The following is a 67,964-nucleotide window of genomic DNA, read 5'->3' on the forward strand; positions in this document are numbered from 1 at the left end:
GCTCTAAGCTCCACAGCAGCTCATTCCCTAGCATGGGCCAGAGTGGCATCCTTTTTCCCAACTTAAAAACAGTACAGCCAGTCCTGCCTTTCTACCGCAGCCTAGTAACTCCAGCAGAGCTTGCTAACACCCCAGGAACACTACCCTCCCTTCCTCTGTTGTCCTCCTCTGAAACTGTCAAACCCATCACAGCCCCTGAACCCTGTGTGACAGACCCTATACCAAAGAAAAAGTCACGGAAGTCAAGCATGCCAATAAAGATAGAGAAGGAGGCAGTGGAGCGGGATGAGCAGATGGATAAGGGGAGCGGCTCTGAGGATGAGGCTCCTTTACAGGGCAGGGACCGGGAGGAGTGTGACAGTAGCCTAGCAGAAAGGCATATGTGCACAAGACAAGCTGGGGAAGAGAAGGAGCAGAGAGGGGTTTACACTAGCGAAGACAATGAAAGGGACAGCCCCAAGCATCTGTTGGACCCGACTTCAGATAGAGAAATAACAGAGAGGAACAATAAAGATGATGGGCCAAGGCAAGCTGAAACAGGGGTGATCACCTGTGCATCCTCTCCCTTTGAAAACAGACTGATGGAGAACCACCGTGACAACGACCTACTCTGTCAGGAACCCAGTGACAATGAAGAAAGGGTGGACAGGGAGCATGTGAATTCACTGTATGCAGCTGACAAAATTTCTGAGCTCAAATGGGATGAGGGTGAGAACAGGCTGAATAATGGGGGCACTCTCCAGCTCATGGACCATGAGAGGGAGGGATCTGATAGCTGTGTCGATGACTTTGGTGACTCAGGTTTGTCTCACTTTGACCCTGACACTGACTTTCCACACCACTGCGAAATCTGCTGTAAGACCTTTAAGAACCCCTACAGCGTCAAGATACACTACCAAAATGTCCACCTAAAGGACATGCATATGTGCACAGTGGACGGCTGCAATGCTGCCTTCCCCTCCCGCAGGAGCCGAGACAGGTGAGAGGCAACCATATCTTCTTCTTGTTCCAGCAAAAGTTTTCAGAATTACTGACTGATGTAAGGCTGTAACGTAAACCATTTTACTGTGCCTCTTAAGAGGCATGTTTTCTTATCCCTAAGGCATTGTTAGTTAGATCATTCAGTTGGCAGGTTCCTTGTGGTCCACTTAGAAGATACCATGTACAGCGTCAGATCAGATCAGTTCTCAGCCTTGTGTCACTGAAACATGTGAATGTGCTGGCAGGGGGGAAGAACTGAAATCAGCTACTCTAGTTTGGCTAGAATGGAAACAGCAGACTCTTGGCTCCTTAAACTCACATTGTACCTTTTGCATTCAGGTAGCTGCGAGAATAGGGTAAATTTTGACATTTACCCATGTCATTACAGGGTCTATGCAAACTCATATGCAGACACCCAGTGTAATATAAACAGAACTATGAGCACAACTGCTTTTCGCATCAGTTTTGGAAATTATCCGGACCATTATATTACCTACATGGACATACAAATTTACATTGTTTAAAGGGAAGCCCATATTGAAGCAGTGGATGTGACACTTTCTTTACACTTACCTAGCATGTCTTTAGTTTAGTTAGTTCTCAGTTGAGCAAGACAAAAATGTATCTTCTTGTGGTATAGCAAGATACATTGGATAAAAGACATTCACTATGTGGTGTGTAATAGCATTAATTGATTTTTAATGCAGGTATTGTTTTTATCTGCAGACACAGTGCAAATTTGAACCTGCACCACAAGCTACTGACCAAAGAATCATTCAGTCCAGCCAGCACCCTCTACCAGCCCTCATCCCACTGTAGAGACAGAGACTCTGTTGGCCTGGACTACTGCCCGGACCAGCGGGATAGAGAACTGCCCCATAGAGACCCAACCAGCCACACATCCGTCATTTTCAGAGGACACAACCGAATGGGCCTGGTCTTCCCTATGAGCAAAATGTCTGCATCAGAGAGTGCCGAGGAATCACCCTTAGGAGAGATGGAGAGATTAGGAGAAGGAGGACAAGGTGGTGGAAGTGGGGAGGATGGGGCAGTCCTGGACCTGAGCACCTCATCTTCTGTCCCACCTCGTGGCAGCAGCAGTGCACTATCTTCCTGGGACTCAGATGGAGCCGGTAGCGAGGAAGGGGAAGGAGTTGAAGAAGGTGAGGAGGCGCTCCCCATGGAAGACAGTGATGAAAGCTGCGATGGGATTGGTGTGGGAAAGCCTGGAGGTGAGGAATTGGCACCCGGAGGAGAGAGGATCCTTGGCTGTATTGGGGGAGGACAAGGTGGGCTTCAGGGAGGTGGGGGTGGATCTCCGATAACCTGCCACATCTGCCAAAAGGTCTACAGCAACAAGGGCACATTCAGAGCCCATTACAAGACTGTCCATCTACGACTGCTTCACAAGTGTAAAGTCCCTGGCTGCGATACTTCCTTCTCCTCTGTTAGAAGCAGAAACAGACACAGCCAGAATCCAAACCTCCACAGGAACCTAGCTGTTAGCTCAGTTGCCACGATGGACCAGTAGTAGGGATTAGAGATCATGCCAACATGACTGATTTTCTTTGTTGTAATTGTCTTTGTTGTTGTTGTTTTTGTTGTTGTTGTTGTTGTTGTAGTAGTTCTTTTCTTTTAGGGCACCTAAAAAAGGCTCACCAATTAGCACTTTTTAAAGACCGTACTATAGTCTATCCTGTTGTCATATTTTGTCAAAAAAGAGAAGAAAAAAAAAGTACAATCAGGAGTTCACTTGTTGTGGCAAATGCAATCTCCTTTTGAAACAAATGCCGTTTTTTGTGTTTACATATCAACATTCTGTATAAAAAAACACCAAAACGTACACCTGTCAGTGAATTCATTCTCAGCATTGAGAAAATAGAAACATGATGAGTCTCAGACTTCTCTGTATTGGTTTGCCTCAGTTTAGACCTTAAAAAAATAAATTTGTATGAACTGAATTTTTCCATGTGTTGTCTAAGTGAGAGTTGAATCATGAAATTGTATCATGCAAGTGATTTTCTTTCTGGTGTTTTTGTTGTCAGATGTCAATATCTTCCCTGTGAAGCTGTGCATAATGCATTAATCAAAAGAAGTAGTGAAGTATCTTCTACATCTGTCATTTCATTCATTTGGACAATGGTCTTAAAAAGAGTCTTTGTTAAAAAGCTATAGTGTTGTGAGCTTGACCAGTAAGTTATTGTATGGTGTTGATCTGATCTGTCTTTACTCTTCTGGTTGTTGCATACTGTTAATGTTTACCAAAGATTTTTTCAGTCCACAGGTGTGTATAGAAATTCCTTCATATTGTGTGAGGGGTATGCAGTATTAAAGGGCCCGCCCAGTCTCCTCTCATCTACTTTGTGATTAACAGCAGTATTCAGACTTGGGCTTGGTTATAAAATAATATAAAATTTACAAAATACAAACAAACAAAAACAAAAACAACAACATCAAGAAACAAAAAACAACTTTTTTTTTCACCCTGATCAGGGTGAAAAAAAACCCTGATTTTGGTGGTGTTTTGGTAAAGAAATCTGCCCATGGGACTAGACTTGATTAAGATATTGCTCTTGTATTGTCTTTGTGGTTTCTTGCAGTATCCTGACAGACAGGAAGAAATGCTATGTATGGAGGCTAGAAGTATGTACAATGAATGAGTCAGACACTGAGAAAAAATGATGAAAAAAGCAGTTTTTAATAATGGGCCCACACATAATCACACCTTAAAAAACAAAATGGTAAACTAAATGTTTATTGAACTGTATATTCTGTGAATAGAGTAATTTGTTATTTGAAAGAAACCAAAAAATATACTGTATAAAATAGTTAAAGTTCACCACTGACATTTCATGTTTTTCATTTCTTTTTTTTTTTTTTTAAATGAATGAACAAGAACATTTTGTTGTACATGTCTGATTATTTCACCATGGTTTTCTGGTTGGGTTTTGCTCTGTATTCTGCATTTTTTTTTTTCATTCTGTATTTAAATGCAGTGGGCCAGATTTAAGATCCTGTTTGATGGTTGTTTGGATTTGTTAAAAAAGGAGCAAAAACCATTCATGTTTCGTTTGATTTAATGTTACAATATTCATTCCAATTAAATAAAAAGCCATATGTTTGCAAGACTCATTCTGTTCAATCTTCTATCCATTAAAAAATAAGCACATTACGTTACTTTTATCATTGTGAATGAAATTTATTGCACAGAGCTTCAGCACAAATTTGCACATAGCAAGAGCCAATGTAAGCCATTGTAGTTTATGTATATATACATACATATGTGTAAATATATATACACACTCATACACACACAGTACATGTGTGTGAACTTATCCATTAAGAAAAAATTTTACCGTGTGTGAGTTTAAGTACACTAACGCAAACAAAAGATGTAAAGTGAAGTATTTACGAGGATTAATTTTGCCTTGCTCGTGACAGAAGCAGTATCATCTGATCCAGGCTAACTCCCTCGAGGCCTTGTAATACTCAGCGTTAGGCAGAGCAACACTGATGAGCTTCTAACAGACACATAAAGCAGTAGGCTGCTGGAAGGATAACATACAGGCTTTACTGCAAAAGAGATCCTTCATAACAAGTCATGTAAAATAAGAGTGAAACTAAAAATTTAATTTTTCTTAAAGTATAAGGTCACCGGAATTACAAAATACACCTATTTTCTTACTTCTATTCTTACCTCTTGAGGTGAATGGAAGTTAATCTATGTTTCTTGCAGAACTGACAAACAAAATTTAAAATGATCAAAAACATCTCTCTCTAGAAATAGTTTCTCTGTCACTGTGTTACTCTGTTACTATCCGTCAAATGAATTGGTTCTGGTGTAAATCCGCTTGTTTGGAGAAAACTCAATCATTTCCTATCAATGGAGCGACCTGCCTTATTTCTACCAATATTTGTTCCTATAGTCAAACTGCACATGGGATTTTCCAAGAAATTCAGAAAGCTATTTCACCAGTTTCAAGAAAAATTTGGATTTCAAACTTAAGAGATCAAATGGCTCATTAAGCAGGATTTTTTTTTTTCAGAAGTTATCTTACCATCAGGCCTTGCTGACAGACAGAGGAGGGGTAAGGTCCACAGAATGCCTGCGTTCAGGTCAACCTCAGCTTGACCCCTTCACTGCTACAGTGCCCAGACTAGGCAAGCAATCAAAACAGAAACAAAAACAGCTAGAGACACAGAAACAAACATGTAGACACACATGTGCAGTAACAGCAATATCTAAACACACACAGAACACAGAGGAAGTGTTTCACAGAGGTGAATAACATCCAGCAGGCAAGGAATATTTTGTTGGAACTCAATTACTAGTGTTTTGATTTCATTTAGATTTTTGTGATCTTTTCTTTTGACACAGAAAAAATGGAAGAGACACTGAGATGGTAGTCACATTCAGTAGTGATTAAAATTTGGATTGCCTCAAAATGGCATACACTGCATGACCTGAAAAAAGCTCTCACAGTTACTGAAGAGGTGAATTAATCGCTGTAATACTGCTGTGCAAAGTTAAAGGGCATGGATAGAAATGGACGAGGGACAGTGGAAGTATCGTTGGGCCCACATTGAAAAAGCGAGGAGGACAAATCTGTTACACAACATACGAAAGTATTGCACTATTACAGAGGGCTGAAAGCCTTGCATAACTCATCAATTCAACCCACCCATCACATTTACTGTACATTAGCGAGCCCGCAGAGCTGTTCCTCATCACTTAGGAGCTGAAAAACCTAGTTCTGACAAGTGGCCCCCATCCTTTTTCTCTGGCACGTTGCAGAAATCTAGTACCACTCAGAGAGGGCACAATGGGTTATTTCAGTCCCTCCTGTGTGTTGTATGTAGGCGACAATATTCAGTAGAGAACCTGGATGATCTGTAGAGGTGGTGCACTTGCTAAACTTCCTCCACAGAGCTGTATCTGTATCTGGAACAACTTGCATCTTTAGGGCTATTTTTACGAAGCATGGATCCTTCCCTGTAACAGTTTGCTGAAATAAATCCTCAAGTGTTTACAACAGATTGATTTTGACCACTGACAAAAGAAAATTGATAAATTTCCTTTTTTAGAAAATACATAGGAACATTGGAGCCTGAATCTATTTACCATCAGAAAAAGTCTTGTCTTGATCTTCTTTGACCCTACCAGTCCAAGAGGTGTATTCAGACTGAATGTGATGAGTTCAAGGTGACCTGACTGCATATAAAGTCAATGCAAATACACAAATGGAGTGGGTTCGAATATGGGTGGCACAAAATGAGTTGAAGACTTGAGTTGAAAATGTTTCAACTTTTAAAAAGAAAAAAGAAAAACTTTACACGTATCTTTAAGACACCAATTCGACATGATATGGAGACAAAAACAAAACAAACAGACAAGTTTCTGGTAAGTTTTGAGATGAGATCAGATGATCAAACAACAACTTATTCCGGGGAGAAAACAAAAGTGATCTGTGAAGTTATTGCCCAACTGTCTGTTGTAAACATCCATCCTATGTTCAGACCAACTCACTGCGTCAACTGCTGTACCTGTGGTAGTTCTACACACAGGTGTTTTTATTGTTTTCTTGTGTGCTTAGTTGACTTGTTGGGATTGTTAGACTGAAAGAAATTCCATCTGATCAAGTAATTTTTATTGGGCCCTAAAAACTTTTTCTCTTTAAATGACTGAAAAACATTTGTCATTGTGATAGGATTTTTTTCAACCTGTTTCCGACATAAACCCAACAGAAGAGGATAAAATAAATTCTGCACTGGCATCAAGAAAAACAGGCTCGAACTATTCTATTATACCAGCAGATTTTTTTCACTTGTTTTAAACGGTAAATTTTTAAGACTCAGTATTACACATTAGACTTACAACTGCATTCATTTATTATTTGTTCACTTGGGGGCAGTGGAACAATCTACAAAGACAACATTAACATAGCATCAGCTTAACAATATTCTTACAATGGCGAACAATTTCTTAATTATACATCCAGCAGGCATGGAGCAATATTAGCATTCATTTTGGAGTCATGTTTCTTGTGAGAAGACATCATCTGATTGCTAGCTTTTAAGTTAGATTTGCCATGAGCCAGCACCTGGGAAGCAATGGTTACATGCATGTTACTGTGAGAATCCCAAACATTGAAACTGAGCCCTATTAACAACAACTCTGTGGCTGATCCCACCACATGTTCCAGAGACAGGGGTCTTTCTGGGGCACTGACACCAGATCCTACCTCTCGCTCCTGGGATGGGGATGAGGGCCGGCGAGGGGGTTGTGCGAGGGTAAAGCAAAGGGGGATGGGGGGTATGATAGATTGTTCACGGATGCTTGGGAAACTGAAGAATATGAGGGGGTATTACCATCCTGCACAGCAGCCAGATGGACAGCAGATGACTTTTGTTCTTCCCAATTCTCTGCAGGCCGAGAGAGGAAGAGGAGATGGAGGTGGAGAGGAGTAAAAGCAGAGCGAAGGAGAGGGGGGCAGGAGAGGAGAGGAAACAGGCTTAAGTGAAAGTTTCAGTTTTACAAGGCAGAGTTTTCTCCTTCTCCTTTCTCCTAATAGTTATTATATCCACTATTACTAAAACTGTGAAGTTTTATGCAATTAAAAAAGACAGTAGAAGACATTCAATACACAGATAAAATATGAGTTGACTGACAATCCCATGGTATCCTAGAACCAGTCTAATGTACTACAGTCTTAATTCAGCTGTGTACACAGATTAAAATCTAATAATTGTCTGGCTTCCCCACAGTGGGCATACAAGCACAGGATTGGGAACTGCTGCCAGTCTGCCCCCTGCTGCTGGAAATCAGATCTTTACTGGTACTAATATCTGCTCCTCTGCAGGCCTGTACTGCCCCCTGATGGTGTAGACACCCAGTCAAAAGTTTCTCATGAGGTTTTCATCTCAACAATGCCTTGATCTTGGTAAACAGATTATGTCTTATGAATATGTACTGTGACATTTAACAACATGTAACAAGTCAGCATAAGTAGAATTGTGCATAAAAACTCAGATAACATCACAATTCTGAAGTAAGTGGTTAGTGCTGTTTTAAGGAAGAAAAATATTCACCTTACTTATGCTTTTATATGGTGGCTCTGAGAACTTAATGGACTGTAACTTAGAAATCACATGCAACTAGACAAAACAGAGGCAAATGAAGACAACATCTTACAACCATCCAATTTGACAACGCATAAACAATATTCAGGAATTAAGCTGCAAAGTAAGGAAAACACAACCAAATACTAAAACGGTGCAAGTGACACAGATCACAATGGAAATAACTTACATTTAGACCACAATCTCTTAAAGTCAAGCAATATGGGTTGAAATGTACATGATATAGCCCTAGTGGAAGGTAATGTTTAAAACTGTTGTGGGGGGAGGCTGTACTGGAACTGAAAGGGCAGGTTGTGAATCAGGTGGGGGACTTTAGATACTTTAACACTGAAACAGACACATAATATACAGTCTGGTCTTTCTCTGTTGTCTACAACAAGACCCCGTCCTCCTTAACTTTCACTATTACAGTACATTGTGGTATAACATTCTCAATGTTCAAAACAATATCATCAACCATGTAAGTTAAACAACAGGCATCACCCATTCATCACTATCAGAGGAATGTATATCCAGTCAGCTTGATGTAAAACAGCCTTCATCACACAGGACCATTATGACTCATGCCAACTCCTCCATTCAGGCCACTGTTATAAAAAGGCTCCCACCAGGGCAAATAAATTCAAAAAGTCATTCAGTCCAACTGCCATTAACATGATAAAGAAGCTTAGAAGTACTCTAACAGATGCACATAATTGCACTGTGCTCCATCCTGTGCAGCCATACTGTTCTTAAAGGAATCCCTAGGCATTTCGGGAAACAATTTTTTTTATTTTCGTTTTGAATGTTAGATGACAAGTTCAATACCACGCTAATGTCTATACACTAAATATGATGCTACAGCCAGCAGTCTGTTAGCTTAGCTAGCCTGGCTCTGATCAAAGGTTGAAAAATCTGCCCGACAGCACCTCTCAAGCTCACTATTAACACTTTATAACTTGTTCGCTTAATACATATGAAAACATAAATGTAAAAAGTATACTTACAAATTGTGATTGTACAGTGGGTTATGTGATGGCCTATATCCAGGCTCCAGGTAACCAGAGGAGACTAAAGGAAGTCAACACTTTAAGAAATAGTCTACTACAGAATGCCCAAGTAATTCCACAACTTGTCATTTTGCTTCAAGAGTCTTGAGACACTGTTTCAGAGAACTGCAGCAGTATGTGAGAATGTATTTTTTTTTTTTTTACACAAGATTTTTATTTGTTGAAAAATCTAGCATGGTGGTTTTCCTGGCCAAAAATTTTTGCCTTTTGAGAAATGTTCCTGAGGACCCTGAGTGTCATGGTGATACGTGATTATTGAAAATACAACCTAAATAATTACAGTAACAACTGTCTAATAAAATAATGTTCAAATTGGTCAAAACGTACATTAAAAACTCCAAAAATGGACTCCACTTTTCATAAACTAGCGAGACTAGTGCAGACGTTGGGAGAAGGAGAAAAGAGAAAGGGACTGCTAGGACTAAAAGATTCAACAAGGAGGATGACAGAGAGAATGTAGAGTTCATAGAGGGAGACTGAGGTCAGGCTCATGGTGAGGAGGCTCAGGGGCAGGCAAAATAGGAGGAACACCAGAAGCAGGAGAGCTATCAGGTAAAGTGGGAGTTCTGGAGGTGTGGTACAGGAGGATAGTTAGAAAATGAGTGGATAGTTCGAAATTTTCCACGGAGACCATTATTGAATTCTAAAATATGAGGGAAGAGAAGGCCTCAAGATGATACTGACTTGTACTATTTTGTCTTCTCATTTTATGCGTTAATACTGTTTATATGTTTTGTTTAGGGGTATATTCTGGCAGTAACATATGGTCCATTACTCATGTAGGTTGCATTTTTTAACATAGTACAAAATTAATGATTTCCTTTGTCTTCACCGACTTGTGCTAATTATGTTCTGTTTGCACTTACAGATTGTGGACATCCAAGCTTTATTTATTAATTGTATGGTATTATTATCTTTCAGTAACTACTGACACAAGCAAGTCATAGAGTTGACAAGACTTGGATAACTAAGGAATATAATTATATGATTAAATTTCATATAGTGTTAATGGTCTGAACAATCCTCTTAAAAGGAAAAAAACTATTGCAACAAATAAGGAGAGAGAATGGAGATGTTGTATTTTTACAAAATAAAGAAAAATCATAATCATAACTTTAGAATTTAACAAGTTGACAAATATACATGTTTATGTCTTCTCATATAAATCAGCAAAAAGTTTTAATCAAACCCTATCCTAAGGTGAAAAATGCATGTAGACAAATAAGGTAGATATGTGTTGGCTGGAACGTAAGATTATACACCAGTAACTTTGATTAATGTGTGTAATCACCTAGAGGAGGGACCAGAACTGATGATGGTCGTTGCTGATTATTCTATGGAATCACGTAAAGGTTTATGAAAGTGGCAGAGCATTCAAATAGAAAAATTTTGAGAAAAGACCAAAAGGAATTATTTATGTTTAAAGAACTTTGCACTCCAATGAAAAGGACTATACACCTTCTTTGAATGACTGGTTTATTTATTTATATATTGTGTTAAGTAAAGATGTACTGAAAATACAAGACAGTTAAATTAATCAGAAACGTAACTTTATCAGATCATCAATAGATATACAACAATCTACAACAGTGAATTTTAATTTGGTAAAAAAGACTGGAGACATAATAATTAATTTTACAGGCAAAATATTTCAAAACTAAAGTACGATCCATTACGAAGGATTATATTTTAAACAATGACTTTGATTATATTATAATGGGATGGACTTATGGCAGTTTTGAGAAGAATACAATATCTTTCACAAAGAGGGACAGAGAGAAAAAAAAGCAGAGACTGAGATTAAGATTAAAGAAACATCAAGAGAATACATAAAGTGACAGGCAAAAAAAAAACAAATTCAATGTCACCGACAACACTTAGGAAAAAGCTGGATGAAATTATGATGAAGAAAGTTGAGAAGGACCTAATATAAGACAAAACTATAATGATAATAATAAAGCAATGAAAATATTAGTTTATAGATTTTTTTTTAAATGTCAGAAAATTGCACATATAGCAACAATTGAAAGAAGAATGAATAAACTAAACTTATATAGTAGACATACTGAGACATATTTAGTAATATTGCAGAAGAATTTGCAAATTACTTTAGCCAGCCTTATGAGAGGGATGTGGGATTGGCCCTGTATTGAGACCACTAAGGTGCAAAAAGGCAATAGAATGTACTCTAATTTGAATCTTTCTATTGGTCCACATTTGATTTTGTTTGTCAAAAGGTAAGCAGGGTAGACAAATGGAAAGAACTAATGGAGCTCCGTGAAACTTCTGAATGTTTCAAACAAGTTGGACTAAATGGCCGTGCAACATGAAGTGAAATCATGGAGATAATGGATGAAATTAATGTAAACAGCTATATGTAGATGGCTGTAGTGGTATTGATATGATTATACATTTGGATATTCATGCTCAAACAGACTTGCATATTTAAGTATGTATGTATAAGTACACATACACTATGAGTACACAGGTCTTTCCTGATGCCTTAATGTAAATGTTTATTGGTCTTTACTGTACATTTAGTTATTTATTTTTCTTCTTTTCTTTTCTTGCTTTTTTCTTTTGTTATTTTTTCTGGGGTTTTTTTTATATGTATTACAATTATTAACATTTTTAATGATTAGAGATCACACTATCTCACTGTTGCACAGTTAAAACATGATGAATTGGGGGTTACAAACCCAGCATGGGCATAATCAGTGAATTTAATTAATGCCAATGAAGTACAAAAAAAAGAAGAGGCAGATCAAATGCAGACGAGAGGGCAGACAGAGGAAGAACTCGTAAGAATGGACGATGCAGAGAGGGGATGTTGCCTGATTCTAAAACATCAATATGAGTCTGAAAGCGACAAGCAGAGGGAATGGGTGCTCTATTCAGATGAAAACTTGAGACAGCTTCTTAAAGCAACAAAGACTAGAGTGTCTCTCTTTGCAGATGTAGAACATGTCCTTCCAGCAAGTTGACTGTAGCAGGGAGGAAAAGAAAGAAAAAAGTGCAGACCAACAAAACCAGAGTGGTGCTCCGAAAAAGAAGATATTTAGAACTTAATCCCATTTCTGAACACCTACAACCTAAATTACTACTTATTTTAGTTTGTCTTTATAATTTTTTGTCTTTACTATTTTCATATTATATTGTCTTTAGTCAGCTCAAAATGTAATTATATAGTGAGGGTAACAAGCTACCTAAACTAACTCTGGAATTTATCCATATTTTGTAGTTAAAGGATAATTACTTGTTTTTGAACGAGTAGGCTACTTGAATAAACATACAATACTGAAATGGCACCCAATGGAGTCCAAACAACAAAACTTAATTGGGTTGCGGTTAGCAATTAGGTAGAGTTTTCTTATACTAATTTAGCTGATTAAGTAGAACATTGTTGATGAAAATTATCTGAATATACTCTGCAAAGTTTGAAAGTTTGGAATACTGCTCGTGACTACTTTTGATGCTCAATCATTTTGATTGATGAGATGAAGAACATTAAAGTTGCACTGAAAATTTAAAAATTAACACATTCAGAGACAAAACTTCTCCAGTCCCACTATAAGGTTCTCTTCACATACAGTAGAAGATCCTCCTATGCATTTTTTCTTTTTCTGCTCTGAATGGAAAGATAAATTCCAACAAATTTTGTCCAAGACATTGTCATTTAGTACAAAGTTCCCACTTTTGTTTCCACTGGAAAGGTTCCTTGCTTGCCTTTTTTTTTTTGTACTAAAAAGACTAACTTTGGAAGATAACTACTTGCTTTGACTAACTTAGAGGGCTGACTCCGCTTTATTCAGCTGTCCCAGTAGCATGACAGTTAGCCAGTATGCACAAACATGGACACTAATACTGAAGCATGTGCTACATGGAATTCAGCCATCATTTGTTTATGTTATTTACATGGGTGCTTTTTTTTCACCATGACATGTCAAAATGTCTTCTGTAAAATAGGCTTACTCCAGGAAATCCTTAAAATTGATTTTTGAGATATGATAATGCTGATTGCTTACATCAGGTGCCCCATTTTCCCTGCCTACAATAACATATATGTTCTTTCTGACAACACTACGTGGTAGTAGTGTGTTTCATGACACAAAAGAAACCTTTTTTTTCCTGGCTTTGATCTCTCTGTGGATATTCCTTTTGCCCTGATTGAGGATTCCCAGAGTGGATCCAGAGAACATTGAAGGCTCTGAGAAAGTTCCAGAGAAGCCCATGCAAACTGAGGATAAGTAAAATTTCAGAGTTATTGTGCTTAGCTGAAGTTTTCACATGAGCCAAATAGACAATGGAAATTATTACAATTTGTTCTTGCCACTGTTAGATCTTGAAATGTTCTCTGGATTTTCCTTTGAGATCAGCAACTCAAACTGGAAGTATTATAAAATCAATAGTGATGACAATGATGATAATGATAATTACGATGATGACCAAAATACCTATAGCTATTGCTACTAAGTACAGTTTTTATAGTAATTGTACTTTGCTTGAGTATTTCAGTGTCATGCTAACTTCTAACTTCACTTCATAACATATCAGAGGGAAATACTGTGCCATTTCCTCAGCTGAAAGGTGCTGTTATTGGCACTTTGCAGGTTAAGATTTTAAATCTTAAACATAAGATTAATACGTAGTTTTATGTAAGGATCCCCTTCAGACTTGTTCAAGACATGTAAAATACTCTGTTTGAATATTTGTCTGATATTTTTTTGTGGCTTTTTTTTTTTCTTTCTTGAATAGGTATGAAGTCCAACAAAGATCCCAAGGTGAATTTGCATCGACGACATTGCAGCTATATGGCATGCACTTTAACTATTAGGCTATGGAGCCCCATCTGATTGTTGTTTTTTTTGACAAAAAAATGTTCAATAAACTTCTTAAAAAATTCTTAAATACCAAGTTCACCCTTTGTGAAAAAACACATAATCTATGAATATGCAATTTTTTTTTCAGGTTTTATGGCTATAAGATACTTCACTGACAAGTAGATTGCAGTTATTTCTGTTGAAAATAATTTTTATTAGCTACAGAGGTTGCTTAATCCTGTCATTTTTTTTGCCATTAGTTATTTGTCAGGATATTTCAGACGCTTTTGAAGTCATCATTACTCTCTACTGCCGTTTCTTCCGCATGAGCAGGTGTCAGCCAATGGGGTTTGTAATGTGGCGACATCTCTGCGATTCAAGAAACCCTTTCCTCCTCCGTCGCAGGTTTAAATTGAGCACGACTACGTAAATCACATTTCCGGTCCTTACTTTCAAGATAAAACCGAAATGGACCAGTACACCAGCGTCTTTAAACACAGTATATAGCCGAGTGAAAATTATACAAAGATACATAAAGTTAGTCTGGAACCCTGCAGTGAAATAAAGGAAAAAATGTATGTAGGCCTCCCTATTACACCTAGTAAATTGTAAGAATTAATTCAATTATGATCATATTTGGATAAAGAATCCAAGAATTGTACTGGAGAGAACAAAGAAGATATCTATTTAACAGACCTATGTGTGTTAGCCTATGTTCGTACATTCAGCTAAAGCCTTTGGGATCTTCTATTAAGGCATTTGAAGTTGCTTTTGGATACATTAGTATTATTAGTAGTATCCATATTTCACTTTTCAAAAAGCTGCCAGGGAAGTCATATAAAGTGGATGCCTCAACTCCTGATTGGACATTGTGGAGGAGATATATGATGGAAAATTCCAACCATATTTTGAAAATTCAGTATTTGAGATGAATGGAAAACAGAAAAAGTGGGTAGGTCACGAAACCACTCACAATCATACAAAGTAAAACAATAGTATTAGCATAGTGAGTAAAATTTCTCCTCACTGACACTATTGTTCGCATTGTATTTACAAAAAAAAAAGCAATTTAAAAAAAAAGCGCCAATTTTCAGTGTTGGAGTTGACACTTTTATTTTTAAGACAATAAAACTATTTCCTGTATTGTCAATCTTTGCGGTGTGAACTTGAGCTCTAGGTTCGGCTCAGGTATTGCTGCAATCTTGAACGTTGGTGACTGATGAGTGCAGTGTCGTGGACACGGTTGGCTCTTTCTTTCACGTATATATTTCCAGTTTTACTCAGTGCTTTTAAGGAACATACTCTCCAGAGGTGAAGCGCTACACGTTACAAAATGTCTGTGGCCGGGCTGAAGAAACAGTTCCACAAAGCCAGTCAGGTATGGAGACGCTTGTTATTGCTCGTTCATAACAATAACTGATTAGATGTGGACCATGTTTGCAACTAACGGTAAACGGGATTAGGCTTCAGGTGATTATAAAATAATGGAAATAGACAACTTTATGCTAATTCTTACGTGTAACTGTGGTAGATTGTGGCAATGATTCAGATATGGTTTCGAGGCATTTAAGCCCTCTGTCTAACGTCACTTTTTCATCCAGACAAGTTCGTGTTGTACGGAGACAACGTCACACGAAACTCCGTTGAAACTTCTGGAAATTAAATGTATCCTCGCACATACGCAAACACATATTCGTGTTTTGACTTCTTTCGAGAGCGTTTACGAAATACTGAACTCCCATGGTTGTTTCGGCACTGTTATTGCCATCTGACTTCTTCATCTTGCAGCACACCACTTTAATAACATTTCATGTTTTATCTGCTTCTCGTTTCAAAGCTAGGATCGGCGGGAGAAACTGGTGTCATACATAAGCCTAGTTTTACAATATAACAGCGGGATTAAAGTAGGTATTAAGACTATTTAGTCAGTGAGCATAGCTAATTATGTTCTGTTCAGATGTCACATCCAATGATCATCCAAGGGTCTATTTTGCCTGCTTTCTTGAGGAATCGTTACACAAGTATCAAAAGTAGCGGAGCTGTCTTTTGAAGACTAGTCAAGTGTTTCAGACTTGTCATGGCTCCAACACACTGTAATTTAAAGACATGTCGGATGACATGGGGCTAACCGAAACATTCTCACAGACCTCCTTATCATAACAATTTCAAACACAGAGTTTGTACTTACTGTTTGGCACACATCCAGTGCGCTTCAGTACACTTTAATGTTACTCATAAAAATTGGCCTGTTATTCCCACAGCTTCCTGCCACCAAAATACACCATGGTGGGCGGCTTTGAGTAACTGTGAACCAGTTCTAACATTTAGATAACATTTCAGAGGAAACAAGTTCTGCCTGGTGGATAATCTGTTTGTCTAAAGGAGCCGTGGCTCTCAGTGATTCAGAAATGTCTTAAGCTTTGTTTAAAACTCTAAGAACATTTGCTGGTAATGTAAGCGAGCCAGACACCAGATTTTCAGGTGGAAATGAATTGGATTAGACTGGAGTTTGGCATGAGGTTTTCCTTGCAGGCTTGTTGTCCATCTGTTAGGTGTCTCCATATCAGATATGTAACCTGCTGATGCTTTTGGCTATTGGACATAGAGGGGTTGTGTAACCCAACCAAAGTACTGAATTTTGGTTTGCGTTTGGGCTGTTGTGTAGAGCTTCAAGCACAACAAACAGTGTTTTCTCTGTTGTCCATCAAATACAGCATACTTTAAGTAGCTCTGGTCAGCCTTTCTGTGGGGAAAAAATAGAATTATTTATTGATTATTTATGCTATAGTTATTGAATTGTGCACCTTCAATTTCTAGCCATGCCTTGCAGTTGAACAACACTGGCTCATTCACACATAGTGTACAGGCCTGGACCTGTCCTATTGGCTACATAACATGATGATTAGTCACCTAAAGATTTCAGCTCCCTATTTGTGACTCTAGACATCAAGGCAAGTCATGTATAATTTACAACTGGAACCAAAAAAAAATACAACACATAAAACATATAAAGCAAAGTCTGTTTTAGAAATGATTAAATAGCACTGTCAAACATTAGCTTTTAATTAGTAAATAATGACCTTTTCAGGTTGATATTGTAGTTATGCATTGGCACTTCCAAATATAAATGTTGCTTTAAAAAAAAAATTACTATAATGAATGTATCTTTTCCAATGACATACTGCCTGAGAGAAATAATTCAGATCCAAAAATTCCAGACTGTTATCTTGAGCACATAGCTGCAAAGAGCAAACCATAACCATGTGTATCTGGATTTTTGTGAACTAGGTGCATTTTTTCGTCTGGACTGTGATGACATTATGAGGACAAGTAGTCCCAGTTATATTCATTTTGGCAATTTATCCTGGCTTTGGAAAGCTTCATTCTAGATCTGAATGATTAATTGTTTTTATATTCAGATCAAAATTTGAGGGCATCATTTTCGAATTACAAGAGTCTCAATTTTAATTGTAATTTACATAATTAAAGAGTGTCTCAACAAGTTGTAGGAGAGTATTAAGTTTCAGATGGCAACCATTGATTTTGCCAGTTTTAATTATAAGTGTCCCCAGCATATATACTCAGCTCTAGCTAATTAACAATAATGAGAGAAACAACAAAAGAGAAATGTATCTAGTTAATCTGTGCTCATGCCAGTGTCTGCTTGGCCAAAGATGGTTTAGTTGAAGAAGAAACACCACTCTGTATAATTTTGATGTTTGAAAATAGTAGAGTTATTTTGGTGTCCAAAAAGACTTACCTGTTGCTCAGTCTTCAATTCAAATGATCCAGGAGATTGGCTCATGTGGAGAAAACTCAGTAAATTTGGTAATATTCCTGATAAAATTGGATCTTGTTTACTACTATGTTGACCAGAAATGCAAACCCGAAATTAACCTTTTAGAATTGTGCAATTACTTGTATTCACATGTAGGGATGGTGTTCGCTAGCATTTTGTCGACACTAAATCCAGTTATGAACCTGCTTATTGAATCCAAATCCTTTAGAATCCCTTATTGAATTCCTTATCAAATCTATTCAAGTAGTTTTTTTGGAGGAATGAAGACATGTTTTAGTTAAAAATATGTCCTGTTTTTATTTAACGCAGCACAGTAGCAAAACAAATTTCAATTTTTTTCTGTAACAGAAGATATAACTTGATATTCAAGAATCTACAGCTTCTTCTAATCATGTTAAGAACACAATTGCTAATTTTTATTGTGTTTTAGGGACCAATTACTAGGCAAGCATAAAAATGACACTAATAGAAACAACAGTAATTAACAATCAAACCTAAACCATGGACATTCTGCGCCTTTGAAGGGCTATAGGGCTTTCACCACATATTTTGTCACTGATCTGCGGCTGTGCTGCAGCTGCAGAAGCCATAGAAATAAAAACAACACAATGAAAACAATATGAATTCTATTTTATCATTCAGTGAATATACACAGAATAAATTGCTGATGTTTGGCATGCACAATGCACTTAATATGACCTGAAGGCAAATGCGAATACTGCCACAGGTCACAGAATCTCATGGGTTGGGGCTGAAGGTCAAGTAATGAAGATGAGTGCTTGTCCTTGTTCCCCCCTTCATCATGAGTATGCTCCTGCAAATATTGTGTTTTGCAGTTGTTTTGTTGATTGAGGAACATTTAAACCAGTATGCCATGTTTGTCGTTAAAAACAGTGTCACAGAGTTATCAGGGTTGTACACGTTATAAGTCATTTTTTATCTTTGCCAATGCCTGTAGTGTTAGAAAGCAAGGCAAAAATGGATCCAGTTTTCGAAACTAATGCCAGTCACACAGTAAATTCACCATAATGTGCATTTTCCACAGCTCCAATTCATTAACACAACTACAGAGTCATGCCAAACTCACCACTCTACTGCTCTTAGTCTCACTTTTTAATAGCAAAACCGTTTTAATACACATTGCTCTCCTTTAGTTTTTTGTGATTTCTGTAACATTACCATCAGTGAAAGTCAACACTTTTGTAGATATTTAGTAAGTTAGTCAGCTGACTAGTGGCCACTGGGAAAGTGAGCTGTCTACAGACGTCCATCTGAACAAAAATTTTGGTAAGAAGCCAAATTCTGTTACATTGTCAGATGGCTATGGGAGGATGAGAAAATTGCAATTCAAATCCTTTCACAATAAGTATTGTTTTATCAGTGTTATTTTGTATGGTGCACAGTGTGATCTCTCAGAAATATGAAGCATTATTTCGGGACATAGACATAGTGTTCACTTCATCAATGACCACATTTGTTTCCATTTTCTTCTTGCTTCATGTCTGAATTACTGTGAAAAACAACAGCCTGTGTTGGGTTTTTATAAATATTGTAATGATAATTTTCGAAAATGATGTGAAGATGCATATTTTCACAATGTACAATGCCCAAACGCCCCAACCAAATTATTATTATTATTATTATTATTATTATTATTATTATTAGTAGTAGTAGTAGTAGTAGTAGTAGTAGTAGTATGACATTTAATAGGAAATTTAATCTTAGTCATCATAGTGATAGTTTTGTGTCACAGCTCATATCTGACGTAACCAGCACTGAAACTGGGAAAGTGACACATGACAGGCGTACTAGTTACAACTGCACTAGCAAGAAGTTGAAAAAGTCAAGCATCTGGAATAATTTCCAAATTTGCAAATATGACCCCCAAAAGATTAAGTGCCAGATATGCCAAAGGAAAGTGGCATATCACAGATCTACAATGAGTTTGCTAAATCACCTGAAAACTGTAAGTAACTGCTTATACATCTTGCAGAATTTCCTTTTTTCTATTACGGCTGATGTTAGTGTGACCTGCATGCTAACAAACTATAATCTTGAAGTCCGATTTTTCGTGTCACTGAGCTTTGAATATCCGCGGGTAATTGTCACTGAAGCTTTGAAGACCCAAAAATGGTCATGTCGTGTTGGGTATCACGGCTTATGCAGGGGAATATGAATATCATTATATATCTGATTACTTTTCAAATTATTCCCATGTGCATGAGCTAAATGTCAACCTGTCACTTCCTGTTTGTGTGTCTGTCTGCTCCGCACTGTTGTTGTGGTGTGTGATCCCCTTCATGCTTTGATCAGTGTAATTTGTACACTGAACTAGACATGCAGTTTCTCTTTCACAGCCTGTTACATGAGATAACATGGAGGTCAGGCCTCTAACATAGGGATGTTGTCCATTCTCGCTCATTTTTATTCATTGCACAGGTGGAAAAATTAAATACAGGCTTTTCCTTTTGTGGGCAGTGATTGCACGTGTAAATACCCCCAGTGTACAGTAATTTCTACCTCTTTTTCCCTGGTACCTGTTTGATCTCACTGTTCTCGGAGGCATGTAGTCATGAACAGTCAAAGCCAATGCTGTAAAACATTTCAGAGCTTTTCTAAAATTTACGTCAGCGTCAGTGGTTTCCTGGTCTGTAAACACTGTGAGAAAGCCAGAATCTGCAGCCAGAATGTATCAATCAGACTTGTCATCCCCACAAAAAAAGGAAAGGGATGACAATTATCAGTTTTTAGAACTAGGTGTATGTCATCCATGTATGTCAAAATATTGTTTGGTATTTCACCTGCTTCCTGAAGTGGAAATTGGACAGTGACCAGGGCTGAGACTAGATGTATAAATCTCTTTCAACCAGCAGAAGATAACTGGGAAGGGAAACATTGTCAGTTCCTGTTTATTACAACCATACCTGCATCTTTTTCCACTATTATTTGAGAAGGGGAAAGGGAAATGTAGTGAGACATCAGGTCTGGTCAGGTTAGACAAATGAATATGCGAGTCTGTGTGTACAGACTGTCAAGATGAGCTTTAGAATTCTACAAGTGTGAACTGTCCATCTTACTTTTAGTCAAGCATGAAGCAGAAAACCACTGCTGCACTGTTTTCCATGGGTTGGAACTTTCAGTTTGGGCTCCAATTAACAATTAATCTGTTGATTATTATTTCAGATGTCTCATCTTGTCTAGCCAATAATCCAACACCCAAAGATCTTCAGTTTACAATGACAGAAAACAGAGAAAAGCAGCAGCTCCCTGAAACATGGTGCCCACCGTTGCAAACGTCTTTGCATTGTCATCCTTATACCATGGACAGAGCGGCCAAGGCAGAAACGTGCCAAGAGAGTTGAGTTGCATGCTAGGCTAAAGGCTAGAGCTACACAACCGCCGCTACCTAACCTGCTGTTAGCCAACATTCTCTCCCTCGAAAACAAGATGGATGAGCTGAGAACTAGGTTTGCTACCCAGATGAGATCAGAGAATGCTGTGCTCTTACTCTCACGAAAACCTGGCTGTCGGACAGCAGGCCAGACTCTGTGATCAAGCTTCAAACACACTCTGGTAAACGCAGGGACCTCACATTGGCTTTTGGAAAGATCTGAGGCGGTTGTGTCTGTGTCTGTATGAACAACAGGTGTTGTACGGACGTTAAGACTGTTGAAAAACACTGTTCAGCTGAAGTAGAACTGTTGACGGTAAAGTGCAGACCCTTTTACTTCGGAATGCCCTCCCCAAGTACCATCAGCATGTATGCTTTTGAAGAGGGAGACTAATAACCTTGACCAAGTCTGCAGTAACATAAGATGCGGATACAAGGCTGTGCCCCGGCCCCATATCAGACATTTTGACCACATCTCAGTGTTCCTATCCATCGTACAGACAACTCCTTAAGCAAACTGACACAGTAAGTAAAACTGTCAAAGTTTTGAATGAAGAAACTGAACTGGTGCTTCAGGACTGCTTTGGGATGTGTTTAGAACTGCTGCTATGAGGGAAGACTCTACTGCTGACTTTGAGGAATCGGCTTCTAGGGTAACTGGCTACATTAGCACATGCATTGAGATTATCATTCTCACAAAATGCTGCAAGAAACATCCTAATCAAAAACCCTGAATAAACTGTGAAGTTCAGTCTATGTTATGTACTCGCTCCACTGCATTTGTCTTAGGCAATGCTGAATACTACAAAAAGGCCAGATATGACCTCCGTAGTTCTATCAAAGAGGCCCACATATAGTACAGATTGAATTTGGAGGGACATTTTTCCACCGCGGATTCGCGGTGCATGTGACATGGCCTGCAACACATCACTGATTACCAGCAGAGAAGCAGGGGGGTCACAACTAGTCAAGCCACACTGCCAGATTAGCTGAATGAGTTCAACACTCGCTTTGATGCCCTCAGTATCAACCGACAGAGAGGGTGTCTGGTCATGAAGAGCACAAAGAACACATTGTTCACTGTGACATCGGCGGAGGTGTTTAAAGATCTGTAGTCAGTAATCTGTATCAGTACCACCATCCACACAGCCCTCACGCACTTAGAGGGCAAGGGGTCGAGACAGGGTACAGAAGAGAAGTGGCAGATCTGGTGGCCGGGTGTTGTGACAACAATCTTTCCTTAAAAGCAGACAAGACCAAGGAAATGATTGTTGACCCAAGGAGGAAGGGGGAGTTGCACACAACACTATACATAGGTGAGACAGAGGTAGAGATGGTGAAAACCTTTAAAATCCTTGGCACCCCCATCAGCGTAGATCTCACCTGGTCTAACAACACACAACAAATCCTCAAGATGTCCCAGCAGCAACTGCGCTTTCTAAGAAGATTGAGGAAATTTGATGTGCCAACCAAAATTCTCAGCAACTTCAAAAGGTGCACAATTGAGAGCATGCTTACCAGTTCCATCACAGTGTGGTATAGAAACTGCACTGCTCAGGACAGGAAGCCTCTCTAGCGTGTGATCAAAAATGCACAGTACATCTCAGGATTAGCCTTCCCCTCACTTCAGGACATTTACCACACCAGGGTCATCAGGAGGGCACAAAACATCATCAGGGAAGGTACAGATCCACAACACAGCCTCTTCATAGTGCTGCTCTCAGGCAGACGCTACAGGAATTTGAAGTCCAGGACAACAAGATTGACAAACAGGCCATCAGGCTTGTGAAGGACTCTCTCACACACCGTTCCCTTCCATCACCATTACTGTGATTGGTTGAACTCTGGCTAACACACACACACACACACACACACACACACACACACACACACACAAACACACAGACACACAGACACACACACACACACACATTATTGTTATTGTTATTATTATTACATTTTCAAAAAGTTTCTCAATAGAGTAGTGAAGAGTAGAGAAGTAGATGTCCCATTTAGGCGTGCCCCTGTGGCTTAGGGGTAAAGACACCGACCATAACATTCCCAGTTTAAATCAGGGCAGCAACCTTTGTTCATTTCTGGCTCCCTACTTTTCTTTTATCTTTTTACTATTATTATCTGATTAAGGCATAAAATACCCCCTGACTTGTTTCTTGGCCCAAGGCCCAACTTTACACTATATTACATTGCAATCTGTGTGCAAGTCTCTGAGAACTAATTAATATTTAGTCTAACAAACAAATTGGAACGGATCACATTGCAGCTGAAAGAATCCCTGTTCAGATGTTTTTCTTAATGTAAAATGTAATGTGATCAGACGTTTTTCTCTAGTAGCAGGGGCAGAAATACCTGCAGAAAGAGACAGGAAGAGAGAGGAGAGAAACGAGAAAGCACAAAAGTACGGGAGAGAAAAGAAGTTGTTAGTAACGAGCATCAATGCGTTATGAATTTGTGCAGATAAGAGGAGGAGAGAGGAGCTCGGTGCATCATGGGAAGTCACCCGGCAGTCTTGGCCTATAGCATCATAATGTCATTTATGTCCTTAAGGCTGCTTGAAGTTTAGCTAACTTATCACCCAGTTTCACCAGGCTTCATTGACAAGTACAGTTGAGTATCATCAGCCTAAAGGAAGCATATATATATATAAGGTGAATGGAACTGGTCCAAGCACAGAACCTTGTTGAACTCTGTGACTAACTTTTGAGTATATGGAGGACTTATCATTAACGTGCGCAAACTGAAATTGATCTGATAAATAGGACCTAAACCAGCTTAGAGTGGTTCCTTTAATGTCAATTAAATGTTCCAGGCTCTGTAATAGGATATGATGGTCAATGGTATCAAATGCAGCACTAAGATCTAACAAGACATGTACAGAGACAAGTCCTTTGTCCGATACAGTAAGAAGGTCATTTGTAATTTTCACCAGTGCTGTCTCTGTGCTATGATGCATTCTAAATCCTGACTGAAAATCCTCAAATAAACTATTATCATGTAAAAAGTCACACTGTTTGGCGACAGCTTTCTCAAGGATCTTAGAGAGAAAGGGAAGGTTAAATATGGGTCCATAGTTGGCTAAAATATATGGATCAAGAGTAGGCTTTTTAAGAAGAGCTTTAATTACATGTATTTTAAAGAACTGCGGTACATATCCTGTTAATAAAGACATACTGATTATATCTAGTAGAGAGGTGCAAACTAAGGGTAAAACTTCCTTATGTATGCACTGACTCAACATTAATTTTGTAACTTCATAACTTCATTCATTGTTTTGCAGGATTAGTGACTGACATACCTGTCCTCTTGGTGCAATTTTCAGTCAATACAGCAGTTGCAAGGAGCAATTACCTTTGTTTCACAAATTAACTAAAAAAAATGAGAAAATTTAGGATTTCTTCTGTAATCGAACTTACAGAAACCAGTAAGCACAAAACCCAATCTATGTGAATCGATGAAAAAAATCTGAGATGTGAGTGGTGATTCTGAGGTCTGGAATCAGGACATAATTTGTCATTAGATTTAGATTTTCACAGTTTTTAAAGGTTTCTGTAGAGTGTATATGAAAACATGATAAAACCAAATAATGATCATTTTATGCTGTAAATTGCAATATGGTTCAAGATAAGAACAGTCATTCAAAATAAACTAACTAAATAAAAAAAACAGTAATGTAAGTTTAGTATGACTGTGAATGTGAGAAGGTGTAAGGGCATTAGTTTCTGGTGTGCTGTGATCTGACATTGTGGTGACATATGCAGAAGACCTAGATATTAGTTCCACAGTCATTTGTACAGGTGGAACCCACTATCAGTGGAGGTTTACGACTGATACTCCTGACGTCAGTGCCAGTTTCATAAAAACCTGCAATTACCCAATTTCTCTCCCTCCACTGATATTTTCACTTCATCTGATAGTTGATAGTTGTTACCTAGGATGCAGTTGCAGATGAATTTGCAGTGTGCTTATTCTGTGCAGAGCTCCCAACAAGTCCTATTATTTTTTATTACATGTAGACAAATGGCTTAAACACAAGTGGCATTGTTAACACAATTGCCTGCATACTTGCCTGCATGTGTGTACCTGTAAGATTACAAAATGTATCCACTAGGGGATAACTCAGGGCTGGCTCGTACCTGGCTGACACTGCAATATCTTCCTTGGGAATTTCTAATTTTACAAAGACGAAGTGGAAATCACAAATGTCATTGTGCCATGGTGATTTAAGGGTTTAAGGTGCTGGTATGAATACCTGGGGACCTTTTGTGCATGTCATACCCAATCTTTCTCCCCCATGTACTCTCCAATAAATAAAAGCAGAAACTGATCTCATGAAGGGCACCTGATATCAGACAGACATAATGTATCCTGGACCAATCCAGATTAAGGTTAGCCTTTCTAGACTTCAGCCTTAAGGATGCATTTTGATGAACAATAGTGGTAAGCAGTGATGTAACATTGAGGATGGCTGCTCACAGCAGCTAAGTGCTATTTGTAAGGTCTGTATCTATACACAATGTCAAGGTGTGTCAATCATTTATAAACATTCCTGGTGTTGTGCTTGTACACACGCAAAGAGACAGAGGTAGCTGTTTGAAGAATACTTCCACGCCTAACACACCTGACCATCACTGTAAAGTGTGTGTGATTTTTGGATTGTCTCTTTCAGAAGGTTACAAAAATGTAACCTGCCTCATTTCTTCACTGCAGGTCACGGTGTGTTGTCACGTGCATACACACCTACAATATCAGTTATCTTTTCTCTGCAGTAGCAAGATGTTATTACAGCAATCTATGTATGCCTGCCCCCTGCAACAGAAAAAATATGCCACTAGACAGAGATATCGCTGACACCTCAGTGAAAAGCATCTATCTATCTTTAATGATGGAGTGATAGAGGGACAGAGCCACAGTTGCCTGGTGATCTGGAAGGCAGCTTTTCAGCTCATTAACATTTTAGCAGCTCATCGTCATTGTGTGCTGCTACATGATGATGCGGATCGGGTTATGTTGATGGTACAAAGTGAGAGCCTGATACACAGAAGCAGGGTGTCCTCATGGAGGATTTTGTATTAGGGTGAAATATGATAACAATAGCTTTCTTTTCCACTGAGAAAAAAGACCCTGTTTCCTGGTGTTTTCATGTGACAGTTCGGTTGGAGATTCAGTTGTGTTATGCAAGTAGCAGCTAATGTAGCTTCGAGCTGCTAGCTTCAAGCAGAGATGAGGGGTGGGTTACAAAGGTCTGGTAAACTCACTTCTTTGTAACTCCACACCTTGAGATTTTTTAAGTTTTCAAACATTAGTCTGCAGCCCCAACAAATGCAATTTATCAGATTACGCACAGCTCCTTCTGGAGACACAGGGTAGTGCATATTGTGTGCACTTTATAGCTGTATTGATGAACCTAAATAGATTTATTAAGGGATTCTAAAGCATTCAGGTAAAAATTATATCCAGCCCTTTTTGCAGGGCTGGAACCAATGGAATTTCTGAGCTGCTAAATAACAAGAAATTGGCTGTACAGAAATGCCAAAGATATGTTCGAGGTTATTTAGGAACAGTTTGGCCTTTAAATAGTTTTTTCACCTGAGAGCAGAGTTTATTTTTACACTATAAAAAGTGCTGTTCACTACATATCTTGGTCACAGTTGTTTCAAAAAACAACTTTTATGGATGCATAGCAAAAATGTTTATTTTTGTTTATGTAAAAAAAAGGATTGATATCAGCTGATATGCTATTACTGGATTTTTAAACTCTCAACTATCAATATCGGTACTATCTTAGAAATCCAGTATTATTGAGGCTGTAGACATTATTAACAGCATATCAGTGGTGTAACCAGTTGTTCTTTTGCAATTGCAGTTTTTCTAGTCTAACTCTGAATTAACAACAGAAAAACCTGGTAAGAAAAATATGAAAATTAAATATGAGTGGTATCACAAGCTGTCATTAAAATTTCGTGATCCACTCACACCATGTAGCCTGACTAAAGGAATAATAATTATATTAGTTCTGGCCAGGGCTCATCAACTAATGACACTACTGATGGTAACGGACAAGTGTGTCCCTGCTCTGGACAGGCCCCTAATGAGGAAATTACCTGGGATGCCAGGTTCACCCCAGGCATGATGAAGGAAGATTGATCCTATAATGTCCTGCCATCATGTCTGATGTGTTTTTTTCTTTGAAAAAATATTAATTCATTTTTTTGCAAATCCTCTAAATGTTTTCAGTAGAAAAACATTTAGAGTAGCTCACTTAAAGTTTATGAGAAGAGAATTCTCCTGCAACAACTGAGAGCAGCATTGATTCCGTGAAGCATAGCAGTGGTGTATGGTTTAGTAGGTTGTGGTAAGACACATCTCCCTGACTGGCTTAAAGGGAAACATAAACAGAAATGTCTGCTAGAATGCATGCTGCCTCTTCCGTCCTGCACACACTGAAACTTGAACACATGAAGAGACTGAAGTTCCACCAATGGCTCAACAACTCTGAATAAGCTTCCACACACACACACACACACACACACACACACACACACACACACACACACACACACACGCACGGACGCAAAATAGAGCGTGAAAGTTGTGGTTTTATATAAACCCAGTACAGCACATGCACGCAATGACAGTATTGTTGGGTAGATAACTGTGTGTACAGTAAATTCTGAATGAAAGGATCTTTTGACCCAGCCAAGGACTAATTTCAAGCATTTCAAATTACAGACCTCTCAGATGGACACATGAGACACTACAGGTTTTGTTCCAATAAACCTTATGGGAGGAAAAAGGTTTCTGTTTGTATAGTATTGAATTGTATAACTGTATACACAGATTAAAAAAATAAAAGAGGTTAGAATCATCGACCTTTTCTAGCTGTTAAAAAATAAATTATAGTGACACACTATTCATCACTCAGGTGGGGAACCAATAAAGCTCTTTTATGAACCCTGAGGGGCCCCTGAACCCTACTTTGACAACACTGTACTGTGTGTTATAGAGCTGAGCGAACAATCAGCTGGCAGCTTTTAATTTACCCTAGCAATGAAGAGCAGTGGTTTAGGCTTTGACGGTTAGATGCGAGTATTAGAGACGCAGACACAAACATTGAAAACTTCTGTAACAGAATAATTAATGTTTATTTAAAGGGAATTTAAAGTAGCTTTGGTGCCTGATTTGTGTAACCTGTGTGTCCAAGGTGATGTCTCCACTACTTTTTTCCCTCAAACGTGACAGTTAAGGCTCCACTGATCAAGCGGTGTAGATGCCAGAGACAATTCAAATAGAATTATTTTCCAACTCTTTAGCTCTAATAAGCTTTTTAGCATATTTTAGCCCATTGTTGTCACTTGTTTTATGGCACATTAACTGCATAGTTCAGTCCCACCACTCATCAACCCTGTTTCCTGTGCATGTTTTGTGGCCAGGTATTGTGTTAACCCAAAGAATATAATTTAAATTCTAGTGGGGATGGGAATTTTTCTGAGATATCACATGTCTGGCAGAATGCTGGTAAATGGTTCACAAGACATATAGAATATTTACATTTGATGAAATACTGTATCCATAAAAAAACATTTCAAAGTCAAACTCAAAATGAACGATATTGTCATTCAAGACCATACACCGAGGAGTGCACAACAGAAGGAAATGGTGTTTGTCCTAGATCACTGTGCAAAAATGGACATAAACCAAGTGCTACCCCCAAAACACATGCATCACACAACGTCTGTTTTAAAGTAAGATTAGTTAAATTGAAATTCAATTATTTTAATACTGGCTTTTACATGAGATATTGTCAGTATATTTCTCTGCAATGACAGCACCTTTTACAGTATATTTGTGTCCTTTAGTGGGCCTGAGTATGTTTGATACAGTCTGATAACCATGGTACTGTAATTTGCTTGGTGCAATATCTGAGTAAATAGGCGATGGTCATTTACCATCACCACAAGTGGACCCAAGAAAAAATTTACATACCAGGTTAGACATTTTACTTTTTGTAATGCGGGCCAGACGGCACTGAGTATGCAGGAGTTGACTCAGCAGGGGTTGAAATAACATGAACAAAAAGTAACGTCTAGTGGGAATAGAGTTGCAAAGTGGGGGGGGGGTTATTTTGGGTGCTACTGGTTCCAGAAGTTAAAGTCATGTTAGGTGACTCACAGTTGGAACATTTCAATGGCTTTACTTGGCATGAAACTCTCCCACATATGCCGTATCATCAATACAAAAGATTAAGAATAGTGTTAAAAAAATGTTGTTCTTCATCTGCTTGTGTACATAAAAACTTCAAGTAGACATATTAACTACACACCCAAGGTGCATTTTGGCAAGACACAACCAATCACCTAGCTCAAAATTCTGTGACTTGCACTGCTAACAGTAGGTGAAAGCTAAATATGAAGGAAGGGGTTGAGAAAACATGAAAACAAAAAATGTTAAATACGGGTTCAGTTGTGGGTGAAATCCACAACTATAACTTTAACAGCAACAGTTAATAGCAAGCTTGGCTAACTAGCCTCCTCTTTCTGAGTAGAATACAATCTTAACTGGACTGGGTCCTCCCAAACGATGACTGGTTTAAATTACAGCTGTGCGAACTTCTTGATAAATAAAAAAAAGTCTTGTATCAATGTTGACAGGATAAATGGTATGACATTCTCCAATTAATAATACACTACAGAAGTTGATAGCACGTCTCCTTGCAACACCAGCTCTCAGTTGTCACACATTGGAAATGCCCACTCAGAGGCTTGAAGTGTAGATGTATTCACAGATATGTCCAAAAACAGTTTTATTGTATTTTGAAAAATGGAAGAAAAATATATGCACAGTAGCTGTAGTATTGTTCACATTTATATTTACATGCAGAAAAAGTGAGATCAAATTTCAGTGTAAAGGAACAGACATGTACCATAATACCATTTAAAAATATTGTTAAACATATTTGCTTGTTCATAATCTCAACTGGAAATCACCGAGTGGCTGCAGTTTTTCATTCCACCCACCACTGAACAAAAAGACTGACAGAGCACTGAACAAGCAGAGCATCACACTCTTGTTTTTCACTATCTTATGATCTGCATTCTTTTCTTCCATCTGTACCCTGCAGGTACACAGTCCAGCCAACCTGAAATGCTTCGTAACTTGCCCAGACTAATTTTCCACGAGATCCACCACGCTGTGAGGCTGAGGCAGAAGACTGTGCTGAGCATTATCTCTGCATTCCATTAATTAGTGTGAACCAATATTAAAAACCTGAATAATTGAATTAACCTTGCTGTCTTTAAAGCCAACAGTTTTTATTAACCTGATCTGAAGTAAGATATTATCCATGAGGTTAAGACGATTTCACTTTTTCCAGTACATGTCAAACTGTTTAATAAGTCTTTACGGATATAAGACTTTATCTCAGTAAGTTTAAGACCGAATGGTAAATTGAACTTCTTGTTAATAAGAACCCTTTTTCTGATTTAATCGATAATACTTAATTTCCATGCTCCTGCCAACTTGAAACTGAATAAATACACACACAGTTTTCCTCCTGCATTGCTGATATATGTTTATATCCAAGCCTCTGCTCTGCTGCCTCTGCTTATACTGAAATAGTCCTATAATAAAGCCACATGAACCGTATGGCTCTATTCTGTCAGCAGTAATAGTTTATTGACTAATTTCTGACTAGTAGGTCTAGTTTGATCTAATTTGTATTTGCTGTCACTTGTGCTGCAGAAAAATACCAGTAAGCAACCAGGGATGTGCCAGTAATTGGCATGCCATGATAATTGTGACCCAAAAGGTCATGCTAAACAATGATATCACAATCATCAAACTTTCCTGAAATATCACTATTAGAGCTAAAATATAGTAAAATTACTTGACACCACAATCGGTTTCTTCTTCGGATTTAATAAAACCAAACAAACTGAACAGTAAAGTTTGAATGTATATTGCAGCTTTGTTGGACACAAAATTATTTAATACCCTCTCACTGATGGGGCAAGTCCTTGGACCTTCGGCACACTTAAATTTAATTCAGTAATTAATTTTTAGTGTGCAGGATTTTTTGGTTCTTTCCAGTTTCAGAGTTTTTGATCCAAAAGGTAGAATGTTAGAACATAACAGTGATTAACCACACAGAACACATTAGCGATGGATAACAGCTAAGTTATATTGAGCTTTTTTACGCAACTAGCACCACCTTCACATTTCTACAAATGGGTGCCATGTAAAATGTATGCTCTCTCTCACAGAACATTATGACTCAGTACATATAGCCACGCTTCAGTAGGTTGACTAGCTAATGTTAGCATAGCAAGACATATCCAGAGTAGCTCGAGCCAGACAGACAAAGAGCCTGAGTCTCTGGTCACTGTGGTCACTCTGCCTCTGTTTGACCAGTAGAAAGTTGTTCTCTTGTGGTTAATCAAAACCAAAACTCTAATAGACAGGAGAGCTGTGCTGTGTTCACAGTGCCCTTTAAAAATAACAAATAATGATAGTGAAGATGGCAATAGTAATTGTTGTCAGTGTTGTTACTATTAGTATGTAGTAAAACTGCTAGTGGTTAGAATCTATACCCGCACCTCTTTAGGCAACTGACCCAAACAATATTTTTGTAAGAGACACTTAATGTCAAACAATTGATCATTTATATCAGATGACTGTACAGTTTGACTTTGCAGAAAACACACAATCATTAAATCTTCATTAAATTAACAATATCAAAAATAAATCACATAAAGAGGAGGGTGGGGTGGTGGAGGGAACTGTAGCAGCTGATGATAGGTAATAATTAATAACTAATGCAAGTGTGACTTCACTGCTCTGCCTGAACAAATGCAATGTTCTGTTTCATTCAGAGACACTTATGTCAAGGAACAGAAGTTGTACCAATTTGGTGGAAAGGGCTGCTGTTTAAGGAAGTTCTCAGAAACTAAGCAAGAGGATTCTTCAGCGAGAATTGATGACTACTCCCTACTTATTAAGTATCAGCATTGGAGTCATTGAAGCCCTTGTAAGACAGACAGCATACTGTACCTCAGCTAAACATTTAACAAGAATCTAATAGTATCCTTATCCGATGAGAATATTCCATACTGCATGTAGAGTCATGTAGAGTCAAAGAGTCAGGTTATAATGGCTGTGCTGTACACCTTTTTTTGCAGTGAATTTGATTGTAGGCTTTGCTCGTAGCTACATTGTTGATGAATGAGCCAGTGACAGCAAAGCATGAACGAAGCAGCTGATGCAACAAAGATAATGCAAGTGCAACATTGGTGTACTACTTGAACTAAAGCTATGCTCCATATTGTTTCGGTATCAACAGTACCATGCATGCCTGTGCAATAGTCACATTGCAAAAGATACAATGTAATAAGGGAAACTAGACCCATCATAGTACACTGTGTACCATGTAAACCGTTCTACTGCTTCATAGAAAGTGAATCTTGGTATGTTAATGAACCCAAGAATCTTTTGACTGTGCTGATAGTTCAGCTTGCAGTAATTCTACTAAGCAGCTTCATATTTAGATTAATTTCAACTTTTAAGTAACTCACTGCCAAAATTGAAGAACAGCTTCTGCTATTTCTTCTAAGATAATACCCATTGTGCAATGGTACTCCTGGGAGTGTTAAATTACTATGTACTGGATCAGAATTTAGCTTGATGGTCTTTCCCCTTTCGCCACTCATGCACCCAAGGATCTCAGTGAACTTAGTGTTGCTTCCTGTTAGACTTGGCTCATATATTGGTTTACAGGTTGCATAATTAACTTGTGCTGTAGCTACAGAAACTGATGTGGACCCTGATGTGGCATTTTGGGACAGCGGCTCTGGAAAATAGTTGTTTACCATCTCCATTTATCTTAAGTGCCAGCTGGGTGGATACATCACTCGCTACATAGTGGTTAGGGCAAAATAACCCTAGTACAAAGAAAAAGTGGAAACAAAATGGCAGTTTGGTCTGTTTATCAGGGTAGGTTCCGTGGTGATACCCAATTATATCCCTCATACCTCACCTAAGTTCAGGCCCTTTCTCCAGCAGAGAAGATTGGTTGTTGATGTGGGAGTCAGCACCACCATTCATTAAACAGGCAGCCAGCTGGAAGAGTGATTTACAGTGGTGTGGTGGTAGTTCCTGACCTCTGTGGGTGGAGCAGAGCCTGGACCTGCTCTGATCAAGAAGCAGAGCTGGACTCAACTGATTTACTTTCAAAATACAGTAGGGAAAATGGATAGTGGTGGTCCTGTGTTTTGATTGATTGAGCATGATTCAGTTTTGTAGTAAAATAGCCAGAAAATGCACATCTTTGACTGTGAATCTGGAATGTATTTAGAATGTAGTCATGGTTTATAAAGGCAAGGCTTAATTTGAGATTAATGGTATTATAAAATATTGTGGTTTCTCAGAATTCAACTTTCAAGTTGGAAATCAGTTCAGCTGCAAAGATGTATGTGTTGGGAAATGCAAGGACATTTTCACTGTATCTTCAACTGTAAAATTGGCCAGCATTTTCTTTAAACTGGCTTGCGAAAGGCTGTGTAAAATCTCGTAGTTCCTCAAGTTAATTTTGTACTGTGCTATAAGTTAATGTTTTAAAGCAAAGGGACAAGGAAGACAAAAGATTTAAGATTTTGACTGCACACTTTCAAAATCAGTTTTTCTCTCAATTTGTGATTTTCTATAAGTAGTAAGTTTACAGATTCATTTTTTCATTTGGGAAACACTGGTGAATTTATGGAGTTAAAATCTGGTGACCTATTTGATGAATTAGGCTGATGATTTAAGTGTATTTTAATGAATAATTCTGATTTATTACAATTAGGCTTTTATATTAATTGGTTTAAGCATTATTTTTTATTGGTTATGATTACATTGTAAACACCAAAGTAATGGCCGAAGTGTAGGACATTGCTACAACAAAATCAAACAGGACAAGAAATATTAAGGTCCCATTCTTGTGAATGTGATACATCAGGAAAGCCTAGAGGGAATTTCATTACATCTTGTACAAACGTCCACTTGGACTCACTGATGAATTGATTAAAATTTGGTCGTCAAAGGTCAAAGCCATTTTGGCCATAACTCAAGAATTCATATATTGATTATGACAATATACACTTAATACCTTTTATTAAATTCGTTTAAAGTCTTAGATACATATATTATGAGTCTGGACAGACATCGATCTAGACTGCAACTTGACTGGTTGGCAGAGGCATAGAGCCGTGAGGTGGTAAATCTAGTTTCTTTAACAAAATGTTTTGCTTAAATGTTACAAGAGAAAAGGCTTTGAGGATGAGGACTAACTGATGCAAACGTAATGTTATCTCGGGATAATGCTTTGAGTTTGGCAGGGATTGATGAAGTGCCAACACAGAGCAGGACAGAGTCGCTAACATTAGCCTAAATTCTGATATAGTAGCATGCAGGACCAGCTGGACCAGTATGTCCCAGTCCTGAACGGGCCTTTTTCTAATTTAGCCTGTAACCCTACAGGTAAATCACACACTACCCCATAGCTTAGGAAGTAACACTAGGTTACTACTGTAGGTACTAAGCTGTTTAGCCAGAGATGCTAACATTCACAGACTACATTGGCAGATAAACAAACATTTTAATACATTCCTTACACTTTTGCTCTTGTGTTTTTGATTTTGGAAAGGCTGAAAAAGACATCATTCTCAATACTCTTTGGATACAGAGAATCACTGTTACTAACACTGTTACATTTCTTCAGTATGAGAAATCCGAAGCTTGACAGGCCTGCAATGCCTAGATATGGTTGTTAACCTATGACTGGAAAGTTGCTATTCACGGAGGGCTGTAGTATATGGTTAATTAACTTAGTGAGTACAATGTTATTACCGGTATTACTCGTAGAAATTATGGCCATAACTTTGAAAATACTGAGTTGTAATAAATGAGAATTATCCTTTAACATACCAAGCCACAAAAGCCCTACTAAAGTATGGAAACTAATTTGGAAATGTTCTTCACTAATGTGTACTCTGGTAATGGTGGTATTGTTTGGCTACTGGGTCATCATTGTGTTTGTTTAGATTAAGCAGTGTGAACCAAAAGACAAAGATATCGTGCTGCTTCTGCTGTGTGTGCATGTGTATGTGTGCTCTCTACAAAGGAACAAGCATCCCCTCTGCTCCTCCAGGTCCATTTGCAAAGACCTGTGTTCATAGGGCAGGAAGAAGGAACACAGATGTATCAACACAGTCACACAATCAAAGAAATTACTGTAAAACAATGTACAATGCTAGTGACGTCTTTGATCTGTGATTTAAAAGAAAAAGCTAACATCCTGACCGTGAGATCACGACTCAGTGGAGAATCCCTTCATGCCGAAGCCACCGTTGATTGGAACGGTTCTACTTTCAGAGTGACTATTGAACCTTGTATTCGCTCTCAGTTCACTGTTCAGGATAATTGCAGCTCTAATGTGTAGATCAGAGGGCGTCATTGTGGATTAAAAACAGGGGATAGCACCAGCCATTTGCTGCCCCAGCTGTCACCTGCTGCTGCAATTTGAATGCATCTGGCCCTTGAGCACGTCATTGTCGGAGGGAAAACTGCTGCCTCCCCCATTCTCCCCTTAATGTAACACCATGCAATTCTTCATAATGTATACATCTCAAAGTGTGACAGGTGCAGGTTTTGATCTAGAAAAATCTTCCTAATAGCAAAACCAGTCATATTACAAAAAACAAATGAAAATCGATTAGCATTCAAATTGCATTTACTTTTGGAAATATATTTTTGCAAAACAAGTGCAAGTTAACAATTCCACCAAAGAATTATATATTTTTCGAGGTCATATTAAAGTCTTTTAAAAACTAAACTGGGTTCTTTTAAACCCTCCGAGGACACAGTGATGAATGGGCTGAAAGCAACACATACAATGCACCAATTATCACTTGGATTGTCTCATTTTTATTTAATCATTAAACATGTGCTGTCAGAGCAATAATAAAATACTTAACACAGACATGAGATATTTTGCATTAGTCTCTGCATAATCCATTACAACCATGGATAGCACAAACTCACACAAAAGTTTTTTGGCTGGACCGCAACAGCGGCGTACAGCCCTATAAATATGAGCGTCTGTCACTGACGGACTGACTGATGAAGTTACACCATGGGTCAGCCAAATGCCGCATGACTGAGTGCTGAAGTTATAGCACTGGTCAACCGGCTGACTGTAAGAGTTTCCCCATTTGCTATTGCTCTTTCAAAATGAATTGGCACGTTTCTACTATGTTATCAGGGGGGCATTTACAGGCAGTGTTGCCATCTTTATTTGACAAAAGCACTTAGCAACAAATCTAGTGACTTTTTGGAAAAGGCCTTAGCTACTTTCTCGTCAGAGTTGAAAAGAGTCTGTGAGTGTGTTGGGGGGATTGGCTTGGCCTCTTCCCTCACACCTCTCTCTCTCAATTGACAGCAATTCAGCACACAGCAGCATATGAATATGAATCTCTCTTCTCTCTGAACTTCTCTACTATGACTAGTAAGCACAGCACAGCACAGCTGTTGCTGTGTGTTATTTATGTTTGTGTATGGTGATTTTGATGACCTTGCGGTTTTTTTAAAAATTTTTTTTTGTGCAGCAGCAAAGGCTTGGAAATGATGTGGAAGACATGTTAATTATATCTTCTAATGGGCTGGCTCACTTTCGTCACTGTGTCACTACTTGTTTCACAACACTGACAACAGGGTTGTGTTGTTCATGCTGGCTTAGTGTCACACTGTTATGGCTTACTGGGACACTTAAATAGAATTTAACCATCATTAATGTTATTAGTAACTGTGCTTTTCCTAATGTGAAAACTCAACATGTCTGTGTCAAAAAAGGCCTTTTTCTTTTCTAATTTCTATTTTTATAAATGTCCTGCATGTCTTGAGTTTTGGTGTTGCAGTTCCCATCATTCATTGTGTGATGCAAACAGGAAGTATAATGTTTCCATGGAGTCAGTCTTTCTGTTGGTGCTTCTTATTACCTTAAAACGTGTCTTTGTTTCAATCACTTGTGTCTTATCCTTGCATCCTAGTCCCTCCTACATACAGTAAGATTTGAGGAATAAATGTAGAGAAAGGCATTGAGGAAACACATTTTTAGAGAAATGAGACATGATGATGATGACAATGGCAGAGCTGGATCAGCTGTCAGTCTGCAGGTGTTAAGAGTTTTGTATGCCTGGAAGTTTGTGTTTGCACAGGTAGTGTGCAAAATAAACAGTTAAATAAACAGTTTTACCAGCATTTGGATGTTCATTACAAGCCTGTATTTTGTATTTATATTGCAAAAAGATCAATCAAACCACAGTTTGTAAAGTTACTGCTTAGACACTGAAAGCAAATAAGCCAACACGGCTTTATTTTTTTTTATTATTGGTTTTTGCAACTGCATTTTATTTTCTCTATTTAAATTCATTATGTAAATATCCAGATTGTGATGAGAAGGTCTCATAAACCGTATAAAATCTACACTTGGTGGTGATATTACACCTGAGTTGAAACTGTTATATGTCCCAGTATAAAACTGCAGAGATGTAGTATCAGATCAGTCCGATCAGTTGCAGCATCCTATCACCAAGAGAATTGTAATAAAGGTGTGTGCTGGTCTGTTAAAAGACATCTGTTTAGGATGGTCTCTTGTATCCTTGCTCAAGCCTCCTCCAGGCAACCTCCTCGCTCCTCGAAACAGAAATAAGGGAACTGAGATGTCCTTCATGATGGAGGACTGGAGTGATTCGGGGTCACCCGAGAAGTGAGGGAGACATGTAATAAAGTATTTAATGCCCACTATTTATTTGAGTGTTTGTGGGCCGACCCCAAATAAAATCGAGTCAACTATGCCCCACCTTAAGCAGTACCTTTGCCTCCAGCCGTCCCTCTGTGCCATTTATCCCCCTGGGCAGGCACACCTTACAGTTTGAAAACCTCTGCTGTAGAATAAACTACTGAGTTAATACAAGTGAAGGAGGAGACAAGTGGATAGCCAGCCCAGTGAGTTAGCCCTGAACTATTTTTTTTTATGCCTGGCTGGAGGCATGATGCTCTCAGGTTCTCTGTCCATCTGTCTATGTACATATGTCAAAACATCCCATTCTCATGAATGTGATATCTCAGGAACGACTTGAGGGAATTTCTTCGGATTTGGCACAAACATTTACTTGTACTCAAGGATGAACTGATTAGATTTTGGTGGTCAAAAGTCAAAGGTCAAGGTCACTGTGACCTCCCGTCCATCCCATTCTTTTGAATGGAATCCATCAGGAATGTCTGGAGGGAATTTCATTACATCTGACAAAAATATCCACTTGGACTCAAGGATGAACTGATTAGATTTTGATGGTCAAAGGTCAAGGTCACGGTGACCTCACAAAACATCTTTTCAACTCAAGAATTCACTTAATACTTTTTATGAAATTCCTTCAAAGTCTTCACTACATATACTATATGAGTCTCGACAGACATGGATGTAATGCAACTTAATGCAGTAATGCGAGGCAGTAATTCTAGTTTCATATATGTCTTTACATTTTGGTGAATCTATACAATGGACGGTCCTGTTGAAATAGTTACTAGCAGGTCTTATTTGCACTGTAACCTTGTAAATACAGACAACAATCACCCGGATTACTTTAGATACTGAAGAAAATGTGTAAATGTCTAAACATTTATTGGTATTCATAAACACCAGTAAATGTCTAAACATTTATTGGTATTCATAAACACCAGTAAATGTCTAAACATTTATTGGTGTTTATGAATGTGATATGCTGATGTGATCAGAAAGAGTAAATCACTCTGATTCCAGCATAGTGTGTATGTGTCCGATTTGACTGTGGTACGACCCAGAGAATAGGGGGTGTGAGTTATGAGGCAAACTGCATCAGTCATATTCAGAAGTTATTTTTTCTTAAGGTGCCCTTTGAATTTGCAGTCTTAGTTTTTATGATATCTTCCAATATCAAGACACTACACTTCAGCTATAGTACTACATTATAACAAACAGTCTGACAGTGCTTGAATACAAACAGTATATAAGCTGTTCCTGGTCTCTCTCTCTCTTCTCTCTCTTGAATTTAACTAAATTGAATATTAATCCCAAAATTCTGGATATGATGCCTAATATCTCAGTTGACTCTCTGCCACACAGCACCAGCCATGATGACTCAATCTCTTTTCTATTCTGGGTTGATCTCCAGGTTCTCCCACTTTATAGCTTCTTGTTAAATGTTGTTCTGTTATCGGTGCTGCAAGTTGGACTACGTTTAGATGGTCTGGGTCTGTGATGGAGCAACCATCATCACCGTCTGTTCTATATTTAACCTGAAGCTAGTGTTCTAAACTGCTCCTAAAGGGAAGACCCTATGTTTTTGTTTCTTATGATGAAGAGAGTGAACTGGACTGCCATGTTGCAGGGCTGAATAGCATAACTGCCTTCTGGAAAGCTAATAAACCTCTTGGTATTTTCCTTCCACCCATAGGCATAGTGACATGGTACTTTCAGGGTAAATTTCATGAATTGTCCATCAAACCTTTACAATATAATAAAATACTTTCAAGAACGCATTGCATTGAGTTGTGGTTGTTGATTGAAAGAGTAGTTTCGGCAGTGCAGAAAATAACATGAATTAGAGGTGCACAAAGCAGATTGACATGAAAATGGATTCATATAAAAGTAAACTACAAAGGCATAGTGTGAGCAGCACTCTAGCAGAGCAGCAGTAGCAAAAGCTCTAGGGCTCTGTGTGTGTCTACACAGGAAGAAATCATGCACAGTATTGAGTTGTACGTCACCCGTGTTTCTGCAGCGCTCAGAGCCCAACACAGTCACGGTAGTTACACATGTAAAATGCAGCAAAATAGGCTTGAAGCATAAAAATGTGCTTTGGGCCAGGTTTCAGGTGTGTAGCGTGCTTAAAACACCAGCCGTTAATTTTCAAAGTAGAACATGAACTCAGTGGCTCACCTGCAATCAGAAGTTTTCATCCTAACTGGCCAACTGCCCTAAATCTTTAAGTATTAGTCCGCTATTTGTACACACAGAATTTTAATCCTCTTTAAATCTGCCCGGGAATGGTGTCAAAGTCTCCTTCCTCTCTATGACACACATCTTAACTTCACATAAGCTCAGTAGTATTAATGCTGTTAAGGCACAAGTGTTGATAATGGATGTCCTCATATGGTATGATACCAGTTATTTAACCAAAACAGACATTAACATAAACAACTCTAAACCTAAACAAATCACTCTCTGTCCTATGCTTGTGAATGTGATATATCCAAAATGCTGGGACGGAGTTTCATTACATCTGGCACAAACGTTCACTTGTACCCAAGGCTGAACTGATTAGAATTTGATGGTGAAAGACCAAGGTCACTGTGACCTCACAAAACACATTTTTGGCCATAACTCAAGAATTCATACAATAATTATAACAAAATTTCACGTAAATTTCTAATAGGATAAAAGCATGAAGTGATGACATTTAATATCCGAAAGGTCTCACTTCTCTCACCATTATTCAATGCTATAACTCTATAGATGTTCTGTGCTACCAGGATGAAGATATGTGTGAAGCATCCATGTTTTAGAATTCGTAGATTCTTTGCAGCAATATCCATATGTGTTGCATTATCAACTGTCTTAGCTACAACTTTGTGTTCTATCAAAATCAGCTTTATTGGCCAAGCATGTGAACACATACAAGGAACTTGACTCTATTTTTTGTCTCTCTCAATGTGATAACTTCCATTTTGGCAAAAATACACTTAATAGACTTTATTAAATTACTTCAAAGTCTTCACTACATATATGAGTCTGGACAGACATGGATGTACAGTAAACTGCAACTTGACTGGCTGGCATTTAATCGCAAGGTAATTCTAGTTATTTGTTCTTGGTCCTTTTTGTTTTTATTCTATAGCTGTGCTGTTTACCCAAAGTACATTTTAACTAACCTACTTTTTACTTTTATGTAAATATGAGTAATTTTCCTTTTTCATTTGCAAAATTTCTTTAAAATAACAATACTTTTACTTGTGTAAAATAATCTAATACTCTTGTCTGTATATGTACAGTATCTGCAACCATTTACCCTGATTATACATTAACTGAATTCATGGCTTTTTATTTGTAATATAACATATCTACAAGTGAAATTGAGCTGTTTATGAGCAGAGAGGCATTCATAAAGAAACCAATAAGGTGCTTTTGTAAAAGAAGGCTCTTGCTTCTCAATGTGTTCTTTCCAAGCACAAAAAAGAGAGATAATAGCCCTGGCATTCATTATTACCAGCCACACAATCTTGTGTGTGTGTGTGTGTGTGTGTGTGTGTGTGTGTGTGTGTGTGTGTGTTAGAATTTAGTCTTGGAGACATCTAATAAAGTGGAATTTATTATATCAGTAGATGTGTCATCTCGTTTTCAAGGGGATCTAAGCAAACAGAACAGTACAAGACACAATGATATACATAACATAACAATGACAAAATGAAAAATAACAAAAAAGAGTTACAACCTTAGACCAGACAAAATCAAAAAGAAAAAAAATCAATCTATAAATAAAGGAAATAAAGGAACAGTGATGGCATTACTGAACACATAGGCAATCTGTTTTAAGATGAGAATACAAAACATTTTTAAATAAGCGACATGATGACAGAGAGCAGATATTTACAGGTAACTTTTTCCAATCGGAAGGAGCCCAACTTCAGACTACCAACTTCCTTAGATACAAAAGGTGCTATGAAGAGGATCTGATCAGAGCTTCTTAGTGCATAATTTGACAATAAAGGAACAAAAAATTGTTTTAAATATTAAGAATAGTTAAAGTTAATGCATTTTAAAATAAATTGGTACTAGTTAAATTAATGTCTTATACCAAGAGGGCGCAATCAGAGTCTGAGCCTTGTGCAATGGTGTGTAAAAAAGAAGAGCAACTTAGTATAAATCTAACATATAACAAATAATCTAAATCTAACATTGAGGGAACAAAGATCAATTTTAGAAACATTCTGGTAAACAATCTCAGCATAGTCCATTATTGGTAGTATATGTTGTGAAACAAGTCTCTTTCTAACATTAAATGTAAAACAATGTCTGGAACAATACAAAACACCAACACCAAAATGTACTTTTTTTCACGACCTGATCAATGTGTGGTTTAAAGGTAAGCTCAGAATCAATCCACACACCTAGATATTTATATTTTTCTACTTTCTGAAGAGATCAACCACCATTAGAGGTTAGAACCAAAAAGTTGGATTAGGAGTTGAGGCTCTTTCTCACACCAGCTCCTTTGTGGGTCTTTCTGCCCTCAGTTTTGTCTTCAATAAATGAAAAGCATGCTCAATTGAGTCGAGATGAGGTGACTTAGGTGACTTGGCAGATAGTATAGCCATATAAACTTCAGAATTCATCCTCCTACCTCTATCAGCCGTCACATCATCAATAAACACCAGTGACCCTGTTCCATTGGCAGCTATACATGCCCTTGCCATAACACTGCCACTGATGATCCTGTATGCTTTGAATCCTGAGCCGTTGCTTTTCTTCTCCATACTCTTCTCTTCCCATTATTCTAGTACAAGATAACCTTGGTTTCTTCTGTCCAAAGAATCTTGTTTCAGAACTGGATAGGCTTTTTTAGAAGTTTTCTTGCAAAGTCTAGTCTGGTCTTTCTTATGGACCTAACTGTATAACTCAGCGTTTCAAGCCCCAACGGTGCAAGGTCTTCCGAAAAATTGCTATCAGACGGTGAAGAAACAATATGTGTATGATTCAGCAAACTCGTAGCAAACATTTTTGAGGTTATAATTAGAGGTGGTGTTGTATTGGACTGCATTATATGAAGACACGATTCTAATATTGTATAGACCCCCCATTTATATAATCCTTAACAGAACCTTACAAATTACAGAATTTGATATAGTATTAATAATGATATATAAAGATAATATTTTGAAACAGCAAGTTGATTATTTAGTTCATTATGTCTTTGTACTTTGACCTTAAGAAGACTGTTTTCTGTGTTTGTAGATACTGACTTTACAGTTCCAAATCACTGGAACTGCACAGTAAATGTAGGATTAGGGTAAATTTACTTCTTAACTCAGTTATCATCATAACTTCCTTGTTTAATCTTTGGCCTGCTAATTGTTTTACATTCAGTGGATGATTGTAAAAGGCATTCTATGTGTGTATACTTTATATGGTAGCTCTTTACTTAAAGTCCCCGTATTTAGCATATATAAGCAGTATACAAACTTTTAATGAACGTTTATAACACACTATAATGTAGTTATAAGCAGATACAAGTGTTTAGTAATGCATTTGTCAACAGCTATAACTCCTCCTGTAGGAACCCTGCAGTGGAGACTAATGTATAAACAAATAATGAATGATAATACAGTAAAACACAGTTTTAGTATAATTACAGTTACAGTTATCATCTTTGCCAAATTCTGTCTATTAATGAACATGGCCTTATAGCAGCATACAACTACATTGTAGTGTGTTATAATCCAATTGTTAAATGCATATGCTGCATCTAAATAACTAGTTACTTGGTTAAACCGACGGACCACATTATTTGAACACATCTGGTGTATTGAAAGGTTGGACTGATTGCCCAACTGCTGTATGTGTGGCAAGCGATGTTGCTGCATCACTGGTGAGAGAAATGTTATTAAAACCTATAGGGATTATAGGAAGACGTATAAACATAAAACCCTGTTTGAAAAAAAATCCTTTAAGTTACAAAGTTGGATCGCTTCTGTGTAAAGCTGTCCCTAGCAGATTGTGTGTTGTTTGGTGAAGTTGAAGAAATTGTCATCATACATAACAGAAAAAATGGCCAATGGAATAGAAAATAATAAATTAAATTTGTGCTTCTATTGTAAAACAAAACAATGCAGAAACACCATTCACCAAGTGATACAAAAGCAACCAGATATTTACATATCACATGAGCTTTAGGTTAATGTTACGTTCTACTTCTACCCTCTTCCTTTCCCTTTGTTTCTGAAGTCCTCCTTGATTCTCTCCATGCTCTCTCTGTGCAGCTATTCAGTGAAAAGATCAGTGGGGCAGAGGGTACAAAGCTGGATGAAGACTTCATGGAAATGGAGAGGGTGAGTTCAGTACAGGTTTCTGCTCAGCACTAAATGTGGTCTTATGTATAGTTTTACACTTGGTAATGCTGACATCCTGTGTTAGAATCACCTAACTACAACACTAACTGATGGAAATTGAGGGTTGATGGGAAGGGAGTGCTGCATAGCTAGTATCTGTTTGCTGCTTTGCTGCTCTCATCTGCAGCATTGAATGCTGGTCCAATGTGATTTGCAATTTGGCTGCCAGCGCTGTCAGGAGTCACACAGCTAGCCCGGTTGTGTCCAAACTTTAAAATTACCTACCTGCTAACACATACAAAGCTCACTGATTAATATGTGGTATCTGTTTTGTTTAATCTTTACATAAACAAAAAGATAAAAACAACAGTTGCTAGAACTATTTCATGACGAACAACAGTTTATCAATTTTTTTCCCAGCACTTCTGAGCCGTTTCTCCGGCTGCAGCTGCATTTTGAACTCTGTACTGGCATGATGGTACCAACGCTGGTAACCTCAATATTAGGACAAGACTCTGGGAAGCTAATATTAGAGATTGCACCTACTCTTCTTCAACAAGAACTAGTTCCAACACACAACTCCCTCTAAAGGCACATATTGTTGTTTTTACATTTTTGTTTGTGTATGGATTGAATGTGTTAATCAGTGAACTTTAGAAGCATGGTAGGTATATTTTTTAGCTGTGGTCAGAGTTAGGGTAGCTGTTACCCACTGTTTCCAGCTCTATGCTTAATGCGCAGACAAGAGATGTCGATATATATATCTATCTTTATATACAGTTTGTCTTCACATGTAACTCTCGTAAAGAAAGTGAATAGGTATGTTACCCAAAATGTTTAACAATTCCTTTAAAAGATTTGAAAAATCCTGTTTTCCACGAATACAGAGTTAATGAAAATAACTGATGTGTGATCCTGAACTTGACCAGGTTTGGCAACCTCCAGGCCGGTTTGAGATCCGGTTGAAATGCTCAGTAAAGAGTCATTTTAAGGTTCTTGAACAATAATCTCCTTTGAAAATTAACAGGATTTATCTCTGTGTGGCCTCAGAGAAAGCTTTTATAGAAAGCTACAATGGACAGATTATCTTAAGGTTCTGTTTTGGTCAGACAAACTGGGTACAAACTTGAGCTACCATCTGCAGATACAGGTGTTTGGGGTTGTAAAAAAAAGTTTGTAAAACACACTTATTTAGCACAAAAAAAACAATTTGGGTAGTGGAGTTGAAAAGATATTTAAAATGACAATGTAAAATCTAAGATGAAAATCTGAATAGTCTTGAAGTCTAATCTGTTTTGCATTGTTTTAACACTATAAACACCAGATACATTCAACTATGTAAAACATAGTAGGAGATAAGATGGACAGAACTGAGACACTCAGTGTTTAGTTCTAATCAAAACATGGTCTATCTATGATGTGGCAGCATTTTCACTGTCCAGCAACAGAAATCAAGAACAAGATAAGCCTTACTTTACGGATAACAGCAGCACAATGTACAATGTTAAAACAACAATCCCGGTAAATGGTTTTAATTTTTTTCTTTCTCCTTTATTTTCTCTTTATTTTTCCAGAAAGAAATTGATGTTCATATATATTCCTCATTTCACTTTGTGTTACTACTGATATTTTTCTTTGTTTCAGGCTTGAAAGTAGGGAGACTGCAATGTGCCATCACATTAATAGACTTTTTTTAGTCGATGATTACATTTGGTTACTTAGGAATGCATTTAAATCAAATATTAAGTGATTACATTAATAAAAATGAATTGCTTTGAATAAAAAAAGATTATTAGGTTAAAAAAAAATGGTTGTGAAATGATAATGTGTGCCAAATATGAAATTCAATCATTCATTATTTTATTCATTATTTAAAATATAATAAAACATTATGTACAGTACTGTGAATTTATTATTGTCAATAGTTTATTTATTGAGATTTATTAATATTCATGTGTGTTTTCAAATGTGAATTTTTGAAAGTGTTGAAAGTGATTACTATGAACAGCTGAGAAAGTGTATAATTATTATTATTTTGTATCAGTCATAATTATCTTTATTCATATTGTGTTCAAAATATTTCAAGATTTGACCATGAGCCCAGCTTGGACAACTGAATCATTAATTGCATGTAATGTCTCAAATATCCTTCAGAAGGAGAAAATACTCAAACATAACTACAACATCTCTCCTTTTTTTAACATTCTTGTCTCACTCCCAATAGAAAATTGAGGTGACCAACAAGTCAGTGTTTGACCTCTTGTCCAAAACAACAGAGTACCTCCAGCCTAATCCAGGTAAAAAAAAATGGATCATATGTTATTCTGTTATAGAACTTGCTGTTTTTTTTATCTATCACTACAACACTGTTTTGCAAAAGGATCCAATACAAAAATCAACAGTATTTTTATATATTCATGGTTTTCATCTGTAGCCTCTCGAGCCAAACTAAACATGATGAATACAGTGTCAAAGATCCGAGGGCAGGTGAAGACCACTGGCTACCCTCAGACTGAAGGCCTGCTGGGAGACTGCATGCTGCGCTACGGTCATGAACTGGGAGAGGACTCTGTCTTTGGTACCAATTCTCATATTCCAAAAATTCCCAAATAGCTACAGAGAGGTGTTTATAGAATGGTTTCCCCTTACAATCAGGACGTGTACGCACCAGGTGGGTAGAAAACATATTGCCATAATGTTAGGATAGCTTATGATGATTTTCAGTATTTACAAAATAAAGTAGCTTGCTGGAAAACCAATAATACTTTTTTGACGCATACTTGAATGTGTCATTCAGCCTTGCACTTCCAAAACCACATGGTTAAAAACAGATAAAAATTAAACACAAAAAAAATTGAAAAAATTTAATTCCTGCTGTTAAATTACTGCTGCATAAATGAAAAGCAATCACACACTCATTCTGGATATTTGTAACATTAGCATATAAGAAAATCCTGTTGTTTTCTTAAAATATGACAGGATTCATGTGGATCTACCCATGAGCTCTCAGTCATTTTGCTTTGTTTTCTAATCCCCATGTGCATAAGCATCTCACCAATGATGTTGCATGTAAACCCGTCTATTTGGAACACGTTTATACTAGAAACAGGCCTTCTATTCCGACTCTTTATTCCCTTTTCATATGTGTATGTTATCATGTTCTAGTAAGAAGCCTCCTTGTTTTCTGATCTGGTCCTGTTTTAATTTGCCGTTGATGCAAACTTTAAACTTTCTCCATGTTTACCTGTTGTTTTAATAAGTCCAGTTTAATCTACATTTCCACATCACTGGTTCCATCAGTACAACAGAGCTATGTCATACTCACCACTCGGCTGCTCTCAGTTTCTTAAAATGGAAGTACTGTTTTCATTCACTATTTAATTCCATTTTCCTTTTTTCAGTTAAGCTACTATCAATGAGACTAAACTCTTCCTGCTCAGAAGTTTCACATTAAACTCCTTTTAGTGTCTCAAAGAGAAACTCCCACCATTTCCTGGAAGGCTTTTATGGCTCGATGACCAACGCTTTGGTGATCAGTTTGATGTATGTTAAGAGTTTCACTGTGTGATTTGATGGGAGCATAGAGGTGTGGTTATATAATTATGCCTATAATTTTTCAGACACAAAAATGACTGACAAGTGTGTACAGACTCCTTTTATGATCTCCTGTTGCTTATAAATAATATTTAATCCAGTGTTGAGTTTTGGCTGTATACATGGGCTCATGTAATTCTACCTATGAAATAAAGACAAATTTGAAAGTTCTGAAAAATTTTAAAAAGTGAAAATTTAAAGCGTAAGCGATTGAAGGGGTTATCCAAGATATACTGAAAATTGCGGGCCTAGAAATATGCTTTCTGTAGGATAAAAACAGTGTCATAAAGACACAACACAGCTGTTAAGCCAAAACAAAAAGTGCTTGACTTCAGATGAGTTCTGTTTTACAGTGCCTGCTGAAAAGACCATAGGTTAACAGAAAAGGTGTGTTTTTTTTCTCTCTGTCCTATAGGCTGTGCTCTGGTGGATATGGGTGAGGCCATGAGGCAGATGGCAGATGTGAAGGACTCCCTGGACATAAATGTCAAACAAAACTTTATTGACCCCCTGCAGAATCTACAGGACAAGGACCTCAAAGAGATCACGGTACGTGACAGCAGAATGTACCCTGTAACTAAAATGATATAAGGTGAAACTCAAGTAGGATAACGTTTTTGAATTTATGATTGGCAGGGTAGACAAACTATGAGAGATTATTGATTTTGTTCCAAAGTTCAAAACTTCACCTTCAAGTTCTAATAATGCTGACAGTGTTTTCAACACAGGGGAAATCAGGGGAAAAACACTTTCAGTTGTGCCAAGACTTCTGCAGCACATTTGCAACACTGTTTGAAATCTGACATTAAACATGCACTACCCTGAATGTAACGCTTATTTAATTTACAGAATGCATACACTGTGTTGTAGGTCGCTGCCACACCTCTATTTTAGCTCACTTTATCCAACTATTAATACCATACAATAAACATTGTTAAAAGTAGTCATGCATTCAAAATTTTACTTAAGTAAAAGTACAGAAGTATCATCAACTATATGATACATACATACATACATTTATTTTAAGCCTCTTTTTATACAGCTGGATAGTTTTATCTATAATGACCTTTGTTTAAACTACTTTCTGATATATCAGGTAAAATCCTTAACAAGTATACCCACTGCTATACTCGTTACCTGGGTTACCAGGGATGTACCGATCCAACTTTTTCTCCCAGGTACCAGTTCTGGTACCTTAAATCAAGATCTCTGCTGATACAGAGTATTGATCTGATACCTGTGGTCTCTTTTTTTGTAATTTACAATCTGTTGAACTGTTTGGAACTCACTGGAATCATTTTTATGGAAGGTAACCTGAAGGCAAGGATTTCCTTCAGTCAACAGCTCAGTTTGATTTAGTGAATGTAACTTATTGCCAAAACACAGAATTTTTATAATAACAATAACAAACAAACTGGCCCATAACCGATCTGCTTCAGGTGAATTATTGTTGCCATCACTTATTTAGCATATCAGATTATTCATAATGGTTAACAAATGATTTTGCATAATTACGTACTGTACATTGCTTATACAGATTGCGATGCTTTCTCAAGCGTTCACAATCAACAGATGAATTTAAGAGTAGTTTAACTTTTAAATTCCTGCTAAAATGTAACTACTATCTCAAAATGCTTTGCTTTCACACGAAAGACAAAGCACACCACAGTCGACTTGGAAACAACCAGACCAAGACCACTTGAAAAGAAGAGTCTCCGTGTGATTGTTTAATCTGCAGTTTGAATGATAGCTTTCACAGCAGACCAAACAAACTAAACCAAATTAACCAAACACAGCAGAGTTTGTTTAAACTGCCTAAACACGTTAGGTGTACAAATGGGCGTTTGGCTCCACGAATAAATATTACAGTTTGTTTTCAGTATAGTCCATGAATTCACGAGTCATAAACTTAATGTCAGCCTTAGAATAAAATAACTGTAAAATTTTTTTTTTGGGTATAAACACTAATAATGTGAAATTGGATTTTGTGTGATGAAATTCCAGATAATGTTTTATAATTAATACATGTAACATCTGTGAATTATAACACAAAGAGGTCAGATATGTTTTGCAAAAAAGAATAAATAAATAGTATATGACATTGTGTTTCAGTACATATAAATGAACATCCTGCCCTTATCAAGAGTTTATCAAGAGCACACATCCTGCACATGCAGTATGCAGTTTCCTGCATATTGCATGTGCAGGATTTGTGAGTTTGTATTGTTACTATTATTGTCATGTCAGTCTGTAGGTATATGCCAGTACATACAGGCCATACTGTATATACAGTAAAATTACTGAAGAAGTGTTTAGACATGTTTTTTTTTTAAAAAAGGAAATAAAGATATTGACATTTCCTGTTTGTGTTTGCAGCACCACTTGAAGAAGCTGGAGGGTCGCCGGTTAGACTTTGACTATAAGAAGAAGCGTCAGGGGAAAATCCCAGATGAGGAGATCCAGCAGGCTGTGGAGAAGTTTGAGGAGAGCAAAGAGCTGGCTGAGAGGAGCATGTTCAACTTCCTGGAGAATGATGTAAGAGAGGATGAAACTTCTAAATAAAGAATGGACCAATAGGGAGTATTAAACAAAAGGAAACTGGAATTTAAATATATCATCTTATTACTAGAGATGTGTGAATGTCTAGAAAAACATGAATTAGAGATTCTGCACAGCATCAAGCGATAAAATAAAACTTCAAAATTAAGATTTAATAAATTCATACATTTATTGTTTAAGCTCTGCAAATGTCTTTCCAGTCTTTATTTGAAGCCTAATGAGAATGGCTTATTATATGTAGTATAGAGATTTAAGCTATTTATTAATTTTGTCATCATATTTTTGCAAAAAAGAAATAGATAACCCATAATATTTGCCTGTAAACAAAAACTACACATAATATATAGTATTATTTTTTCATTTTATTTTTTTCACTGTTTAATATTTTAAACTACAACTGTCAGAAAACTGGAGCAAGTGCTACAATTTTTACAATTTGCGACATCTCACTCTCTCCTGGGAGTAGTCCTTCTCGTGCTAAAAGTCAGTGTAGGAAGCTTCACAAGTAACCCTTGCAAATGGAGCCTTTTTACAGCTCGGTAAACGCTCAGTGTGATTTTTAAGACACTTGATAAATACAGTGATTTCACCTCATTCCCAACATAACACACTCATCAAGTTTGTCTGGGGGAACTGTGGGCAAGTAGATAAGTGGAAAATGCGAAGTTACATACACTGTGAATAGGCAGGCTCAGACATGATTTCACCATGTACTGACATTTAGTATATGCAAAGCCAAATCATTACTTAATATTAATTACATTAATACTCCATTTTGTTTGTATTTTTTAATCTTTGAATTTCCGCCCCTTAAAATAATAGATAATATAGATAAGATAATATTGCAAAATGTAATGTACCAGATTTTTTTAAAAAGAGTTATGCTACTAAGTAAATATGTGTGTGTGTGTGTGTGTTTGTGTGTGTGTGTGTGTGTGTGTGTGTGTGTGTGTGTGTGTGTGTGTGTGTGTGTGTGTGTGTGTGCATATGCCTTGGGGGCCTGGCCAATAGGTGGAGCAGGTAAGCCAGCTGTCAGCACTGATTGAGGCGGCCTTAGAGTACCACCGACAGTCATGTGAAATCCTGGAGGAGCTTAGCGCAACACTGCAGAGGAGGTAAGGAAGGTGATCTGTTGTACTTGAGGCCACACGTCACTTTGCTGTCAGTAATTACTTTGTAGCGTTCCTCCTCTGTGGGAGAATTATAATCTCACTCTGTTTCTCCTGTTCAAAAAGTAATTTCGCTCAGTGGTTGTGACATGAATGCCAGTGGGGACAGAAGGTCTGTGACCAGTATATTTAGAAACCTGGGTGTCAGTATACTTGAATTAATGTGTTGAATGGAACCATCTCAAAGCATGTGACTCACACATTTTAGAAGTATAATGGACGCACACTGACATCCACACTGACAGAGCTCCTGTTTTTTCAGAGGAAAAATGTATCAACATTTTTCCTAACAGTTGGTTACAAATATTTCTCTATGCTGAGTTTACTTTTTCAAAACTATGCATAAAGTCAGCAGAGTAGCAGTTAATGTGGACTAAACTGTGAATAACATTTACTGCTTTGACACATAATGCATTCAATGACCACATCTTTAAAATTTTATTTTATTTTTATTTTTTTCTCACTTAAACTCAATCACACTCCATTTTACATGTTAACAAACTATTGTAAAAACTTAACATAACACAAAATTACTGTAAATTAGACTACAATTTGCTACATTCTGCTACATCTACATCTAAGAAAATTAGAAAAATAAAAATACATAAACCACTAACTGGGCCGTACAGCAAGGACTGTCTCATTTAATTTCTGGATGACCTCTATGAAAGACTTGTGCCAGATGTGAAAAAGGAGGCAAGAGAAGACATAAGGACATAAGGAGGACACAAGATGTGATTTGGATGAGAAGACAGGGTTGACCTCTGTATTTCTATATCTGAAGCTATCCTATATGTGGATATATAGTAAATACATATTTTTGTACCTAGGTTTGTGTTGTAGTGCATTACTGGAATTAGTTTAGGGAAATAAAGCCTTTTGAAGCATACTGTAGCATGTCTGATTTATTTCTCTAACATATATTGTGAGGTAGAACAATTCATACAGTAAAGGGGTGACAGTCTTTTTATTGTAATGGAATCATGGTTTATGCAAATAAGTGAATAATTAAATACTGTAATGCTACTTGTTGTCAGTGTGTTTTAGGTCAGTGTGTTCTGACCGACAAAGTTTTCTTGTTGGGAGACAAATTTCTGTTACAAGAGCTCATCCTGAGATGTATATGAAGTGTTTTGGTTGCATTCGTGTATTTTGGATACAAGATTCACTGTTCTGCCAAGCTGCATGTCAGTAATGAGCCAGAGTATCAGTATAATATTATAGGGAGGTACATCTGTGTGTCCTATTCAGAGGCTCTCGAGATAATGGGGGAGAGTAGGCGGAATATTCATAACACACCTATAACAGGATCAACATATCCGACCTGGCAGTATGTGCCAGGGCAAACAAGAGAACACACACTGCCACAAAGTTATCGGCCGTTACCACCAGTTTACCGCTGTAAAAATGGTGGCTGAACAAGACTAAGAATCTGAACATTTAGTCCTTTGATTCTTACAGCTAAAGAACCAATACACACAGGTGTGTGTTCCAGACACATCTCAAGGACAATTAGCATAATTAGCAAACAGGATGACCATAATTTGGATTGCCACAGCAAAGGGTCTGAATATGTTTTTGAATGAGAGATTTCAGTTTTTGATTTTTAATAAATCTGCAGAAATTTCTAAAATCATATTTTCACTTGTAAGTAGGGGTTATTGGGTGTAGACTGATGGACAAAGAGGAAGTTTTATCCATTCAAAATTAAATTGACTACACAATGAAGTGTGCAAACAGTGAAGGGTTCTGAATACTTTAAGACACTGTATACCAATATAAGAAAATGGTAATATTATAGAAAATACTTCAACAATATATTTTATCGCTAATTACTAACAAATCATAGAAACCTCTATTGAACTCAATAGAGACCCTGAAGCTCATTTTTGCCCCTCGGTCCCCTAGTGAATTAATCCGGCCCCGCCTACAGCTATGCTTTGTCTTTGAGCTGGAGAGGAAACATCCAGCCTGATTTTGGACTCATTTTGGACATTCTCTAACTGGAGTGAGTTCCAGATAATAAGCAGGAAATTATTTTTTGTCCTCTTGAATGCCCTAATGAACCATTGGAAATTCCTGGAGCCACTTAATAGAAACACATTGTCCAAAACATAATGCTTTTCTTTCTTCTACCTTATAGAACAACTGTTTTTTTCCCTCTGCTATCTTCTCCTCCCAGAATATCGACAGCCAGCGGGCGGCCGAAAAGGGAGTTCAAACCAAAGTCCATCAGGAGCAGCACCGAATCTCTGGACAACAGCCAGCACAACGGGTTGTCCTGCAGCACCTCACTCAAATCTACTGGTACAGCTGCCACATATCTGTCTTCATTTTATCTGTTTTTCCTTTCTTTTCTGTAATTTTCTCTGTGAGCACCATCTTCATTGTTTACTTTGAGTTGTAGTGTATACTTTTTTCTATTATCCCTTACAGATATCCAGCTCAACCACACAGTCAATGGGAAAAGTAGGTATTCCTTTATACAATGTTGAGGTGTTAGGCTCTTATACTTTTGTGCTCCCCTCCAACTAGCATTAATCTCTCATTTCCAGATGTAATGTGGTTTGATCAGGTGTAAACTCAACATCGAATGCATAAACTGTGTTTCTCTTCCCTCACCAAATGCAGATTACCATTACCATTTCCATCTTTAGAAACTGACAGCAAATATCTCTCTTGCTCCACATACATCAGTATCCAAACAAACCCTTTTTGTTTGTTGCTATGTGAGCTGCCTGTTTGCTTTTTAATGGCAAAAACTGTTTAGTGAGCATAAAACAAACTCAAGCATTAATCAGTCTGTAGGTAAAGATCTCAGAGTATGCAGATTTGTGGACACCTAACATAAAACTGGTTTGTGTGCACTTACTTCCATATTTGAGAGTTTTCTGCAGAAAAAGAATCCCTGTCACTCACTCAAATTTAGAGACATAAGTGTCCTCAAAATTTCTCATCATCAACATATTTTTTTGGTAATTAGAAATAGTTAAAGTGAATTGGTGAGTGTTAAGTCTGTCTGTTGATATAAGATCCAGCCCATCCGTCACTGTCATTACCCCCCACTGTAATAATAATGATTATTTCTGTGAATAATTAGAAGTCCTTTTAAGTATCCGAGTAATGTAGCCATTCACCAAGTATAGGCTGATTTGGTTTGTTATTTTCAGATACAAATGAACTTTGAACTTCTTTGAAGTTGATTTCTTTCACTTTTCACACCTATTTTTCATTCATATGATTTTATAACTTCCTTAAGGTTCTCATTTCTTTAAAGTGATCAAAAATGAAAATTACTCATATAAATTCTTGTATTATTATCTTATTATTTGTAACTCTCAGTGTGTCCACAGGTTTTCAGTATTCACAAGATTTTTTTCTTGGTCCTGGAAAAATATTAATGGGCCCATTTGACCCATTCCCAGACAATCCTTGATCAAATGCTGTTATATAATGTCCTCTGTGGCACTGGAGGCATTTCATGTCATGTCAAAGGGCTACAGAGTAGAAATTCATAATGGAAAGCTTGTGTAACAAACTTAGGGTATGTAGAGTAATTTGCCCCTCTAAAGTCACAATTCTGTTGTCCCTCTGAAAACTTGTTCTGCTCTTTTAAGTCTGTCCTTGACTTACAGATTGGTTAGTGCTTGTAATTGTTCTTTGTTCTCTCAATACTTTTGTTGTTGATGAACTTTTATATATAGTATATATATAGTATATAGTATATATTCAGGAAGTATTCAGACCCCTTCTCTTTTTTCACTTTTTGTTATATTGCAGCCTTATGCTAAAATTGTTTAAATTATTTTTTTTCCCTCATCAATCCACGCCATGCCCCATATTGACAAAGGAAGACCGAATTTTAGAATTTTTTTCAAATTTATTAAAAAGGAAAAACTGAAATATCACATTGACATAAGTATTCAGACCCTTTACTCATTAGTAAAGTAGTAGTTGAAGCACCTTTGGCAGTGATTACATCCTCGAGTCTTCTTGGGTATGACGCAACAAGCTTTGCACACCTGGATTTGGGGATTTTCAGCCATTCTTCTCTGCAGATCCTCTCAAGCTCTGTCAGGTTGGATGGGGACTGTCGGTGGACAGCCATTTTTCAGGTCTTTCCAGAGATGTTTGATTTGGTTCAAGTCAGGGCTCTGGCTGGGCCACTCAAGGACATTCGCAGAGTTGTCTCTAAGCCACTCCTGTATTGTCTTGGCTGTATGCTTAGGGTCATTGTCCTTTTGGAAGGTGAACCTTCAACCCAGGCTGAGGTCCTAGGCATTCTGGACCAGGTTTTCATTAAGGATATCTATGTACTTTGCTCCATTCAGCTTTCCCTCAACCCTGACCAGACTCCCTGTCCCTGCCCCTGAAAAACCCGTCAACAGCGTGAGCTGCCACCACCATGCTTCACTGTTGGGATGGAACTGGGCAGGTGATGATTGGTGCCTGGTTTCCTCCGGACATGATGCTTAGAATTGAGGCCAAACTGTTCAGTCATGCTTTCATTAGACCAGAAAATCTTGTTACTCACATGCTTTTAGGGTAATATATTGTTGTTGTGCTCTCGTGTGGTATATGATTTGTTAAAATGAGTTTTTGACCACCTCTAAAGTGGAGGAGTTGCAATTACAGTATAAGCCCGGTGCACACGTTACCAGGTGAAAAGATACTTACATCCACTCTTTGTCCATGGCAATATCTGAAAAAATGTTGCCACCTTCTGCTGGGAAAAGTTAGATGGAAGTAGTGTACATGCAGTATGGTACACAACTAGTGTACATGCAGTATGGTAATCTACAATGTACACAAGTGGTACACTGTAGATTACCCATCTAGGGTTATTTCTTCATCTTGTTCTGTGTTTTTATGTGCTCAACACCATCTCAATTTGTCTTAACATCTCATCTAGCTGATCATATAACCTCTGTACCACTGTCATGGCCTGACAGCCCCACTACCAATGGCAGTCTTCACCGTGAGTAGCACATCATGACTCAGCATTGACATCTGTGTGTATCACTCTTGAAAAGATTAATGGACAGAAAGTTAACAAACAAGAGTTTAGTCTTGTACGCAAAAATGCAGCTCCTAAAAGCAGAGGTTTTTTGGGGTTTGGACTTGTCTGTTGGATCAAACATCCAATTTAAAATGAGTGTGAAGTTCATTAATGATCCTGGAAACCATAGTTTGACTTAAGGTAAACTTACTGTTGTTTTCCAGAGCTTTCAACCACATCTCAGGGCCTTAATCAGTGGAGTAATTTTGCACAGTTGTCATGGTGATGACTCAGTATTTGAACTGAATACTGACAACTGAGCAAACTCCATCCATCAAGGTCCTCTTACTAGTTTTTTCTGGACTTTCAACCACAACTCAAGGTCATTAGTAGTTGGTGTTTGCTCTTTTTTGTCAATGCAATTGAGAAACATCTTATTGGGCTCTTTTCAGATACGTTATTGATACTATTTTTTCAAACAAATGCTTTAGAGATATCTCGATAAAAATAATAATTAGTTGCGGCCTGTATATACAATTCAGTAACATAAAATGTAAGAAAGAAGCCATTTTTCATAAATGTCCAGGAGTGAAATGATTATTTGATCATTTGTAATCTCTTCTTGTGTTTCGGTGCAGAGTCGGAGGTGTTGGACCAGCCGTGCTGTCGATCCCTCTATGACTTCGAGCCAGAGAATGAGGGTGAGCTGGGCTTCAAAGAGGGCGATATCATCATCCTCACCAACCAGATAGACGAGAACTGGTATGAAGGCATGATCAATGGCGAATCCGGCTTCTTCCCGATCAACTATGTAGAGGTCATTGTCCCCCTGCCTCAGTGAAGACCGGCACCCCAAGTCCTCCAGAGACTCCCTCCTGCCTCATCACACTCAACTTCTGTCCTCAGCTCAACTTGGGCCTGAAAATATACGAGGCCAGAACAGCCTGAAGCTGAAAAAAAAAAATTCTGTCTCCTGATTTTCAAACTGAGCCAGATATGTAGTAAGTATATCCCAAGCCAACTTAAGATCAGATTTCGCTGATTTTTTTCTGTTGATATTTATGAACCTGAAACAAACTGATACACAAGCCATTAAGAACAACACTCTGCCTGGTTGGATCCTTTGTGTGCTTTGGGTCTGAGCAAGGTGAAAATGTCAAGCAGCTATCAAACTCTGCGATCCATCCTGTCAGTCTCTCAAATGAAGCTGTTCCCTATTTCTCCTGATAGAAGTTTATCTCATTGAGCTTTCTGCCTGCATTTGCCCCCTCATCATAAACTGAAGCTCCTTACCTTTACTCAAAGTTCACCAGTGGACATTATGACTGCATTGTTAGATCATTACAATCAAATGTTGTGCTTTTATTGGCATTATAGTCACATTAGGAACATTATATAAATTTCAGGATATTTTAATCCCATTAAATTGCCCTATAGCTACGCCCAAAAATGTTAGAGGGTTTGTGTTTGCATCACGAATCATAGTGATGGCTTGACCTCACCCATCAGGCTGATATACATAGAAGAAGCAAAGAAGCAAACATAATGCAAGTACAAATTTAGTCAAATGAATCAGGGGTTAAATGATCAGCTTGATGTCTAAAGGGCTGGTTCACCCAAGTTACCCCTATCTTCTAGCCATGCAGATAGACTAGGTTTAATTAATCCAAGTCTTGAGATATTTCTCTCTGAGGTTTCAGCCCCCTCCCAAATACAATAGCGGAAAATGGAATTACATTTGTGGTGCTCACAGCTTTGAACAAAGACAATTAAGAGAAAAACAAAAAATCAAGAGGTGACAAAGAAAATAGGATTTGCTTTAAATTTGGGTGAACCAGGCCCTTCAAAAAAAGACAAGACTTGGTGAGTTGAAGGCCAGCCTGTACGTTTAAAAAACAAAACAAAAAAAAACGCTCATCCACTGCTGCCCAAGGAGACCCCCATATGGCCACCAGGGTTCCGTATTCTATTGATTTTGTGTTTTTGTCATTTTAAAAGCATTTTATGTTCTGTGTCATCATCCGAACATAATCCTAATTTCTCTAAGTGTTTATGATGTCTTCTGAGATCTTGCCAGAGTTCAAGGATAATTCCTATCCATTACAACTTTGTTCATGTTTTTGTAGTTTTGCCATCATGTGACTAACTAACTTCTACTCATTAAGTTAGTTGCTGAGATCAGGAATATGGTGACAATGCTTAAAAGAAGTCAAGTGTGTCGACAAAAAAAGCAGTCAAACAATTAGAGAGGTTTTAAAGCTGCACTAATCAAATTTTTCTACTGACAATTCGTCAAATGACTACTTTTATCTTATCTTGCTGTTGCTTGTAGGGATGAACCCACAGAGAATAATCACCAATTATCTGCAGTTCCCCTCAGCTCTTTAAAGTGCTATACTATATTACAACTCATTGTTTTGGTTTTACAGCCTGCAACATTACTATTTTGGTTGAGTCTCACAGCTCTATTCAACATGTTTCCAGCAGCAGCAGGCAGTTGTTCTTAGTGAAAAGGTTCAGCAGCAAACACCTGCTCAGCAGCAAATAGCAGACAGACACAGTTAGACATTAGCTAGTGAACACAGTGGAGCATTTAGCAGCTAAAGAGACAGATATTTCCCTCAGGAGTTGGTAGATAGCAAAAGCAGAGCTAAAAGAGAGTAAATATCAAGTTGCCAGAGGCGTGACTTCAAATTAATGCAAGGACTTTTCTCAGTTTCTGCTAGATGTGTAAATAGGCAACTGTTCGTTAACACTTTAATTAACACAATTAATGTTGCTTCAAACAAACTCCTGAGTTAGCCAAACATATTTAAAGCGAAATTTGAAATTATTACCCAAACTGTCAATTGTAAACATCCATCAAAGTTTACAGAAAGGCTTCTTTAACTTTGACCTACCTTACGTGCCAAAGCCGTGCGCACAGTTTTCCTATGCAATTTCAGGTGTGCAAACTTTCAGTTTTACCTGTAATAATCTGGATAACCTGTCGGCTCATTTACAGCCTGTCTGATCATCTGACATCTGTTTCTTGACCTTGGACTTTAACTTTGTCACGTTCTCAGATCTCAGCAATTGCTTTGGTGACTACAATGTTTCATGGCAATTTAAATTATATAAAAGACCAAAAATATAAAAACAACACCTATGTTGTACTAAACCAGAATTATCCTTTAAAATGTGAAATTAAACATTTGATTGATGTTGGCTTTAGCTCTATTGCTCTTCCTTTCTACACAAACACTCCATTGCTATTTATTTACAAGGCACAGCCCTCTGTGATTTAGGTGATCGCACTTAACTCACAGAGTTAACTGAGTTAGGTGATCGCACATAACTCACAGGGTTAATGTCACCAGTGTCTGAAAGCCTCACTTTCCACTGGGATCATGGTAGACAGCATGTTATGTATATTAGTATTCGGTTAGACTCTGCCTGTGTTCAGGTTGGCCTGTCTTTTGTTTTAACTCTATACCTTTCTCTTCACATGTTTTTTCCTGCCCAAACTGACTTAGCCCATGTACTGTGCTCTTAAGTGTCACCGAAAAGACATTTTTTATGACTGTGTGGAACTGAAGTGAACTCCATCTCTCTGAATGACCCTCTTTCTCTCTGTTTATACACTGACATATTGTGACATAACGTAAGTACTGTATTGCCCGCTCTGCGTCAGATGGGGACGAATGCCTTTTCACACTGAAATCATATGAAAGTGCTTTTTAAAATGTCGCCTTTATTGCACTGAAGCTTTAGAATCTACCTAACATATATGTTTATGGACATGCACCTTTTTGTTGTCAATGTTTTGTTTTTCACTTATGTTGCACTTTGTTTACTTTGTTTGTACTCACAACCGGGTTATAATCACTACCATATTAGATAAACAACTAGGTCAATAATCATTTGGACAGTGACAATTTTCATAATTTTGCCTCTGTACACCACCACAATGGATCTGAAATAAAGCCATCAACATGCGATTGAAGTGTAGAGTTTCAGCTTTAATTAACTGGTTAGGAATTACAGCCATTTTTATACATAGTCCCTATTTTCATAGGGTAAAAATTAATTTGACAAATAACAATTGACCAGTTTCATGGCCAGGTGTGGCCTATTCCCTCATTATTTCATGACAAATGAAGTTGATAAAAGGTCTGGAGTTGATTCCAAGTCTTGAATTTGCATTTGGTAGTTGCTCAGGGGAACTCTCAATACGTGGTCCAAAGAGGTGTCAATGCAAATGAAGGAGGCCATCATTAGGCTTAAAAAGAAGAAATGCACTGGCGAGTTCAGCAACACTAAAAGGCCTAGAAGAGCACAGAAGACTAAAGTGGATGATTGCAGAATTCTTTCTCTGGTCAAAAAAAAAAAACACCTTCACAACATCTAACCAGGTATGATAATGGAGAGAGATTCAGGAGAAAGGGAATTTAGTATATATTGCATTAACCCTTTAGGAATTACAGCCTTTTTTATACATAGTCTCTCATTTTCAGAGGCTTAAAAGTAATTGGACAATTGACTGACAATCAGTTTCATGGCCAGCTGTGGCCTGTACCCTCATTATTTCATGACAAATTAAACAGATACGAGGTCTGGAGTTGATTTAAGTGAAGTGTTGAATTTGCATTTGGTAGCTGTTCATGAAAGCTCTCACTATGCGGTCCCAAGATGTGTCAATGAAAATGAAGGAGGCCACCATTGGGCTGAAAAAACAAAACAAATCTATTAGAAAGATAGCAGTAATATTAGGCGTAGCCAAATTCTCAGCATTTGGTGATGTCCATGGGTTCCAGACTGTAGGCAGTCATCGACTGCAAAGGATTTCCATGCAAGTATTAAAAATAATCCTTATCTTTATAATTATGTTGGTTTGTCCAATTACTTTTGAGTCTCTGAACACGAGGGACTATGTTAAAATGGCTGTAATTCCTTAATGGTTAATGCGATATTTTTGTTAAACTCCTTGAATTAAAGCTGAAAGTATACACTTCAGTCACATCTTGATGGCTTTGTTTCTCTGTGGTGGTGGTGTACAAATGCAAAGTTACGAAAATTGTGTCACTGTCCAAATACGTATGGACCTAACTTTATACGTGAAATCACAATGGTAGATACTTAGATTTATGATGCTCTTTGTATTCTATAATACTATCTCAATTACTGTAATTTAGATTGGAAAAGGGTTGTATCACATATTAAATCAGACATATAGAGAGTCTGTGGAAGTAGATGATCCTGTTACCTTGTAAAAACTCATTCCAACTGTCTTATTAGTTAGTACTAAGCCATAGATAAGTAAAGGTCTGAAGTTACTGTGTGGCCGTGCTGATAAAGCTGTTTATTTAGGAAGTCCCATCATGGTGTGGATTGGTAAATCACCTTGTTAGCTTGATAACCAGCAGCTGTCTCTCTTGACAATAGATGTATAGTGGTCTGGTAAATGCCACCAGACATGAGGGTACAAGAGGTGAATTACTGAAAACTGAAGAGAGGGAAGAGGCCTTTATTTATCTTAAGCATAGAGAAAACCAGGTCTTTATTTAAAGCTTTATTTCTACAATCCCCTTTTTTTAAGGTTTATTATGTCATATTTCAGTAAGAAGCCTGTTTTCTGATCTGCTCCTGTTTTAATTTGCTGTTAATGTAAATTCAGAGCTTACTCCATGTTTACCTGTATACTTTATAAATTCTGGATAATCTGTATTTCCACAGCACTAACTCCATTAGTAAAACAACATAGTGATAGTCACACTCACCAATCTGCTGCTCTCAGTTTCTCTTCTGTTAAGAGAAATACTGTTTTCTTTTACTAATTTATTCCAGCTCATTCAACTCTGCGGTTTTTGCGCAGAGGTTTTACATTAAAGGCTTTCCAGCTGCTCAAAGGGCATAGAGTTGAGAAATGGGAGGAACTATTTCCAAAAAAAAAATTCCAGTTCATTTTTGTCGTTGGCTTGGATTAACACCTCTATCAGAAAAAGTACAAAGCCTTTGTACATAAAACTGTAAGATAAACTGCAACTCTCATGGTGCATTTTGGCAAAAAGCACAAACCAATCCAATCAGTTTGGGGTCAATTTATCAACTACACCGTGTTTTGTTCACAATCGCAACCATACAGAAAAAACATGATTTCTCATAAATTAAGTTCAAATAATTAACACTGGTGGTCGTAAACCTATAAGAGCGTTGTATTATCCCGGGCAGTCCTGTTTTTTCGGATTAAGTAACATTGAGAGGAAAAAAACAGGGGCCCGTCCCACCTTATAACTGTATTATCATTGTTGTTCCTGGGAGGCTTTTATCTTAGCTTAACATTTGAAGGAAGTGTTTGGTATCAAAGACAGTAACTTAACAGTGCTAAAAAATAGCAAAGCAAAAGTGACTAGGATTAATTAGTAAATGCAAACAGTATTTCTGTTAAAAAGACAAAGTTTCAGCAGAGTGGTGAGTATGATATCACTGTAATTTTACTGATGGATTTATAGCTGTGCAAAGTACAGGTAATTCCACCCCACCTCAATGTTTAGCTGCTTTTATTAGAGACAAGCCTTTATTTACTGGACAATTATATGAATACTAGCTTTTATTTGAGAATTTACATTACTCCATACAGTACCACAGAACTTTTTTTCCCTCCAGACTTGTGTGCATTTCCTTAGTTTTATTTTATCCACAACGATTTATCTATAATGTGAAAAGACAACCTCAGACCTAAACTCAGGTTTGGGTGTTTGTCCCAATATGTACTTTATGGACTACATTATTATTCTACTTGATATAGTTTAATCTCTAATTGTCTGTGGACCAACCCTACTTTATATTCAATAGAGAGAAACTAAATAAAACATATTGGATAATTAGTGATAGCTTGCAATTGCTTAGATGTTCAACATGTTGCATGATAATTTTTTTTCTTTCTTAAGATTGTTATCATGGATTTTGGATACTGGGGAGCTCTTAGTACATGGTGCTGTCTGCAACACAGTCACAATACATCACAGAAAGGAATGTCCATCAGATAGTTTAATCTGGCATTCACTCTCCAGAATACAACAGGGGAGTTTTTTTAAGAAGACTGCAACTTGGTTCAAGAAATTCTTCTATAAATGCAGTTATCATAAAACAAGTGGAACCATCCATACTAACTCCATTTCCAATGTGTTAGACCTTGTTTAGAGATTTAAGACTTAATGCAAGATTATTTTATTTAATCTATTATTTTGGAGTTAGCCCCACTGTGTGAATGACTCACTGATAACTAAACCAAGATCTCTCTCAACACTGTACCTCTGTTTGCATTTGCATTACACAAAAGTCTCTCCTCAGTATTCATTTTACAACACCTTCTAGGCAAAGGAAAATGGCTGCGCAATTCTGTTTAATTTTTTCAGTAGCATAATTTATGCAAAAGGTGTTTTGTAGATGTTGTAAATGAATATATTACATATATTTCAAAAATAAATTCAAGCAGATATGGAGCCATCTTTCACATGCGTGCTTTGTGTGCATCTTGATATGCAAATTACACTATATAGCCAAAATTATGTGGACACACTCGTCTACCTACATTTGTGTGCATTTGTTATGTGGCCATGTTTCATAATTTGAGCTAGGCCCCTTAGTTCCATTGAAGGGGAATTCCAATGTTACAGCACAAAATGACAGTTTAGACAATAGTCTCCTAACTGCGACTACAGTTGTTTGTCCCTTCCTGTTTCAACATGACAATGCCCCAATGCATTGGATCTCACTGTTGGCTGGCTGTTGGATCTCACTAATCCTCTTGTGTCTGACAGAGAGCAATTCCATGCAGCCAGGTTCTGATATCTGGTTGAAAGACTGAAACCAGAAGCATGGAGGCTAATATAGCAGCAGACTTATATGGTTTTATATATCCATGGTTTAGGAATAACATGTTCATGTATACCACATACTTATGGCCATATAATTTACTTTACATTAAATCAATCTGAAGACTGGGACCCACTTAATTGGTTGTAAGATTATTCTAATTGCCTTGAGACTGTTGCAACAAAATTCTCTACAATGAACTATATTTAATTATTAGACTTTTCTCAAATTTTTGCGCTTTTCTTTCTGTGTCATTTAATACTGTATAATTTTACATCTTTATGCATCTGAAAAGGATTCAAAAGAAAGAGTCACAAAATGATTCAACTGCCCACAACTCATGCAACTTGTGATGAGGGGTAACAAGTATACACAAGGGGTAGCAAGCAGGGCTGGACCGCAACAGCAGGACCAGCGCTATAAACACAAATGTCGGTGACTGACTGATTGCTTGATAAAGTTACGCCTTTGGTCAGCTGAATGCCGTCTGACTGAGCGCTGAGGTTATATCATTGGTCAGCTGGCCAAGTGTTGGACTTTCTCCATTGGAGACCAGTTTCTTACATCATCAGGGGGGTATTTACAGGCAGCGTTGCCAATTTAGTGTCTTTGTCGCTAGATTTATTGACTTTGCACACCCTTTTAGCATTTTTTCTTTTACAAAAGAACCTAGCAACATCTTGCGACAGAGTCAGAAAAACGTGAAAATTAGAACAGCTTTATTGGGAATTTAGCTGTATTAAAATATTGTATATGTGAGAACAGACAGTAGGAGAGAAGCAAACAGATAAAAATAAAGGGTTAGTTCAGCCAAATTATGAAAAACATATACTCAGTTGTCATTTATTTGGTACACCTAACGGAAACTAAAATGTAAACTATCAAGAAGGTTCAGTTGTTCTGTTTTAGAGAGGTGTTGATTCAACTGTTTTAGAGAGGTGTTGAGTCAATTTTACTGCCATTTTAAAGGCTGTGGTTTGTGTTTTTGCCAAACTGTATTGCAATATTTTGAGAGGTGGTTTTAATATTTGGTCCACTCTCTTTTTGAATATAATCTGGCATTTTTGCGTTCTTTTTATAGTGTCAGTAGAGATGCAAACAGGAAATACAGGACGGAGAGAGATTTGACATTCAACAGATATCTCCCATTGGAATCAAACCAGGGACTATGTGGTTATATGGAATTGATCTTAACCAGTAAGCCACAGGACAACACAGTCCACCCTAACGTATTTAAAATGGTGTGAACAAAATTTTAGAAACATATGTAATTGTAATGCCATACAATTCAACAACGCCAATAACTCCAGCCTCCACAATAACCATTAAGTTGAATCAACACAATTCTCTTCTATATCCAGATCTGAGTACTCCTCTGCTTGGACCCTCTGATCTCTCTTTTATTTTTCAGAGGCTGCCACTCTCCTTTATGGGAGTCCTGTGTCTTTGGTTGCTCCGATATAGTCTCTCTGACCTCCTCAGGCTCCCTGGTACTGCCACAGTGTACAGCACAAGTCCAATCTGGCTGATTACCCACCATCAGGTCCAAAGTGGGGAGAGAGGTGCTGCTAGTCACATCCCTGAAGCCTAAAGAGGATATGAGAGAGGGGCTGTCTTGAGGGAAGTTTTCATAGCCCCCCCTTATACCTGGGCAACCTCCCCAGGACGCTCGCTCCCTCAGCCTCACCGCCTGTCGGATCTTCTTCCAGCCCAGGTGGTTGAGCTCCAGCAGGTTGAGAAGGATACAGAAAACCCCCACACAAAACATGAAACACAAGAAGATGGTCTTCTCTGTGGGCCTGGAGACATAGCAGTCCACCGGCTGGCTGCAGGGGGCCGAGGTACAAAGGAAATGGACAGGCACCTGGAAGCCAAACAGCTTCCACTGGGCCAGGACAAAACCTACCTCCAGAACAGCACGTAAACACACATGGAAGACGTAACATTTGGACAGAACCCCTCCAGAGACCACCTGACCCTCTGCACTCCCCTCCTTGAAGGGGTAGGCTCGGGCCTGGCTCAAGGACACTACATTCTTGGGGTCTCCTCCCTGGAGGCTCTGGGCGGTGATGCCCTCCAGCACATCCGCCAGGCTGTGACCTAAATGCTTATGGGAGCGGATGGAGCAGCTGTCTGAGTCACAGCTCTGATCATATGCCTCCCGTCCACTGTCATGCCCTACATTTGGGCCTCCCTGCCCTGGGATATCCCCCGGTCCTTGCCACAATCTCTGGGTGGTGTTGTGGGGCAGCTTGGACAGGTTGTGCCATGTATAGATGATGAAGCAGAGTGATGGCGTGGAGACGCTGATAATGTGGAAGACCCAGAAGCGAGGTTGTGAAATGGGCGCAAACGCGTCGTAGCAGACAGTGGAGCATCCTGGCTGCAGGGTGTTACACACGAACATCTCTTGCTCGTCGGTGTACACGTCCTCGGTTGCCACAGCCACAATGAGCAGCCGGAAGATGACCATGACGGTGAGCCACAGGCGACCAATCATGGTGGAGTGCTGGTGGACAGCATCCAGGAGACGTTTGAGTAGGGTCCACTCCGTCATGGTGGCCTGTGGCTGCTGGCTGCCTCGAGGAGCAACGAGCTGCCTGGAGTACAGCAGTCTGCTCTGGAACGATCCACTTCTCCTTCTCCTGAACTCTACCCTACTGGATTTGCTGACACCTTAAACTACCCTGCAGAAGACTTAAACACTATCCCACCTAATTTGAACTACTACTATTTGTTTTTGATTTTTTTCTTCTCAATTCTAGCAACTCTTACTTATCATTGCTTAATCAGAAGCATCTTCTAAAATCAGAGCACCAGGCTAAAGCCTGCAGTAGACCTCCTTTCTGCCCTGAGTGTTTGCCAGCCCTGCCCAGCGGCTTTGAGAGCAGTGGAGCCATTGCAAGAGAGAGCCATCCCATCTTTCATAGATAAGGATGTCCACTTAACATGAGTCACTTGGCACATTCACTTCTCTCTTGTCTTTAGGATCCATTTTAAAACCAAGAGACATCACCCTTCCTCTTCTAGAGGACCTGCTGATAGTGCCGACTGATAGAGCATTCTTCAATGATTAGTCCTCTGAAAGCGAATGGGCTCTTCCTTTAATGGCGAGGCGTATTTTAGATGATGACCAGTAAAGAGAATCATGCTGATTCATTGACTTTGGACAAAACTTGGACATTTGTTATACTCAAAAAGAAATCAAGTGAGGATACATAACTGAGTAAAACAATTAAGAAATAAGGTTTAGACAGCTGAAAATAAGGCGTATGGTGTGAGGTTTTCTGTTCCATTGCTTGTTTTGACTGGTCCTCTCCAGCCACTTTCCAATCCTCTTATCTGTGTTTTAAAAAAAGACCCTTGGAAGTTCTACATGCATCAAATCGTCCTGTCTGCCAGATAAAATACTCAGT

The 67,964-nt window shown here is 37.9% G+C and overlaps 4 protein-coding genes across 8 annotated transcripts in view; 3 read left to right on the plus strand and 1 right to left on the minus strand.

The window, feature by feature from the left end:
* Positions 1-4,076, plus strand: part of bnc1 (basonuclin 1) — an 18,361-nt gene extending 14,285 nt beyond the window's left edge. For 2 of the 4 annotated variants that reach the window (XM_040139123.1, XM_040139132.1), the window contains exons 4-5: positions 1-979; positions 1,708-4,076. The exon at positions 1-979 is cut by the window's left edge and continues 1,114 nt beyond it. In XM_040139123.1, the coding sequence (XP_039995057.1) occupies positions 1-979; positions 1,708-2,512 (1,784 nt within the window). In that variant the 3' untranslated portion in view covers positions 2,513-4,076. The remainder of the gene's footprint in view (positions 980-1,707) is intronic. The other 2 variants (XM_040139142.1, XM_040139149.1) reach the window with 1 other exon arrangement.
* Positions 4,077-15,157: 11,081 nt separating this feature from the next.
* Positions 15,158-60,730, plus strand: sh3gl3a (SH3-domain GRB2-like 3a). Of its 2 annotated transcripts, XM_040136331.1 has the most exons (11): positions 15,158-15,368; positions 44,302-44,370; positions 46,595-46,667; positions 46,805-46,948; positions 48,380-48,513; positions 50,341-50,499; positions 51,535-51,638; positions 53,875-53,999; positions 54,129-54,161; positions 56,605-56,670; positions 57,330-60,730. In XM_040136331.1, the coding sequence occupies exons 1-11, from the start codon at positions 15,324-15,326 to the stop codon at positions 57,530-57,532; spliced, it is 1,155 nt and encodes a 384-aa protein (XP_039992265.1). In that variant the 5' UTR covers positions 15,158-15,323; the 3' UTR covers positions 57,533-60,730. The 2 variants fall into 2 exon arrangements, with proteins under 2 accessions (XP_039992265.1, XP_039992256.1); XM_040136322.1 differs by lacking the exon at positions 54,129-54,161.
* Positions 60,731-65,899: 5,169 nt separating this feature from the next.
* gjd6 (gap junction protein delta 6) lies at positions 65,900-67,105 on the minus strand. Its single transcript, XM_040133470.1, has one exon. The coding sequence runs from the start codon at positions 67,103-67,105 to the stop codon at positions 65,900-65,902; it is 1,206 nt and encodes a 401-aa protein (XP_039989404.1).
* zgc:158785 (uncharacterized protein LOC791214 homolog) overlaps positions 67,104-67,964 on the plus strand; it is a 6,972-nt gene continuing 6,111 nt past the window's right edge. Inside the window, exon 1 of the mRNA XM_040126418.1 lies at positions 67,104-67,153. Within this exon, the coding sequence (XP_039982352.1) occupies positions 67,104-67,153 (50 nt within the window). The remainder of the gene's footprint in view (positions 67,154-67,964) is intronic.

Source organism: Xiphias gladius, chromosome 1, assembly GCF_016859285.1.
Source record: "Xiphias gladius isolate SHS-SW01 ecotype Sanya breed wild chromosome 1, ASM1685928v1, whole genome shotgun sequence".
In the NCBI taxonomy this organism is placed as follows: Eukaryota; Metazoa; Chordata; class Actinopteri; order Istiophoriformes; family Xiphiidae; genus Xiphias; species Xiphias gladius.

Coding starts and splice junctions, on each gene's coding strand:
- gjd6 (XM_040133470.1), bottom strand. CDS start 67,105: ATGACGGAGTGGACCCTACTCAAACGTCTCCTGGATGCTGTCCACCAG.
- sh3gl3a (XM_040136331.1), top strand. CDS start 15,324: ATGTCTGTGGCCGGGCTGAAGAAACAGTTCCACAAAGCCAGTCAG. Junction 15,369..44,301: donor AGTTCCACAAAGCCAGTCAG/GTATGGAGACGC, acceptor CTCTCTGTGCAG/CTATTCAGTGAAAAGATCAG. Junction 46,668..46,804: donor GTACCTCCAGCCTAATCCAG/GTAAAAAAAAAT, acceptor TTTCATCTGTAG/CCTCTCGAGCCAAACTAAAC.